At 37.9% G+C, this 72,089-nt stretch overlaps 1 protein-coding gene across 1 annotated transcript; it reads right to left on the bottom strand.

Annotated features, from left to right (window-relative positions):
* Window positions 1–13,228: 13,228 nt before the first annotated feature.
* LOC104237139 (uncharacterized) lies at window positions 13,229–70,946 on the bottom strand. The gene is made up of 36 exons (XM_009791226.2): window positions 70,408–70,946; window positions 70,109–70,202; window positions 67,410–69,610; window positions 66,735–66,849; window positions 64,286–65,095; window positions 63,872–64,130; window positions 62,508–63,019; window positions 56,713–56,839; window positions 56,510–56,634; window positions 49,633–50,300; window positions 49,391–49,508; window positions 49,178–49,294; window positions 40,334–40,428; window positions 39,284–39,432; window positions 39,011–39,066; window positions 38,721–38,934; window positions 37,493–37,909; window positions 37,145–37,422; window positions 36,992–37,077; window positions 36,824–36,910; window positions 36,424–36,682; window positions 35,906–36,346; window positions 35,701–35,797; window positions 31,753–32,075; window positions 20,237–20,362; window positions 19,954–20,121; window positions 17,922–18,050; window positions 17,711–17,800; window positions 17,251–17,357; window positions 17,021–17,169; window positions 16,097–16,179; window positions 15,923–16,018; window positions 15,643–15,765; window positions 14,631–14,714; window positions 14,157–14,300; window positions 13,229–13,749 (listed from the first exon to the last, which is right to left on the bottom strand). The coding sequence occupies exons 1-36, from the start codon at window positions 70,686–70,688 to the stop codon at window positions 13,417–13,419; spliced, it is 9,561 nt and encodes a 3,186-aa protein (XP_009789528.1). The 5' UTR covers window positions 70,689–70,946; the 3' UTR covers window positions 13,229–13,416.
* Window positions 70,947–72,089: the final 1,143 nt, after the last annotated feature.

The following is a 72,089-nucleotide window of genomic DNA, read 5'->3' as shown; positions in this document are numbered from 1 at the left end:
ACTTCTCTTCTATTGTTGCTCCCATGACAAAATTGACACACAAAGCCGTTAAGTTCCAATAGTCTGATGCCTATGAAAGGAGCTTTCATGAGTTGAAGAAACACTTAACATTAGCACCTGTTCTAGCAATCCTGAGGGATCTGAAGGTTATGTGGCATATTATGATGTATCTAGGGTTGGATTGGGATGTGTTCTAATGCAGCATGGCAAAGTTATTGCATATGCTTCGAGGCAGTTGTGGAAGCACGAACACAATTATCCGACTCATGATATTGAGTTAGCAGCCGTTATATTTGCCTTGAAAATATGGCGTCATTATCTTTATGGTGTTCATGTGGATATCTATACAGATCACAAAAGTTTACAATATATATTTAAGCAGAAAGAGTTGAACTTGAGACAAAGGAGGTGGCTTGAATTGCTGAAGGACTATGATATAGATATTTTGTACCATCTAAGCAAAGCGAATGTGGTAGTTGATGCATTAATTTGCAATTTCATGGGCAGTTTGAAGCATGTAGAAGTTGGGAAATTAGAAATGACTAAGGAGATATATCGATTGGCTAACCTGAGTGTGCGACTACATGATACAAGTGACCAGGGTGTAGTAGTCCAAAATATTGCGGGGTCATCACTGGTAGCTGAGGTAGAAATGCATCAATTTGAGGATCCGGAGTTAGTCAAGATTAAAGAGAGCATCCCTTTTCAGAAGAAGCAGTTGTTCGAGCAATCTGATGATGGAATTCTAAAATATAAGGGTCGATGGTGTGTACCTAATATTGGGGAGCTTCGTAAGCAAATTATGACAGAGATGCACCAGTCTCGATACTCAGTTCATCCTGGTTCAAAAATGTATCATGATCTTCATCAGTTATACTGGTGGAACGGCATGAAGAAAGATATAGCCACATTTGTGGCTCAGTGTCCCAACTACCAGCAGGTTAAATCTGAACACCAGAAATCGGGAGGGTTGCTTCAAAATATTGGATTCCAGCTTGGAAATGGGAATCGATTAATATGGATTTCATTATAGGATTTCCCAATTCTCACCGGAAGTTCAATTCTATTTGGGTCATTGTGGATAGGCTAACGAAATCAGCTCACTTTCTCCTAGTTAGGACCACCTATTCAGCTGAAGACTATGTGAGACTGTATATCAAAGAAATAGTTCGGCTACATGGAGTTCCACTTTCTATTATATCTTATAGAGGTGCCCAATTTACAGCTAATTTCTGGAGGTCTTTTCAAGAAGGTTTGGGTACTCTTGTTAACCTTAGTATAGCATTTCATCCGCAGACCGACGGACAAGCTGAACGCATTATTCAGACGCTCGAAGATATATTGTGATCTTGTATCTTAGACTTCAAGGGAAGTTGGAAAGATCATTTACCGCTTATTGAGTTTGCCTACAACAACAGTTATCACGTCGGTATTCAGATGGCACCTTATGAGGCACTATATGGGAGGAAATGCAGATCTCCTATTGGTTGGTTTGATGTTGGCGAGACAAATATGCTAGGACCCGAATTGGTGCAGCAAGCCGTAGAAAAGGTAAAGTTGATCCAGGAAAGGTTGCATACAGCTCAAAGTCGACAGAAATCATATTTAGATAACTGACGTCGAGACTTGGAATTTGCTGTAGGAGACTGGGTATTCTTGAAAGTCTCGCCTATGAAGGGTGTAATGAGATTTGTCAAGAAGGGAAAACTCAGCCCTAGATATGTCGGGCCATATCAGATTGTTTAGAGAATTGTGCAGGTAGCCTACAAACTTTACTTGCCACCGGAATTAGACGCAATCCATCCAGTATTTCACGTTTCCATGCTTCGCAAATTCTTAGGTGATCCTTCTTGCACCAGCCCTATTGAGGATATTGAAGTTACCGAGGACTTGTCATATGAAGAAATACCTATTGCCATTCTTGACTGTCAAATCCGTAAGCTACAGACAAAAGAGGTAGCATTAGTAAAAGTACTTTGGAGGAACAATAATGTAGAGGAAATGACATAGGAGGCCGAGGAGGACATAAAGTCCAAATACCCTCATTTATTTGAGTCTTCAGGTTTATATCAAGACTTGTGTGATACAATCCTTTTAGTACTATTTTACCTTTCGGCCTTAATCTATACATACTTTGTAGGTGATATGCTTGAGACAAATATGGAAGGTGTTGCAAAGATATCAACCAGTGATAGCTGAGGTAATTAAGTTATGGCTAACCTTCTTATTATCATTATTGTATAAGTAAATGGTCGTGTGGGGCCAAGTTGATGTTATTATGATGATGTGTAGCCCTGTGTGGCCTTGGATATGTATGTTTGGGCTGATGGCAGGTTTTGGATAGTCCAGTTCAGAGGGGAAACTCTGGCAAAAATTTTAACTTTTTTTTTCAAAAGTTAGGTTAACCGCTAACCTTCAAGGACGAATGTTCTTAAGGAGGGGAGAATGTTACACCTTGTGTATTCGGCGTTATCATGCCGTAAAGGGGATAATTCGATAGGAAGATAATTTCTATGAGATAATTAAATGATGGAATAGTTATACGTTAAGATTGGAAATCATTCGAGTTGTGATTAAAAAGTAAACAAAGATCGCCGCAAGTTACGGGTTTTAAATTTCACTGAAATTTTGATAAAATGTTGATGAGCTTTCCTCTTAATATACAGATTTATAGTGTGTTCTACCCAACGAATCGAAGGTCTATAAGTCTAGTTTCCAATGCAACAATCTTTTTGTTAATACGACTTCGGAGTAGAGAGATATTAACATTTTCGTACATGGGTGCACACTGCTACGGGAGCATTGTGCTTAGTCGGTCTTAGTTAAAAGTTTTTTTTATTTAAGTCAATTTAAAACATAACCCCTGCGTTTTATCCTCTCAAAAACAGAACCTAAAACCTAGGAATTCCTCTCAAACTCCTCCCATCCATCTAGTCAATCATAACAGCAATTTAGTTATCCTCAAGATGGAGAACACCATGGTAACTTTGGAATCATGAATTCTTCGGTGTTTCACTTTTCGTAGGAAGACTTCGCCTTGAAGTAATCTCGAATTTAAAGTAATTTTTGTCACATAAGGTATGATTTAAATTCCTCTTTGATCTTTGTAAACTTCTACCATAAGAATTCCTAAGGAATAGTTGAAACCTCTATAGAAATGTTCTTGATTTTTTTAAGAAACCTCTCTTAATATGACTTGATTGTTGGGGCTGTTCTATATGGTTTTATTGTGTTGTTTGGATCTATGAATACATGGATGGAATCGTGTCGATGAGGATATGTAGTAAAGTAAAAATTTGGAGGTGTGTTGCGGGAAAATTAAACTACAAAAGAGTCTACAAATTCATGCCCGCATGTTGTTTGCTTAAATGTCTAAACGAAGAATTGTATAAGATATGAGCTTAAATTTGATATTGAATGGTTTGTATTATGTAGGATGTCACACCTCCTTTTTCCGCCCCCGCGAGGGGCGTAGGAGTTTTTTCCAATTAAAGGACAATCAAAACGGGATTTGTTTATTTATTTCAGAGTCGCCACTTGGGAGATTTAGGGTGTACCAAGTCACCAATTTTAATCCCGAATCGAGGAAAAGAATGACTCCATATTACAGTCTGCGTACCAGAAATCCGGATAAGGAATTCTGTTAACCCGGGAGAAGGTGTTAGGCATTCCCGAGTTCCGTGGTTCTAGCACGGTCGCTCAACTGTCATATTTGGCTTGATTATCTGATTTAATACAAATATGAACTTATGTGCAAATTTTAACTTTTTACCGCTTTCATAATTATTATTATTATTTTTTACAAGGAATTGCAACGTTGTGAAAATGTATCTCGAACCGCGTTACAATCAATGTACCCGTGGTCGTCGACACACTTTGACTCCGTTGAGATTTGGATTTGGGTCACATCAATGTGCACCCGAGTTTAAGGAAATTAAATTATTAAAGGCGCGCCTAAAGCGACTAGCGTATTTATTTTGGGTAGGACCGTGGAATTTTACTAAACGGTCCATCCCGAAGTCTAAACAATTTTTAAAGCAAATATTTACTGAGGGCCCCCTGCAAATTTTGTATTGTTTACATTTATTTATTTTTAGCGAAATCCTCCCTTATTTTATGAATATCTTTTAATGACTACATTTTATTATTACTAAGTTTGTCTATAAATATAAAATCAATCTCTACATACTTAAAAATAACATATTAAATACTAGTTTAAAACAAATATTAACGGAAAGTAATATTACTAAAATTATAATTATAAATACAACATGGAATTGTCAAATATTTTTTTTAAAAAAACTAATTATCCCATAGTCGGATTAAAAATCATATTGTTAGATGACTTGAGCTATTGAAATTAATTATTTACAAATACTGAAAATTAGAAATAATCTTGATTACTAAACCGTATTTCTAAAAAAAAAAAAAAATTTAACCTTAACTAACCTTGTTTTAATTCAAATCATGTCATAATACTTGATTCACAAAATTAATTCATGTTTTAACTGAATTTAGCTACATGATTCCGATTAACTTAACGTTGGTGATACTAAAACCCTTATGAATAAGGAACTTAATCAATTTTGCCAAACTGATTTAATAAAGCCATTTTTACGTTATTTTCTTCTATTTTAATTATTTGACAGTTTAATCAGTAATGAACATGCTTAAATATATACTACCTAATAATCAGGTTAAAGCAAAGCATTATTTAATACATCGCTACAATATGCCTAATTATGAAAAACGACGGCGATTTACAGAATAATAATACATGAAATAACCTAAGTGCAATTAATAAAAAAACTAAATTAAAAATTTAAAATTTCATTCTTCATTTCAGCTTACAAAAGGCCAAAATTACAGTTGTGTACCTGGTATTGTCAATATAAGAAGAAGAAAGTCAGCCACGTAGTACGTAACACAACAACAACAATACTAACCAGCAATCCAGTCAACAAAAATCCCAGTGACAGATTTGAAAATCAAAATAAAATCCAGAAACACCGACAACAAACAACGGACAGAAACCAAGGGAATTTTCAGATTTAATGTTTAACCCTTAATTTCTAAATCCGTATATCAAAATATTTATCAGGTGTGTACTGCTCTCTCTTCTAATTTCCAGCTCCTTTTTTATTTGTATTTTTTCTTTTCTTTTTTTTTCTTGAATGTTTTAATATTTTTCGTAATTTTTCTTTCTCTCTTAAATATTCAGCTCTTTTTTTTTCTCTCTCTCTATCTGTCCGTTTTTTTTCTTATTCTCCCCCTTAAAATCTGATTCAAGACCTCTTATTTATATCCCATCCCAGAATCCTTTAATCAATTAAAATCAACCACTTTCTCCTACCAAACCCATTATCTTCCCACTCATCCCCCACTACATTAAACAAATATATCAACCCCACCCCATTACATCTTGTCCTCTATGCCTAAAATAAACAATTACCATATTCCCCTCCACTACATTATGTCTTGTCCCCCATTATATTAAACAATTATATCACCCACACCCCATTACATTTTGTCCCACATGCTTAACATAAAGAATTACAAAATGTACAATTCCTAAACTACCCCTCCGACCTTATTGCAATTACCATTTTACCTCTGAACGTACTGCAATTTACCAAACTACCCCCATCAGCTATAACCAATCAATTAATCAAACTCAACCAAAATATAGCTAATATGACCAATTTCTACACAAATTCGAACAACAAATTCAAACTAAATGATGAACAACAAAGAACAACTAAAATTTTGATTAAACAATATTTTTAGCAACAAACAAACCTACTTTCAGATTCAACAACAAACAAGTATATTCAGATTTCTAAATTCAATAATCATTTGAACTTAAAATCAAATCTAACAACATTACAACCAACAATTCCTATATTAAACTTAAACAAGATTATGAGACAAACTCAAGAAATAATCATAAATGATAAACAATAAACAAGAAAAATCAAACTTATACTAATTTCGGATTCAAGAACAATCAAACAAAATATGGACATAAATGAAAAGATTCAACAACAATAACAAGCAAGTTTTATTCAAATTCGAATTAAACTTGAATTAAGCTTAAACAAAAACAAATAAACATATTCAAATCACTAAACTTCAAATAATCAATTGATTTTTTTTAAAAAAAAATCCAACAAAATACAACAAAGATACATGATTCAAACTAAAATTAAAAAAACAAAACATAACTTCACATTAAATCATTGGATTAAAAATGAACTTCAAACAAAGATGAACGACATCAAATTAATGTGAATGAATTAACCATATTGGGAACCAATCCTAGTTAATTTAGACAAAAAATGGATGAGCAAGGAAACAACAATATTAACAACACAATACATATTCATCAACGAATCAAAAACCAAAACATAAACTCACGTTAAATCAACTGGATTAAAATGAACTTCAAACCAAGATGAACATGAATTAAATCAACTTAAACAACAAAACATGACGGATTCAAATGATTAAACCAACATATTTCCCTATTACAAATACATTCTTTTAGACAAATAACAAAACAATGCCGAAGAAGAAACAATTATGAATTTAAACTTGAATCTAACAACATTAACAATTTCTGAAAAATACATAAAACACATGAAACATCTAAAAATAATTAATTAAACTTCAATTTGAATCTAACAAACATTAAACTAACAATTTCACATGAACAACTGAAAAAATTAACAAAACAATGAACATGAACAAAACAAAAATCAAACATTTACCGTTTTTAGATTCGAGAGTATCAAAACGAAATACGGACAAAAATAAAACTCAAAACCAACTAACCGAAAATGAAACGACGAACAATGACTGACCAACGATAAACTCGTATGGACTGTTTTTACGACCCCAACCAAAATTCGAACAAACGATGACGAAGACGATGAAGCAACAGCAGAAGCAGCGGGAAGCAGAAGCAGAAACGTGAGCAGCAGTGACGACTCAAAACAGCAGCAGCTCGACGAGGCAGCTGGAAGGAGGAAGAGAAGCAGCAGCGACGCAGTAAGAGGGTGTCGAGCTCAAGCTCGAAGAAGATGAAGCAGGCAGCGATGGGGTTTGTTTAGATGCAGCGAAGAAGAAAGCAAAAGCAGCTGAAGATGAAGCAGCAATGGCGATGAAGAAAGCATGAAGCAGCCAACGCAGCTGTGAAGCAGCTCGTCGAGGGTCGTTTGGTTTTTTTTTTTTGGTCGAGGGTTTTCCGGCGGAGAAGAAGACGAAGCAGCGGCGGAGGAGCTGGTCGTGAGGAGGTGGCTGGTGGACTGGAGGGTGGTCGACGTTGGGCAGCCATGGTTGGAAGGTTTGGATCTTTGGGGAAGATGAAGAGAAAGAAGGGGGGGATAGCTTAGCATTTTTAGGGTTTTCTTTTTGTTTGTTTTGTAAAAATGTAAGATAATAGGGGTGTTGGGTTTTTGGGTTATGGACCAGGTCGATCCGGTTTAAAATGGACCGGGTCATGGGGAAGGTTGGACAATTTTTGGGCATGTGGCTTGAATTTGAAGAAGAGGCTCAATTCCGATTTTTCTTTGTATTTTTGCTCTCTTTTCTTCTTTTATTTTTCTAAAACTAAATTATAAAAATACTTAAATTATTATTAAGAACTAAATTAAGTTATAAAAGTGCAAATTAACTCCCAATAACAATTAACGCACAATTAAGTAATAATTAAGCATAAAATTGTATATTTGGACATTAAATGTTAAAAATACAAAAGATGCCTATTTTTGTAATTTTTAATTTTTGTAAAACAAACTCAATTACTAACAATTGTAGAATTAAATCCTACATGAAAAATGCGACATATTTTTGTATTTTTTTTATTAATTTACAAATAAACATGCACAGATAAACACAAATAATTATCCAAAAATGTCACAAAAATTCTCAAAATTGCACACCAAGGAAAATCATTTTATTTTGAATTTTTGGGAGTAATTCTCATATAGGGAAAAAATCACGTGCTTACATAAGAAAGCATTCCTAAGGCTTTCGAGATCCCGTAAACCGTATATAACTCCATTGACAAGGTATGTAGGGCTTTCGTTATACTTTTCGGCATGACTAGAATTCGAATAAACGTTTATCGAATTGTTTCATCGGATTCGAGTTATTTCACCTTCAACTCATAAAGATGCTTAGACCTGATCCTTTCTCATAGATTACTTACTTAAGAGAATATCTATGAATTCTCGGTTTTCCTTGTTCCTTGCTTAAAAAGAACTAGAGCCTTTTTACTCGTTCTCTTTTCGACGTTCATATAAATCATGAATAATGTTCGCTGAAAAGTAACACTTACTTCAAAGGTACTCATAATACATAACTCTCACGTTCTTAGTACTTGTTGGCTCGTAGTTGAAAATTAAATACTTTAACGACAACCATGATAGTCGGGGAATAATGATGATAAGCCACTTCGACTCTTCTTAAAATACGTCTTTTAAGGTTAGTTTCGCATTGCACTTATATATGTATGTATTTACTTTCATTATCGAGCCGCACTATAGTTGGCCGGGTATGACACCTATTGTGTAACCACTGATATGTTGGGATTACCGAGCTTCACATGGCCGGGTACGATTCTACCGATCCTTTATTATGGCCGGGTATGTTATGGATATTATAGCCCCACAAAGGGATTTATTATTATATAATGTGATATATTATAAGTAGCGATAGTGAGCGACGATTCCACGAGCATACATTTATATTCATGTTGAATTTTAGTTTCCTATCGAGGATAGTTTCAGAATTCAGATTGTCTCTATATCTCTTCTCTTGTTAATTACATTTTTCATGTTACACTTGTCGCCCTACATATTTCGTGCTGACGCCTTTTTATGCGTTGTGTTCATGCCCACAAATTCAGATAGACAGAGCGGTGTGCCTCCTCTGTAGGACCCCCGAGATCGGCGTTGGGTGTCGCACTCCACTTCTTTGAAGTTGCTGATTTTGAGTCCATAGGTATTATTACAGGTGTACATGTATAGTTTTGGGCATGTCGGGGGCGTTGTCCTGGCCTGTTGAGATTGTATTACACTCTTAGAGGCTTGCAGACTATATATATATATACACACACACCCTAGGCCAACAAGGCTGCAACAACAGTATAACAGTTATCCAGAAGGTTGATAGGGCCATACAATATATATATATATATATATATATATATATATATATATATATCGTGTTGGGCTCTTCTGCCTGCAGGTTATTACCTTTCAGATAATATCTCACGGTTGGTTCGCTCAGGCCTTCGGGCATCGTGTGCCGGTCACACCTCCCAAGATTGGGTGTGACAAGTGCAAATTACCCAGAAATAGGAATTTGTTATGCGAATTTTAACAATCCAATTTATACGATTTAGTACCTAAATCTACTCCAAATGAGCTCAAATTTAAAACATAACCTCCAAATATCATCAAGAACAAACCCCCATCTTCACTTTGTCAAAACAATAATAAATTGAACGAACATATTCTGCAATTAAGAAAAAGAAAGAGAAGAAACCCTAAGCAATAGTAAAATTAAAGCGCCACAATAGCTCACCACTGTAAAACATCATAAACTACCTTAAAATATATTCACAAACACTATACAAAATCAATGTTACCCGAAGAAGAAAAAGAAGAAGAAAAGAAGAAAAAGAAAGGAGAAAAATGACTGAAATTGTTTAAACAATGGGTACAAGATAAAAAAAATTAAAAAACGAGTATAGGTTAAATGGGGCGACCAAATAGGATGCCCCATGCAATTTTTACCTTTCCATCTCAATTAATATGACAATCTTTTACAAAAGAAAACATTACTCTATATATATATACTAGTATCTATAAACGTGCGTTGCACGTTATTAATGTCACATGATGGTTTAAATATTTATTTATATAAAGTAACAAAAAAATTTAATTAATGAGTGAAATTTTATATGTAATAATACAACAATTATCTAAATGCCAGAAATATTATTACATTAGCATAATACATTAATTCGAAATGAATGGCCATCATTAGAATTTACACAAGTGATCAATTTTAGTCAGATAACTATGTATTGTAGTTTAAAGGTATCTAATATGATGGTATTTCATAGAACACTTCTTTATAGACGATATTGTTTTTTGTATATGTTCCCTTCTAGTGCTTTGGTTGCTCTGCCATAACCAGACCTCTTGTAGACGATATTGATATCTCTCTTGAAAGTGCCACATATAGTTATCCGTGCAAGAAAATATATCGTTGTAAATATAGTCCAATATTTATGATGTTTGTCCTTGTGCTTTATTTATTATAACTACAAAACATAAACATACTGAAGATGATTTTCACACAAATTTAAAAGGATATAATTTTATTTCGGAAGACGAAAATTGAATTTGGGGATAAACACATACTTAGAAGCACATTGACCAGTATCATAAGTTCTGCATGTATGACGTTATTGTCAAAACTTCTATATACCATATGTGTACTATTACATAAGCTATTCAACAAATCTAAATTTCCATGTGTATGTTTAATGACTAAATATTAGTTCATCTCTTGTTTTGAATATTTAATCTTAATTATAATTTTATTCACCATAATTTTATTTTCAAAGAGTAAAAGATTGATATGATCTTTCACTTTTGATCTTTATGTCTGTAGAATCATTAGTGGTATTGATTCTTACCAACCATTTTTTTCTCTTTCTCACACATGTATATTTTTAAATATTTTCTTAGTTGTTGTTTAATAATTGGGTATTTTTAAATATTGACAGACATATTTTTCTTCAAAATCAACCTATATGCAATGGAAAATCAATTTTAACTTAGTCTATTATATATATGGTGACACTAATATACGTAAGAAATAGTGAACTTGACAACAAGCACGTACGGTAGAAGACCATTTGGTGTTAAAGTATTTAAGTATTCTTCTTGATTGTAATTGTTGGTATCATCTTCTGCTAAGTCAAAACTGTAAAATATTTTTTTTGTTACCATAAAACTTAGTAATCAACCTTTTATTTAGTGACCAACATATTCATTTCTGCTAGCTAAGATAGCTCTTTAATTTCTATCATGTAATTTGCACAAATTGCGTTTTAATATAACGATGAAAATATTTTCCTTATTAAATGCACTACTATTTCCACTGGGATTGATAACCAAGTGTTATAGAAGAACCAAATCATCTTTTATTGGATGATCCTTTTCGTTTTCGACACGAAGCCAGAAGTCACTAAATGTTAGATCTGTTCTTACTTTTATATTTCTTGTCATTTGAATATTATTCAATTGATGCCATAAGTATAATTTTGGCAAGTTAGCTTTTACAGTTTCTGCTTTCGTCTATTTTGGAACTACTAATCGTACTTGACAAAAATCACCTCCCAAACTATTAATTTTTCACCAAATGGTTCATTGAATATCCAATATATCTCTAAAACTCTAGGCGATTGTTTCGATCGTTTGACGCTTAGCTAAAAGCGCTTCATCCCATATTATCACTTTTGCTTTCCTCATAAATTTAGTACTATTGCGCTGCTTTGATATCATTGTTATGGTTATTTCAATTATTTGAAGAGGTATGTCAAATTTAAAGTGAGTTGTACGACCTTATAATAAAATCGTTGTTGGTATACCACTTGTTCTTATTGCTGACAATAGCATGCCTCTTGATCTAATAATTTGCAAGTAATGCATGACATAGGAATATCATTTCGATTCCGCCGGAGGCATATACAAAGGATAATCTCGATATACTAGAGTCAAATTTTTATAATATAGTCTTGAAAACTTATTCTTGTTAAGAATTTAGCTTTGATTGTGCTTCCCCAAACACTTGTATAGCCTTCTTAATGTTATACTAATCTTTATTACTTAATGATCTAACGTTTTTAAACTATAACCCTGAATAAAGTTATGTACCGTAAGATTTTTTTAACTTAAAAAATAATATTACTCATATGATGTATTTAAAAAATAATTTAATTGGACTCTCTTGCTAAATAATTAAATGAAAGATTTGTTTATTTCGTTTTAACATAAAATATAATTTATTTTCTGTTGATTCAGATTCTTAATATTAGTTCATCTCATGTTTGAATATTTAAGAGTAATTATAGTTTTATCCATCATACATTTTATTTTCAAAGAGTAAAAATATCGATATGGCATTCCACTTTTAGATCTTTATGTTTGCAAAATTATTAGTGGTATTGACTCGTACCAACCTTTTTTCTTCTTTTTTTTCTCACACATTTATATTCTTAAAAATTTTCTTAGTTGTTCTTTAATAATTGGGTAGGAAAGCAGTTCAAATATATTATATTATATTATCCTAGGATTTTTTTTCTCAATTTCAATGCTTTATGCAATCCGTATAATATTAATTTTATTTTTTTCTTGATAGGCAATATTAGAGAGTGGTAATGTATTGAGTTATTTATTAACGTATGTCTTTTTTTCTAAAAATTGGTTTCCTAACTATCCATCAAATCATTAATACATATTCACTTCTTCTTTTTTTTTGCCTTTAATTAGACACATCATTTTTTGACATGTTTATAGTATCGACAGAAGTAATTTTGAGATAATGAGATTGAATTCTAACACTACCATGATTGCTAACTTGTAGTATTATGTCTATGCCCGAAAGTAAATATACTACTAGAATTTCTAAAGGTAATCATGAAGAATTCCTAACGTGTAGTATTATGTCCTAAACGTAATAGAATTACAAGGCTAATGTCTAGAATTCCGGTTTTATCCTTTTACTATAAGTTATTATGCTTAGTATTATAAGGTTATTTTTGTAAACTGATATTGTATTCATGCATTTATAATATATATATATATCACACACACATATGGTATGACCATTTACAACTTACAAGTTTTAAAAATGTTTAAGTTCAGTTAGATATTTAAAGCTTAAATATTGATGTAAAGTTTTATCTATCCCACTTTCAAATACTACTTCACTTTCTTCCACTCCGCAAATATAATAAACAAATCAAATTAACATCTTAAGCTTTTATCCAATCAAGTATCAGCATATATATATAAAACGAAGTAACACAATTCATTCATGATCTAAGGGCATTCCTCCTCCAATCATACCCTTCATGGTTAACTGTTACAACCTGTTCGCCTAAAGATGACATTACACATCGAAAACCAAACCATTAACCTCTAGATACTAGATATTTGGGATATTATAAATAATTAACTTTTGTATCGAAAATATTTCTTAAATTCCATAGCCAATCAAATATCATCATATGATTGAAAGGGGAGGGGGTGATCTTTATCCTTTGATAAGGAAACCTCTGAATAAAGTGCACTTGCCATTTATATTTAATGACAAAGCTTAAGAAAACGATAATTATTCGTCGTTTCTCTCCAGAAAACTTAACAAGAAGCCACTAACAATCCTTCTGGCTATAGGATTAGGAATATAGCGACATAATCGTCCATCCACATATGCTAGCATCCCTGACAAAACAAACTTTCCGATTCCCCATTTCCAGACAAAGCTCAGCTTTTGGTAACCACCCCCAGATGTGGGTACAATGGCTTTTTGATCATCAGCTTCAACTTTCTGCTTCCAATTTACTTTCCCAACTACTTTACTAGCTTGCTTCCGTAACACCCGAATTGCAAAACTCACAAAAAGGTGTTCAAACAAGGTCAGCACTGTTGGTACTAGTTTCCATTCCTAAAGCAATAAACATGAATAGAAGTGTCAAACGAACAGAATTAAAGAACAAATAAATACGTAAAAAGATACCTTCAAGATGAAAAAACATAGTGGAGAGGGCGAAATTCCTCAATTAACCAAATAGAAAGTGCTTTATGCAAAAGAGTGCCGGAAAATTGGAACAACTCAGTAATGAAGCATGGGATGACAATGTAAAGAAAAATATGTAGATGAAGCAGAATCTATCATATATGTCATAGATCCCCGTGAGATGTGCAGGTGATATTTTTGCATTTTGTTATCTGTAAGGATTCCAGCATTTCCTTTGTGCTGATGTTTTATAATACATACCCATTTAAAAAAAAATAAAAAGGGTCATATTACATAATAAACATTCAAGAAGCAACTAAGATAGTAGTACTCACACGTTCCCCTCTAATGTGACGCAAGGAACGAGAAGTTATTGAAGGATCTCCTTTCAACAATGCTTTGCTCATAAGAAATCCCTTCACGCGTTCCACAATCTCCTCTATAAGAGAACTGCTTGGTGGTAGGTTCTTGAGGATAACCTTCAGAATATAAAGAACATAAAAGTCGTTTGCGATTCATGTTACACTTTTGAGATTGGCATCACTACATGTGCACTTAATTTGCTATGAAAAAAAAAATAGAGCTACGCAAGCAGTCAAGGCCCTCATGTATTCCTAATTTTAAAATAGTTCTGACAGAAAAGTTTACAGTCACATGAAGAAGGTAACTACAGCGCTAGAACTTTCCAGCGGTGACATATTTATAAATAGTTAAGAAAAAAGAAGAAAGACAGCTACATTTTTTCAATTTTGACATATTTCAAGAAAAGGGCAAACCACATACACACACTGAGAACATAATTCAATTACCTGGTTGTCAATGACTCTGACTGTCAGGTATTCTTGCTTATACAATGTATCTAACATGGCCTGCAGATACCCTTCAATGTAAAGCTGCATCACAACCGAAAGAGTCACTTATATGATGATTTAATCTGCTAGAAAAACTAGAACCACACACACACACACTAGATATGAAATGACACTGACTGCAGTGCATTGAAATATTCAGCACTAGGAGTTTTTTACAACCCCCCAAAACAACAGGAAAGACAGCACCGTTTAAACTGTCGTACTGGAAACAAGAGCAATAACATTGGATAATGTATCAGAACTAGCAACAGATATTCATTCAGTTAGCTTGGCAACAGATTCTCAGTCAGAATTTAAATGTTTCCTCAACAGCTATTTTTAAAATTTCCAAGCTCTTCAGAGGCCATCTAGCCAGATTATTTCATCCAAAAAGAAGACTTAGGACTCCGGTAGGCCATACTACAATTTTTAGGCCCATAGAAATGACGAGTCCTATCCTCTGCATAATTTGATGAAATGACTAGAAATTCCATAATTTGCTAGGAAATTTAACTAAACAGTTTTACCAAAAAAAAAAAATTAACTAAACAGTTGCACCTGAAGTTAAAGTCATGGAGTAGTATATAGCTGATAATTTTTACTCCAACAACAGTTTGATTCACCAATATACATGTGTTATGCAGTTTAGAGTGTTGTTATTCAATGTCGTGCAGACTTTTTCCATAATAAAATTCATCCATTCCCCTTTTACGAGATAGATGAGTCATGAAGATCCAGGGGAAGTGGCCACCTAGACATGAGTGTCCAAAACCATGCAAGTTATGTCAATCAACACGACCACCTCCGCTGAGCCTTGACCAAACATACCTGAATGTTCCTCCGACGGCACATAAAATGGAGCATTGATTTATCCCACTCAAACAACATAAGTTTGCAACCATAAGCAGCTGTTATCTCAACAGATAAAAGTTGAGATGAATAAGAAATAATCACCACAAATGCATCATACCTCATCAACCCCAGGGCTTCGATCAAGCCTAATTTTTCGATCAGGGCCACCTTCCATGAAAGCACTCCCCAGTAACGTAGGTTCCATTGCCAATTTAAGTATTCCTTGATGAAAACCATACACCTGGAAAGCACGCATGTAATTAAGTTTGGATGACAGAGCCAAACTACAACCTAAGACAGTGCCAAACTCGTAACTAAATCAAGGTTTAATTGAAAGTTTCAAGTTTGGAACTTAGTAGTTGCAATATTTGGCATGCTATTAGATCAGATGTTCTTACCATTCCATTTAACCCGCTAGCTTCTGCTCCTTTCAGAACCGAGTCTGATATTTCAGTGACAGCAGCAAAAAGGATATTTGATCCTGCTGACTTTAACTGCATAGGAAATAGCTTATGCGGCACCATTGACAATTGCAAAGCAACCATGACAACAAAATTAACTATAGAACTTACAGTTTTCCCTAGATCACCGAAGTATCTTTTTGTTCCAGAAAACCCTTTACCATCAATACATTTACTAATGAGTTTGAAAGTACCTATCACCCAAAATGCAAGCAAAGATTTCAATAAGGCAACATACACAAATAAATGGGAACGTCCTACTTGCCAGTAAATTCTAAGAGAAGAGACCTGCAGCAAAGATTGTCAAGCTAATTCTTCATATAAAGCAAAAGTGGACCGGAAAAGCAGCCGATATCATCACTTTCATGAAAAATGGGTATAAAGTACTGTGTAAAAGTCCTGACATCCTATTTAATCTGTCCGCACTAAAAATTCAAATTTGCGAACAGTTTTATGGTTTGGAAACTCTCCTTGACTTATATTTGTTCTAGTAATCAGGTTGGATTAAGTTACAAATTATCTCATTAAGTATTTCAAATTGAAAGTACTTTTTCTGTCACAGGCGCTTAAGAAAATGGGGTTAGTAGTCCCTGACTTTGCCTTGATAGACAGGCTACTTTCATTTTCCTGCCTAATTTGCAACTTAGAAGATAATTTTGCTAAACAAATTTCAATTTCTGACAAGATCTATGTTGTACAGAAACCACACCCAACACGAGAAGATCATTTCTGCTAAGAAGTAAATCTTGCTAAGGCATGTTCCCCAAAATAAGAAGATTGTAATATTCAAAGGTCTCATTAAAGTGCAAAATATTCTTAATTTCCACATGAAGTATTTGCTTCCCGGTACTTCAATGCACGGCCAAATTCGAAAGATCTGCCACAAAAGACCCCATAAGAGCACCAATGCATCAAAAGAGATTAGCTACACAACATGCTTGTCCATGAAACCACAGGTTGTGTAACTCAGCAATACTCATCTAAAATAATGCACCAAGCAGTAAGCAACAGATTTGGGAGTTTCCAAGGGCATACCAATGGTGAGTCCAGGAAGATTAAGAAGCCCACTAGAAGGATCAAAGAAAACGTCGAGAGATGATGAAGCTAGGTCATCAAAAATAGAAGCAAAAGCTGGTGGCAGCAGGGGACTTCCCTTTGCAATGTAGATTGCTCTCATTGCGTACCTAGAGATAATGACAATTTTCAGCTGCTATTCAACAATAATTATTGAGAGCATAGCCATACTAGTAATAACACAGGCTTACCAGGAATAGTGTTGGGCACATTTAATTGACAACTCCCGGAAAGTGACCAATGCATGAGTTACAAGGATGCCATTGAGCTCTACTATCATATTTTTTATGGTAGGTATCTAAAATGCAGATATAGGAGAAAGAATGTTACACCACAGGTAAATCAAGAACAGACCTTTACTTAAATAGTAAGTGAACAACTGTACAGTATATGAATATTCCATCCACAATTTACAGTACACTCTTTCTATCCTGGCAGAATTTGACATCCTCCTAGTAGTAATATGATTGCAACTTTCAGAAGTTTCATGAATTCAACTTTATTTAACCAATCAAATTTTAAACTTTCACGCGATGTGTTCTGTCTGAAACTAACTAGTAATGCGATGTACAAGCCAAATGAACATATTAAACTCAATCCCGCCCGAATGGTGTCACGTAAATGAGACAGAGTTAGTACTATGTAACACACCTTTATAACACTGTGAAGTAAAGATCTTAGCGTCTCCTGCGTGGAGCTATAGCTGGCATAAGATTCCCCAGGAAGAAAGCTTGCCACAACCTTCAGCAACATTAATAGGAAAGAAAAAGTGAGTTAATTCTATGACTTACATTTCCTCCTCACTGTAAAAAGAACTTCCCTGGGGGAGGAGGGCATAGTGAAACCAAAGTGCTGTAGACACCTTAACAGGATGGATCTCAAAATGATCAATGTAATACTTTTGACTTGGAGTATTTGTATCGCTGAGGGACGTTCTCCAGAAAGGAACAATTCTCATTAATGTCTCTTCATCGAGGTTGAAATCAAGCGGCTGCAAAGAAAATTCAGTGGTATAAAGATGGAACAAACAGGATAAGTATAACAAAAATATGACAACGAGCGAGTCACACTTCAACTTCCTATTGATCTTGGAACGTGTCCCTGCCTAAACAAAAGCATAACTAAGTAACAAACCAGTTTCCTGACTAATAGTAGAAAAATTATGGGGAAGGCCTTTGAAGAATTGAACATCCTGCCAAAGTTTCTGTTAGCATGATAACTGATTTAACAGGTAATGTTAAAGAGGTAATACACATAAAAAATACTACAAACAACTTTACTTCAGATGTTTCCTAGTTTTGTTAAAGTTTTCTGACACACTCCTCATCTATTACAAAGGTAGTTTTGTTAAAGTTTTCTGACACACTCCTCATCTATTACAAAGGTAGTTTTGTTAAAGTTTTCTGACACACTCCTCATTTATTACAAAGGAGAATTCAGGGTTTGGCATCTTTACCTATATGCAGTTGATTAATCTGCCAAACGTATTGAAAAATTCATTAGCATGCACTATTATTCTTCGGTATGAGGAACTCAATACCCTTCCACCAAAATAACCCCATTGTAGCATTCACATGAGCATTTTAATATGAGATAATAGACTTGCTCTAATACCATATGTAAGAATATTAGCACCCAACTCAAAACTTTAAAGCAGTAAGTAGAGTATAAGACCTTTCTAAATCCTTTTGGGAACCCTCATACAACCCATCTGAGAACTATATAAATCAACAGAATTGTCCAATTGTCCCATTAGTTCTTGCCCTTTAAACCCACAAAAAAAAAAAAAAAAAAAGAGAAGATAAATTATGATCCTTCATAGAAAATGTGTTATTTTCACTCAACGGACATGGTGGAAAAAGGCCAATGGTCTAATGAAAGAAGCCATCTATTTACAACTGCCACTTGTGAATGATCCAACAGGAGACGGAGGGCAAATGAGCAGGACCAGCATGTCGGGGCTTACTATGCTTTTGGATTGATTTCGTCCTTCATTTAAAAAAATTCAGGAAAAAAATCAGGCATCTTTTGGCAGGTGTTTATCTGCAATGCATTTGCTATCTTTGGTCTCGCGGTACCTTTTCCTTTTAAGGCTCTTACAACCCAGCTTGTAATCCTTTTCTTTTTCTTTTTATTTTATAGCAATGGTTTCTGAGCCAGCTTGCTCGCACCTCAACTAATTTTATTGAGTACCTGCTACCTCTCACCAACACAAGTATCGGGTAGCTCTGTAATTCTCGAGTGCCATTTATAATAAAAATCTACATTTACATATGAAAACACAGTCAAACTAAATGGAGCGCCTCACTACAGTTTAATATTGGCATCATAGAGACCCATTTCATCTCAATGGGAACTCCCTCTACAACCTTCCTTCCTCCCCTACATTCCCCCCCCCCCCTCCCCAAAACCCATCTTATCTCATCTGCCTAAAAAAGGAAGAAGCTTGTCAAAAACTTGGAATAATTTGGAAAGCAAGACAAAGATGACATAAGAAAACAATCAAGCCCCAACCACCCCCACCCTGAAAAGGAAAATTGAAATCGAACTTCTTTCTTCATTTTTTAGTTCAATATTCAAGTTTAATGAAGGGCATTGGACCAATTGAATCAGAATTAGAACACCAAACTTGAAACTTCAGGAAAAGAGACCCTAGATATTTTTCAAACTAGATGAGACGTCTATTTAGTTCTGATAAACAAGAGGAGGTCTGAGTAACTAAATAACTCATTGATGGAAAGCTTATGGTGCAATACAGGCAAGAACGTAACTAACTCCTGTCCAAAATGCAATTTGCAGCTACACATAAAATAAATAACAGTTGGAACTTGTACAAGACTATGATAAAGTTACAAAGAAGAGTCATGCGATATTTATGTACCGTACAGAATTACCTGAAGAACAATTGATAAGTGTTTGACTTGTTTGACACTAGAACTTGATGAAGCTAGAACAAGTCCAACACGAAGGACTCGTTCATTTGAATCACAATTTTCTATTTGGTGCCTCCGAAGCATTGATGCAAAAGGAGCTCCTACCCACTTAGGTTCCACACTCAGTGACTGCATCATGATTACATAGACATTACCATCTTGAGGTTAAGAATACCATCAACCATGTCATTAGGAACGAGATCCACCACAGAAACGAATACAAAGCACCAGAAAAGAAGATTACCTGTACCCTGAGATGGTTGAACTTGTGCCTTTCAGCAAACATGGCGTCAAAGTCTATCCTATTTAGTCTTGCTGTAATGATTGGATTGTAGATCAATGCATTGCCCTTATCCTTGTCAACTAAATCCTTCAGTAGGTTGAAAGACGTATATGAACATAAGGTAAATGAGCTATCTTTTTAAGCAATTGAGCACAATTAATGAGACCACAAGTAAAATGCCACATGGAAGCCAAGCTGAGTTTGTTACCGGAGCTCAAATTATACACAAGTTATATGGTGAATTCTGATGCCAAATTCCTCTCTTTATTCCTACTTACTCGATCTTAAAACTGGAATCATAGTCCACATTCTTATGTGTGAGAAGGCACGGGAGAAAATATGATATATTGATATTGTGTGTGCTGCAATACAAGAGGTGCTATTTATAGCTACTCTATACAAAGGGGATACTACTCCTATTCCAATGTGGGACAATTACATAGCTATCTCTAACATTTACATAGCTATCTCTAACACTCTCCCTCAAGCCGGAGCATATAAATCATATGTACCGAGCTTGTTACATATATAATCAATGCGAGGACTAGTGAGGGACTTGGTGAAAATATCTGCAAGTTGATCATTCGATCTCACAAACTTCGTAGTAATATCTCCTGAGAGTATCTTTTCTCTGACGAAGTGACAATCAATCTCAATGTGTTTAGTTCTCTCATGAAACACCGGATTTGATGCAATATGAAGTGCAGCTTGATTATCGCACACAAGTTCCATCCGACTGATTTCACCAAATTTCAACTCCTTGAGCAATTGTTTGGTCCAGACTAGTTCACATGTTGCCATAGCCATTGCTCGGTATTCTGCTTCTGCACTAGACCGAGCAACTACATTCTGTTTCTTACTTTTCCAGGACACCAAATTTCCTCCTACTAAAACACAATATCCAGACGTAGAACGTCTATCAGAAGGTGATCCTGCCCAATCAGCATCCGAGTACCCAACGATCTGCTCATGACCTCGATCCTCAAACAGTAATCCTTTACCTGGAGCCGATTTTATATACCGGATAATGCGGACAACTGCATCCCAATGACTATCACAGGGAGAATTCATAAACTGACTTACAACACTCACAGGATAAGAAATGTCGGGCCTAGTCACTGTGAGATAATTTAATTTACCAACCAGCCGCCTATAGCTTGCAGGATCGCTAAGCGGCTCCCCTTGTCCAGGCAGAAGTTTAGAATTCGGATCCATCGGCGTGTCAACAGGTCTGCAACCTGTCATCCCTGTTTCCTCAAGAATGTCTAACACATATTTCCTTTGAGAAATAACAATACCTGAGCTAGATTGAGCAACCTCAATACCTAGAAAGTACTTCAATCTGCCTAGATCCTTAGTTTGAAAGTGCTGGAAGAGATGTTGCTTCAGATTAGTAATACCATCCTGATCATTGCCCGTAATAACAATATCATCAACATAGACTACCAGATAAATACATAGACTTGAAGCAGAGTGGCAATAAAACACAGAGTGATCAGCTTCACTACGAGTCATGCCAAACTCCTGGATAACCGTGCTGAACTTACCAAACCAGGCTCGAGGAGACTGCTTTAGACCATAAAGTGACCGACGCAAGCGACATACAAGGCCACGAGACTCCCCCTGAGCAATAAAACCAGGTGGTTGCTCCATATAAACCTCATCCTCAAGATCACCATGAAGAAAGGCATTCTTAATGTCCAACTGATAGAGGGGCCAATGACGAACTGCAGCCATGGATAGAAAAAGGCGAACTGATGCCACTTTAGCCACTGGAGAGAAGGTATCACTGTAATCTAGCCCAAATATTTGAGTGTATCCTTTGGCAACAAGACGTGCCTTAAGTCGATCAATCTGGCCATCGGGACCAACTTTGACTGCATAAACCCAACGACAACCAACGGTAGATTTACCTGAAGGAAGAGGAACAAGCTCCCATGTACCACTTGTATGTAAAGCAGACATCTCGTCACTCATAGCTTGTCGCCATCCCGGATGAGACAATGCTTCACTTGTAGACTTAGGGATGGAAACCGAGGACAATGAAGATATAAAAGCATAATGGGGAGATGATAGACGATGATAACTCAAACCAACATAATGAGGATTAGGGTTTAGTGTGGTCCGTATACCTTTTCGAAGTGCAATCGGTGTACTACGAGCAGGATCCGCAGTAGGAGCCGTGTCAGGTGCAGGACGAGAACCAGATGGGCCTGATGTAGGGCGCGAACGACGATGATAAGTCAAGAGTGGTGTTCCTGTGGCTGGGGAACTAGGAGGGATAACACTGGACTCCTCAAAAGTTGGTATGGGTGAAACCTCTGTGGTTGAAGGTGGAGGAGGATTACTAAACTCCTCAAAAGTCGGTATAGGTAAGACCTCAGATATGTCATGGTGGTCAGCAGAAGTGACATCAGTTGTGAAGAAAGGTTTAGACTCGAAAAATGTGACGTCAGCTGACATAAGGTACCTATGAAGATCAGGTGAATAACAACGATATCCCTTCTGAACACGAGAATAACCAAGGAAGACACACTTGAGAGCACGAGGAGCTAACTTATCTTTCCCCGGGGCTAAGTTATGAACAAAACATGTGCTCCCAAAAACCCGAGGTGGAAGAGGGTATAAGGCTGACTGGGGAAACAATATTGAATGTGGAATCTGACCCTTGATGGGAGATGAAGGCATCCTATTAATCAAATAACAAGCTGTGAGAACTGCATCGCCCCAAAAACGCAGCGGAACACGAGACTCAATTAGAAGTGTGCGAGCAGTCTCAATAAGGTGCCTATTCTTTCTTTCTGCAACCCCATTTTGCTGAGGGGTATAAGGACAAGATGTCTGATGAATAATTCCATGAGAAGACATAAACTGCTGAAACTGAGAAGATACATATTCTAAGGCATTATCACTGCGAAAAATGCGGATAGAGACACCAAATTGGTTTTTGATTTCAGCACAAAAACTCTGGAATATAGAGAATAACTCAGAACGATCTTTCATTAAGAAAAGCCAAGTACATCTTGAGTAATCATCAATAAAGCTAACAAAATAACGAAATCCCAAGGTTGAACTGACTCTACTAGGACCCCATATATCAGAATGAACCAAGGAGAAAACAGACTCTGCATGACTCTCAACACTACGCGTAAAGGAAGCTCGGGTATGTTTCCCAAGCTGACACGACTCACAATCTAATCTAGACAAACTGGATAAACTAGGCACCATCTTTTGAAGTTTGGATAAACTCGGATGTCCTAAACGTCTGTGGATTAGATCTGGAGGATCTGTAACTAGACATGTTGTGGAAGGACTGAGCGAGTTAAGGTAGTAAAGACCTTCTGATTCACGACCTGTACCAATTGTCCGTCCCGTACTGCGGTCCTGCATAATAAAAGAATCATCAATAAAATATATACCACAATTGAGGGCACGAGTCAAACGACTAACAGATGCAAGACTAAAAGGACAACCAGGAACATAAAGAACGGAATCTAGGGTGATAGAAGACAATGGGTTGGCTTGTCCAACTCCTTGTGCCTTAGTTTGACATCCATTGGCTAAAGTAACAGTAGGAAGAGACTGTGAATATACAATATTCGACAAAAGTGATTTATTACCAGAGATATGATCAGAAGCGCCTGAGTCCATGACCCATGGTCCAAGAGTACTAGACTGGGAAACACAAGCAAAAGAATTACCAGCAATAGGAGTGTCAGTCTGGGCAACTGAGGCTACTTGTGGAGATGTTTGCTTACTTGCTCGATACTGAAGGAGCTCATTATATTCTTCTTTAGATACAGAAAAGCCCTGGTTACCTGTAGTCTCGCTCTGAGCAACGTAGGCATTTTTGGGTGGACGGCCATTTAAGGAATAACACATTTCGCGAGTGTGTCCAAGTTTGTGACAATAAGAACACTTGGGTCTAGATCTCCCAAAACGACCGCCTCCTCGTCTATTCTCCATAGCTTGAGATGCCCGAACATCCACTGTCTGGGATGCAAGAACAGAGGAATCAAGTATTTGTGATGAAATCACTAGGTGACTTGGTGCTGCAGCAAGGCGAAGTAATCGAGAGAATAATTCATCAACTGTAGGGACAGTCGGACTCGCCAAAATCTGGTCTCGTACTGAATCAAGATCATGAGGAAGTCCAGCGAGTGTAAGAACTAGAAACATTTTCTGTCGCTGCTCTTGTTGTTTTGACACACTAGCAGAAACTGGCATCAATGTCTCAAATTCCTCCATGACTGCCTGTACCTGACCCAAGTAAGTAGACATATCTAATTCTTGCTTCTTTAAGTTTGTCATCCGTGATATCACATCATAGAAGCGAGATATATCATTAGTGTATAACGTACGAGCCTTTGCCCAAACCAAATAACATGTCTGGAATGGCCGAAACAAAGGCATCAACTTAGAATCAATAGAACGCCACAAGATGCTACATAATTGAGCATCAATTTTTGCCCAAAGCGCTATCGCCTTTTCATCTCCTTCGCTAGACTGTTTAATCAGATGATCTTGCACACCTTGACCTTTACACCACAACTCGACAGATGAAGCCCAAGCTAAGTAGTTTGAACCTCCCATTAAAGGTTCCGAGGTAATCATAACATTAGAGTTTCCAGAACTCATGCTTTTAGACCCAAAAACATCAATTCCCAAAGACATCTTGTAAATTATTACCAAATAAGAGAAATAATCAACTGTAATCCACTGAAAATAGAGTAAGGAACACTGAACCAGAATAGTAAACTACTGTAGCAGTTGGAAAGTTACTGTTGCAGCCGAAAAATATTCAAAGTGGTCGGAATGAAATAAAAACAGTAGGGGTAGGATCGGAATTACCAGAAGACCCAACTGTTCTGAAGGAACTTTTTCAAAAAATGGCCGGAAGTCAACTTTTTGAAATCACTATTCACGCCGGAAAAATAAAAAAGTGGTCGGAATTTGGTGTAACCTGGATGGGTAGGCTCGGAATTGCAAGGGAAACAATCTGTCCTGAAGAGTCGTCGCCAAAAAATGGCCGGAAGGTGGCCCACGCAACGTTGGAACTTCGCCGGAAAATTTTCTTTGGACAGCTACAGTACCGCCGGAGATTTTCACTGGGATTTGGTCGCCGGACAGTGACTACTCTTGTGGTAGTGTTGGATTTTGTGCACAACACTGACCGAGACAAAGCAGACGCAAAACAACTTTGAAAGTCGCCGGAAAAAAAGGGTTCCGGTGACTGATTTTACTTCCCGGAATCGCTGGAATTTATGCACAGCGATAAATCTCTCACGATAGCTCTGATACCATGTGAGAAGGCACGGGAGAAAATATGATATATTGATATTGTGTGTGATGCAATACAAGAGGTGCTATTTATAGCTACTCTATACAAAGGGGATACTACTATTCCAATGTGGGACAATTACATAGCTATCTCTAGCATTTACATAGCTATCTCTAACATTATGCACAAAGAAACTGTTAGATAATGAATGTAGACATAATCTGAATGTAGACATAATCTTATGTAATATACATAGGTAGCATAATTATAGGGATTCACAGCAGATTTATAGGATTTCCTTTTTGATTCTTTCCATAGTTAAGGCTCTATGTACTTGTATATATACTTGTTACTCCTTGAATACAACATAAGAGAGATTTCTCTATTGTCTCTGTTACTTTACATGGTATCAGAGCAGGTCTACTGCTCGCCGGAGTTGAGTCGAATCCGCTGCTGGAAATTCCTTGGCCGGAAGCTAATCTTAGGTCTTTTTGACATTTCCAGTTGACTTGTGGTGGTTCTCTGATCATAGAACCACATTTTGGCAAAGAACAACCTCAGACCAGATCTTATTCTCACTTTGTTTGGTCATGTTTGAGTTTGGTTTATTGGTTATTCGATTTCTTTAATTCTATGGTATTTTTCTTGGAGGCTGCCTGTGTGAGAAGCTTGCATCTTTATTTTTGACTCACTGGTGATCGATTAGTGACTTGATATTGTCTGTTGGGTCTTTCCTTATCAGAAACTTTGTTGGTCTCTGATTTTGTTTGAGTTGGGGACAAATTCGTTTGGTTCTCTGATTTGGTTGAGTGGATTATTAAAGTTGAATCTTGTTCAATAGATTGTTGATTTCGTATCTACCAGGATCTGTTTGAGTATCTTTTAGCTTCGGGGACCTATGTAAGTTTAATCAGTTTGTTATTGAAAGGAAAAAATGATGGTAAAGAATAAGAATGCAACAACTCCTAGTCCAACAATCTTGGTTTCGGATGAGTTTCTAAAATTCCTTCAATATCATAAATCAGTTAAGGAATCTTCTTCAGTTACTGTCTTTGCTGGGTCAGATATCACCTCTTCCAATAAATGGGTGATCGATTCTGGTGCTACAAATCACATGATAGGTAATCCAAATATTTTTTCTAGCTTTCACTCACATAAAGCACCCTCTCCGGTTACTGTAGCTGATGGATCAACTTGTAGTAGTGTTGGATCTGGGACTGTTAAACCAACTTCCTCTATTACCCTGTCATCTGTATTAAGTCTACCAAACTTGGCCTTCAACTTGATTTCTGTTAGTAAAATTACCAAAGACCTTAATTGTTGTGTTGCATTCTTTCCCGATTATTGTTTGTTTTTAGATCTTAAGACGATGCAGGTTACTGGTAAAGGATATATATCTGGTGATCTCTACATTCTTGATGAATGGGAGCCACGGTCTGTTGCATGCTCTAGTATCGTGTCTCCTTTTGAAGCACATTGTCGACTTGGACATCCCTCTTTGCCTTTGTTAAAGAAGTTCTGTCCTCAGTTTCAGAATATTTCAACATTGGATTGTGAGTCATGTCGATTTGCAAAACACCATCGCATCTCGTTAAGTCCAAGGGCTAATAAGCGAGCTGAGTCAGCTTTTGAGTTAGTCCATTTTGATGTTTGGGGACCATGTTCGGTTGTTTCTAAAACTGGGCATAAGTATTTTGTCACTTTTATAGATGATTTTTCTCGAATGACTTGGATTTACTTTATGAAGAGCCGCTCTGAAGTGTTTACTCATTTTTCTGTCTTTTGTGCTGACATCAAAACTCAATTCAATGCTTCAGTACGTACTCTAAGGAGTGATAACGCTAAAGAATACGTCAGAGTTATTTCAGTCCTACATGAGACGACATGGTATATTACATCAGTCTTCATGTGTTGATACACCCTCTCAAAATGGAGTTGCTGAGAGGAAGAATAGGCATCTACTTGAGACAGCTCGAGCACTTTTGCTCCAAATGAAGGTTCCTAAACAGTTCTGGGCTGATGCAGTTTCTACGGCTTGTTTTTTGATTAATCGCATGCCATCTAGTGTACTTGATGGTAATGTGCCTTATAGTGTTCTTTTTCCGAACAAGTCATTATTTCCAGTGGAACCTAAGGTGTTTGGAAGCACATGTTATGTTCGAGATGTTCGACCATCTCTTACCAAGTTGGATCCCAAGGGTGTGAAGTGTGTTTTCCTAGGCTATTCTCGCCTTCAGAAGGGGTATCGATGTTATTCTACTAGGCTTGGCAAATATTTAGTGTCAACTGATGTGGTATTTTCAGAGACTACACCATTCTTCTATGCACCTCCCATTTCTACAAGCCAGGGGGAGGAAGATGAGTGGCTAGTATATAAGGTTACCCGTACTTTGACAGAACAATCAAATGATACTCTTCGAAGTCCTTGAAGTCCTTTGTCATTTAAAGAAGTCCTTGTATGGCTTGAAGCAGAGTTCACGAGCTTGGATTGGCAAGTTCAGTGAGGTAGTTCAGGAGTTTGGGTTGAAAATGAGTAAGTGTGATCACTCAGTCTTCTATTAGAAATCAGTAGCTGGCATTATTCTCCTTGTTGTATATGTTGATGATATTGTTATCACAGGAAGTGACTATGCTGGGATTTCTTCCCTCAAGTCTTTTTTGCATACTAGGTTTCATACAAAGAACTTGGGCCAGTTGAAATACTTTTTGGGAGTAGAAGTAAATAGAAGCAAGAAAGGAATTCTTTTGTCTCAGAGAAAGTACATTCTTGACTTGCTTGCAGAAACTGGAAAGTTGGCAGCTAAACCTTGCAGTACTCCAATGGTTCCTAATGTGCATCTTATGAAAGACGATGGTGATCCTTTTGACGATCCAGAGAAATACAGGAGGTTAGTTGGGAAATTAAACTACCTTACTGTGACTCGTCCAAATATTGCTTTTGCGGTAAATGTTGTTATCCAGTTTATGTCTGCACCAACGGTCAAACATTGGGCAGCTTTGGAACAGATTTTGTGTTACTTGAAAGGAGCTCCTGGACTTGGCATATTATATAGCAATCACAATCATACTCGTATTGAGTGTTTTGCAGATGTTGACTGGGCTGGATCGAAATTGATAGAAGATCTACTATAGGTTATTGTGTCTTTGTTGGAGGAAACTTGGTATCATGGAGGAGTAAGAAGCAAAGTGTTGTATCTCGATCTAGTGCAGAATCCGAGTATAGAGCTATGTCACAGTCTACATGTGAGATTATGTGGATACATCATCTGTTGACTGAAATTGGGTTAGAGCATCCAATACCAGCAAAACTTTGGTGTGACAATCAAGTTGCCCTCCATATTGCGTCAAATCCGTTGTATCATGAAAGAACTAAGCATATTGAGGTTGAGTGTCATTTTATTCGTGAGAAGATTTAGGAGAACTTGATCTCCACGGGCTACGTGAAGACAGGAGATCAACCGGTTGATTTGTTCACAAAGGCGTTGAATGGAATTCGAGTTGATTACCTTTGTAACAAGCTGGGCATGATCATTATCTATGCTCCAGCTTGAGAGGGAGTGTTATATAATGAACGTAGACATAATCTGAATGTAGACATAATCTTATGTAATATACATAGCTAGCATAATTATAGGGATTCACCGCAGATTTATAGGATTTCCTTTTTGATTCTTTCCATAGTTAAGGCTCTATGTACTTGTATATATACTTGTTACTCCTTGAATACAACATAAGAGAGATTTCTCTATTGTCTCTGTACTTTACAGGAACATCAGAGAATACCTATAATCAGCAGGACATAACCTACAGTTTGCACCATCAGAAGACTTACTGTTCCATAGAAAGGGGCAAGCACTATCCTCATGAGCCATTAAGACTCTTTTGCTTTACTTATTGAACAGAAGAAAATCTTCTTGCCTTAAAATGCAACTTTTAAATTTGCTGAGAGGTTCTGATTTTTTGACTTTGTAGACATTGGCACAGATTTTTATTTTTTGAGAAGGAACACATTTGTATATTAATAAATAAACTACACAAAAACTGTGCAGTCACCCATATTTACCGTGTGAAATACTGGAAGAAACTCCTAATCTTTTGTCTTCTCAGAAGGATTCTAAGACAACAACAATAGACTCATGGTCTTCTAAATACGTTCCTTTATACCAAAAATAGAAAAGGACTAGACACCTCATTTTCATCTTCTGGGTGTTATTGGATTGATCGTCAAAGATATTGTATCTAGATTTTAATACTGAATAATTAAGACTTTGTTTTCTCAACATCTAAATGTGTATAATTTATCTTTAATTAAAATTAATAAATATGGAATTCAAATAAATAAATAATAAATATTATATCCACAAAATATTAGAGATAATATTAATTTTACATGGTGTTGCATAAATTGCTTCTTTAATGAACCACATTCTAATAGCCAGCAGTTGGCGGAGGAAGCAGACGATGGTGGTTGAGCAATGGTGGTTGTGTGTTGATGGCGGGAGGTGATGGATGTGCGATGGTGACTGATGGTGATGGCTAGCGGTGGAATTGGTTGGATGGTGCTGGTCAACAATGATGGTTGTGTGGTGGAGGCTAGTGGTAGAGGTGGTTGGTAGTGATGACTAGTTGTGGAGGTGACTGACCGTGAGGGCGGTCTGAGATGGTGGTTGTGAGGTGGAGGCTGATGGTAGAGGTGATTTGTAGTGGTGGTAGGTTTTATAGGTGGTTGGCTGTGGTGGTTGCATGGTGGTAGAGGACGGTGATGGTAATAATAGAGTAATAGTAAAAGATTACATTCACAAAATCTTTAACTGAACATCTTAATGATTTTAAGACTCTGTACTAGATCTGAATAATTGAGACTTATCAAGAACTAATATAAAATGGTTGTGAAAGAAAAAAACAAACTAAATGCACTTAATAGAGAGATCTGAATGATCCAGATTCAAACCTCCATAAAGTGGAAACAAATGGCGCCTAGTTTCTCTAGCGTATAGCACTTAAGCGGTCATCTCCAGAAGTAACTTCTATCGTCCTAACTATAAAGGTTTGCTGCTAAAACTTCTCGGTCGTTCACTCTTGGATCTTAGGTCATTGACTCAAGAGCTTCTGGTTGTATATCTAATAAATATCTTTCCTCTACTATTAGGTACGTTCCAAAACCATGGCAACAATAGCAGGTCAAGCGACTTTCGTCTTTGACTTTAGTTTAGTGTTACATATTTTTTTGATCAAGTAAGGTAAGCTTTCATTAAATCAATCATCCAGAGGATGTAATTGACTACAAAAAAGTCAATTCTCCTGAAAAGCAAAAACCTCCTATCTGCTCAAGGAGCTTACAAAATCTAATAGATCTAATGAGCTATTTACATCAAAATGTAACTCCAAGCAAAGAGATTTACTAAACATCTAGCTTTTAGTGCAGTTTAGTGCTACATATTCTAGGTTGTTCCTTCAATCTATATCAATTAGCTGTTTATCCCAAACATTTAATTGGATGTACCATATATGAGCCACATGGAATTTACTACCTCGACCTTCCAAGATAACCCACAGCTTATCCTATTACTGACTCTCCTAGATTACTCCATAAATGGTTGAGACAGACCAATTTTCTATTTTTCACACCTTTGTACTGAAGATAAAATTAGTCTGTGATTCCAATTCATATTTCCCTAAACCCGTCAAAATACAAAACATGAATATTTCGCAGACATCATAGACTTCTTGCAAACTATAAGCTGAAGTCCATTCTCATTAGTCAAAGAAAATTTAAGATGACGACCCAAGTGCTCCAGTCATGATACACTATTACATTTCATCACAGAACAGAGTGAATAAGACTGATCTCTAGAAACAGAAGATGAATAACCACTAGACTGGTATTACTATATAAAATTCCATTTTCTCAAACTGCAAAACCCTTAACAAGAAAGCCAGGCTGGATGCCTATGCAGATGAATTATTCTCAAAGGGAAATTTCTAGTAGAAAGGAACATACTATTCCACTGTATAACTAATTACAGATTAGCTAACTAGGTAAGAGATACATTTAAAAAGGCTTGTTTATTTCCAAGGGAAAAACAATTCACTCAAGCACATTGAAACTGTTAATTTGAAAGAATCAACAGCAGCCAAATAAAAGATGGTTAAAGACACAATGATAGCAAAAACTGACATAGAAACACGAACTTACTTGCTTTGCACGTTCCAGTAATTGAATTGCAAAATAGGAAATTCTTAGCTGCATCTTTGTGCAGGAATGGAATGAAGTGTCCCCTCTGCGTCTATCAGAAAACTCACAAATTCTCAGAACCCTAGTCAAGCCCTCTGCATATACTTCATAACCCAACTTAATGATCTCCATGCCAGTTAACTGCCCATATCTATTTTTCTTTGAATCTTCTGTCTTCTTTTCCAGAGGTAAGTGAAACCCTAGACCTCTCTGTTGCTTAATCCTGTAAAATGGTTTCCATTCACGTACTTTATCCAAGTTTATTTCACGTAGTAGATGTACAGCTGCAAGATAAAAATTACCAAAAATGAGATAATAAAGTCATACTTTTTTTAATAAATAGATAATAAAGTCATACAACAACGACCCAGTAAAATCCCACAAGTGGGGTCTGGGGAGGGTAGTGTGTACACAGACCTTACCTCTACCCGAGGGGATAGAGAAGTTGTTTCCGGTAGACCCTCGACTCAAGAAGACGAAAAGAGACCATATATCAGTACCATCAACAAAAAAAAACATAGAAATAATAACAACATCACAAGAACCAGTGAATAGACGGAAAGCAGAAATAATAACCAGTAAATACGGCCCGACACTATGAAAACGGAAGAGTAGTGTAAACACAACATTGACCATTAGCAGTCTAAGACTAAATCCTATCATCCTAGCCTCACACTGGTAGACTAAATATGCTCAACTACCTCCTAACCTACAACCTTAATGCTCGACCTCCACAGTTTCCTATCGAGTGTCATGTCCTCGGAGATCTCAAGCCTCGACATATCCCGTCTGATCACCTTTCCCCAATACTTCTTAGGCTGCCCTCTACCTATCCCCGTACCCACCAACGCCAACCGCTCGCACCTCCTTACCGGCGTATCCAAGCTTCTCCTCTGTACGTGCCCGAACCATCTGAGCCTCGCTTCCCGCATCTTGTCATCAATGAGAGTCATGCCCACCTTCTCTCGAATATCTTCATTCCTAATCTTATCCATCCTTGTGCGCCCGCACATCCACCTCAACATCCTCATTTCTGCTACTTTCATCTTCTAGATATGTGAGTTCTTAACTGGCCAACACTCAGCCTCATACAACATGGCCGGTCTAACCACCGCTCTATAAAACTTACCTTTGAGTAGCGATGGCACTTTCTTGTCACACAGGACTCCAGATGTTAACCTCCATTTCATCTACCTCACCTTATATGGTGTGTGACATCCTCTTCGATCTCCCCATCCCCCTAGATAACCGACCCAAGGTACTTGAAACTGCCTCTCTTGGAAATGACCTGCGATCCAAGCCTTACGTCCATGCCCACTTCCCTCGGCTCAGCACTGAACTTGCACTCAAGAAATTCCGTCTTCGCCCTGCTCAACTGAAACCCTTAGACTCAAGGGCCTATCTCCAAACCTCCAAGTCTCTCGTTAACGTCACTCCGCATCTCGTCAATCAGAACAATGTCATCAACGAATAACATACACCATGGCACCTCTCCTTGAATACGGTGTGTCAGTGCGTCCATCACCATTCACCAGGGCAAATAAGAATGGGCTGAGCGCATATCCTTGGTGTAACCCCATAACAACCGGAAAATGCTCAAAGTCGCCTCCCACTGTCCTAAACCGAGTCTTAGCTCCATCATACATGTCCTTAATCGCCCTAATTTAAGCAACCGGCACACCTTTAGCCTCTAGGCATCTCCAAAGAACCTCTCCAGGAACCTTATCATACGCTTTCTCCAGATCAATAAACACGTGCAGATCCTTCTTCCTATCCCTGTACTGTTCCACCAACCTCCTAATAAGGTGGATAGCTTCCGTAGTAGAACAACTCGACATGAACCCGAACTGGTTGTCTGATACAAACACCGTCCTCCTCACCCTCGCTTCTACCACCCTCTCCCAAACTTTCATGGTATGACTCAATAATTTGATACCCCTATAGTTGTTGCAACTCTGGATGTCACCTTTGTTCATGCACAACGGAACCACCGTACTTCACCTCCACTCGTCCGGCATCCTCTTCGTCCTGAAAATAACATTAAACAACTCAGTCAGCCACTCCAAACCTGCTCTACCCACACACCTCTAAAATTCTACCGGAATCTCGTCAGGACTGGTAGCTCTGCCCCTGCTCATCTTACACATAGCCCTCACGACCTCCTCAACCTTGATGCGCCTACAGTACCCAAAATCGCGGTGACTCTCGGAATGCCCCAACTCGCCTAGCACAATATCATGATCCCCTTCTTTATTCAGAAGTTTATGAAAGTAAGTCTGTCATCTCCGCTTAATCTGGGCCTCTCCCATCAATACTCTACCGTCTTCGTCTTTGATGCACCTCATTTGGTCCAGATCCCGAGCCTTCTTCTCTCTCGCCTTGGCCAGCCGGAATAATTTCTTCTCCCTACCTTTGGCCCCTAGTTCCTCGTACAAACGACTAAAAGCCGCACTCTTAGCCTTTGGGACCGCCCGTTTCGTCTTCTTCCTAGCTACTTTATAGCTCTCCCTGTTCGCACTCCTCTCTACCTCGCATGTGTTCCCTACTAACTTCAGGTACGCCGCCTTCTTCGCTTCCACTTTACCTTGGACCACTTCATTCCACCACCAATCGCCTTTGTGCCCGCCAGCGTAACCCTTCGAGACTCCCAACACCTCTCTCGCCGCCTCCATATAATCCGCCGTCGTCGACCACATATCGCTCACATAAAGTCATACTAATTTGGAAAAAAAAATATATAGACAACTACTTCACATCGCAAAAGGTAGAAACAATACAATACCTCGAATAAAAAACAGAGAGCACAACTGATCCTTCATTTTCCTAGTCACAATTTTTAATGCAAGCATATAGTCCATATAAACGAATGAGAATTAAGGCTTGTTGTTGTTGCTACAGTTGCATCATGAGTCATTTTGATCTAGTTAGAGACTTGAACATCAGTGTAAGGTTAAGTGTGAGCACTAAAGAACCTCTATAGTTATAGAAAACCCTAATTTCTCTTAAAGACATTATTAAGCATAGCAATGAAATGAGCTTGAATTGAGTGGAATGAACATGGAGAATTTTGGACATAGGTGGCCCTAACTAATACTCCCTCCGCTCCAATTTATGTGAACTTGTTTGACTGGGTACGGAGTTTAAGTAAAAAATGAAGACTTTTGGAATTTGTGGTCCTAAACAAGTTCAAATGGGGCCCAGAGTATTTGTGTGGTTATAAAAGCTTCTCATTAAGGGTAAAGTTGTAACTTTAAGCTAAATTGTTACCAAATTTAGAAAGGGTTCATTCTTTTTGGAACGGACCAAAAAGGAAATAGGTTCACATAAACTGGAACAAAGGGAGTATACAACTGAGACGTACTCCCTCTGTCCCAATTTATGCGACTCTCTTTCCTTTTTAGCTTGCCCCAAAAGAATGACACTTTTTATATTTAGAAACAATTTAACTTTAAACTTCTCATTTTACCCTTAATGAGATGACTTAGAGCCACATACATGCCTGGCATGTTTTAGATCACAAGTTTCAAAAGTTTATCTTTCTTTCTCAAATTCTGTGCCCAATTAAACACCCTCACATAAACTGTGATGGAGGGAGTAGTTGATTGGTATTGATAAATCATCATACTTTTTCACAGAATTGTATATCTTTTAGTAATTCAATTTTTAACCTGTATTCTGTGAAGACACTGCTTTATAACTTAGACTAATCAAATAATTCAAAAGCAAATAAAAAGCATTTCCCATCCAACAGCTAAAACTTTTCGATGAGACGGTTCGTGCTATTCAACATCAACGTATAAAAATACAACAGGCTAATCCTAATAAAATAACAAGCGTGCATCATCAATCTATGCAGTTAAACTTCTATAGTATCTGTTCTAGTGAAGATTTTAAGAGGTTAACAGCTACCGTCAATCTGGACAACAAGCTTATGAGCATGTGTCAGGTCATCCCAGACATAGCCAACACTACTTCCAGATGCCAAAACCTCCGGCTCTGTTAAACCCTGAAGGTTCTCCACGATAAAGGTACACGATAAGAGTTAATTGCGTGATTACAATATGTTGAAACTTGCAAGTCAAACATCGAACAACGATGAAAAGAGATACAAAACCTCCTTCTGATAATATGTAATAGAAGTATTTTCCAAGCGATTTTCAATCCGGTAAGGCAGGTCCATATTTGCTGGCCAACAGAAGCGTAAAACAATTGTAGGACCATCTTCAACCACATGAACAGTGGCAAATTCACACATGGATGAGTTATGCTGAGTTGCAGGATCTGGTTGTTGAACAGAATACTCGGTCGACTTCTTGAATTTAAGAAAAAATCGTCCAAGTGAAGCAATACAAACTGGCCCAGACCAGGAGAAACTGGCCTTATTGGGTTGAAATTGGACAAAAAATGACGAATCATTTTGGGATTTTGAATGCTTTTTGAGAAAATTCTCAAAGAGGGTGCGTCTTTTAATTGTTGCCATCCCATTTCCACTCCTCAAAGTTAAAGCTGCTCTCTGCTTACTGTTGAGTGTAACAGTTGTGTCAGTCCCATCCTCCTAAGACAAAAAAGGATTTCGTCACCAGTTTAACAGCAAATGAAAGCTAACATCTGAAATCAAAAACAAAGACAGACCTCCAAAAAACATTGACGGACAGTGATGACTTCATCTGACTCATTTAGTATGACGTATCTGGGATACATTGATACAACCTGCAGTGGAACTACTTTGCTAACAGATGGTTTCAAAGAAACTCCTAACTTTGTAACAGTTTTGGAACCAGATTTTCCTTCCACTTCAAGGTTCACCTCCGTAAGGCCTGATAAAGCATCCAAGTCCAAGGGTGCTTTAGAGGCTCTCTCATCCAAGAGTGTAATGTGCACCTTGTGGCATCTAGCAAGTATAAACAAGAATTATGCAGGGTGAAAAGCATAATGCCTACAGTTTCATAACCGCTGATAGATGGAACAAGGAGAGACGACATAATGGATTCGACTAAACTAGAACTAGCGAATTAAAGTAGAAAAACTTTACTTGCTGAACCATGATTTTGTTGATCCGGGAGGAAGATAAGATCCTAATTCTGGAGGCACCGCAGAAGCAATATTTTCCACCTCGTGCCTGGATATAATAGTACCACTCAGCAAAGGACTAAACTGAGCCAAATGAAAAAATTACAACTCATCTTGGACGAGAGCTTACCTAGAAACAAGCTTGTGATTTGCAGGAAAATAGAATAAAGAAAATTCGGTATTATTCTCCAAGGTGTAAGAAGTAAAGACAGCAGCCTGCACCAAACACAGACAAATTTAACACCTTGCTGTAAGGTAATAAGCAGCTAAGCAGGATAATTACCTCCAATATCCCTCTCTGTCCACGAGATAATCTAAGCAATGCAAAATACTTGCCAGTGCCAAAATCTAATTCGATATCCAAAAACTGAACTTTAGTTTTGCGCTTCTGCAGCCGTTTCGCACTGTCGCTACTATTTATTGGTTTGCAGCTTGTACCAAATGAAGTTAAGGTAACAATAAAATAAATAGCAGCAGGATTTGTATATAAGTTTACAGACGACGCAGAGGGAATAGTTGCCTCATTGCATATGCAGTCAACACCATTAGTAGACGGCAGACCTGTACTAAAGCAAAAGTCAGTAATACAATACATCAACTAACACTTGAACCAGATTTAATTTGCTATTACCTGTATCACTGAGTCTCACATGAATCTCCATATCTAAGAAGTTGGAGAAGTGAACAGTAGGAAGCAGAAAGATTTCTTTCTGCTCTTGCAAGGCAACTGGCGAACTTTTATCTACACGCGCATACCCAAAGTTATCTGGATGTACGATAGGTACATCTTTCCCAGTGCTTTCAATCAGAAAATGAATCTTTGCTACACGTCCATCCTTTGACTTAATATCACAATGTGCTGTACTTAAAGAATATTTCATTGATTGAAAGGAAAATGCTTTCCGCACTTGGTAAGTAAGTTTATCAAATATCCCAGATAGTCGAACAGGCTTTCCACCTCTAAGATCATCCGACCAGCAAGCTGATGGATTCTCAAAATTTGTTAAGTCATCTGTAACTTCAGGTCTAAAAGAAAATAGGAAATTACCTGCAAATTAAGTTCCAATATCATGGATTTCCTTGTTTAGGAGCTTAATCAGAGATCAAGTGAAAGGTAAGTTCTACAGAACAATTATAAGACCGACAATTTTGTACGGTAGTGAATGTTGGGCCGCTAAAGTTCAACATATTCAAAAGATGAGTGTGGTAGCGATGCGGATGCAAAGATGGATGTGCGGTCATACAGGATTAGATAAGATCAGAAATGACCACACTCGCCAGAAGATGCAGTAAGAACGCATTATAGGATAAAATTCGCTTGAGATGGTTTTGCCGTGTCCAATGTTTATCTACAGATCGATTCATGGTATGAAAATATAGTGAGTGAACGTGTTAAAAGGGGATGAGGTAGACCTAAAATAGCATGGAAGGAAGTCATCTCGCAAGACCTCCAAATTGTTGGAATCAATACAAACTTAGCTAGCGATAGGGCACAATAGAAGAAAATTATTCATCCAAGTGCTATCTACTAATTGGGAATAGCTTTTAATCTTGTTAGAGAGCTTATAATTATATAATTATTATTATTATTACTATTATTTATATATATTTAACTTATTTCTCATTTTTATTTTATTTGGTATTGATGATGACATGAGTTGAGCTTAAATGGAGAAGTGAGGATTGATATAGCCGACCCCAACTTGTTTGACTGAGGCCTACTTGTTGTTGTAATAGTTCGACTTCGTCTAGACAGGTAACATGTATGACATCTAAATCAATTCCATAAAGTTCTTTTCCTCAGAAGCAGGCAATTTCAATATCAAAGCTTGAAAGGGGAAAACATGCTTGAAACATACCAACACTCAAAGAATTTAGTGTCTTCTTTCGTTCGCCAGAGAGATTTATGGCACCAAAGGCTGCCATAGAATCGTCAACTGTGTCCCCGGCCTTAAGCATCACAGAAGCATAATCAACTTCCTTATGCTGAGGGCGTTGAAAACGCAGCTCCATTGAGAAATCAGTATCATTGTGTATCTTTAGTAATGGAGAGACGACGATTGTCAAGCAATCCTACAAACATCAAGAAAGAGGATTGTAAACCATAAGAACATTAAGTTAGACATGCCTGGATAATCAGCTGCGGTACCTCAGTCCTGGGTGAAACTTCAGCCACAAGAAATGGACCAGGGAAAGTTTTTGACTCTGGTCAATAGCAAATAAGTTTAGTAAGCTCTAAGTTTGAATTCATTGAATATGCACAAAGAACTAGTAGTGGTTCCTATTATCAGCAAAGGCTATAGAAAAGTCGTTTATCTCAAGTTGGTGGTGTCAGCTACTCCAAAATCCAAGTCTTAACAAGTAGTGCGAAATTTATTTATATATTTAAAAAACAACTTGAGGGAAGAGCAGCCTGAAACACCTTGTAGAGATACTATACGTGGTCTCCACGCGAATGACTGGGTGTCCAAGAGTGAAAGATGAAGTGGAGAAGTAGAGAGAAATCCTCTCTCCGTAAGCTGGATAGAGAAGAATGACGCTTCCGGAGGCCGATTTGCCAAAGCCAAGTGCCTTACAGACAAAAAGTTAGGCTCCTCACATGATGAGCACACAAGTAAAAGTTCAAATAAAGCGAAGGCAAAAATACAAATGAAAACACCGTGATTAACCTCTCAAAACATAAGAATGAAAATCGTGGAAAGGAAATTAATTACGTGCAAGCCCAGGACACTGGAGCTTACTCAGTATAATTTTTTTTTAATAATTTATAAGGGATCTTACTAAGTATAAATGTGATACACAATTCAAAACATCAGCAGCAGGCAAAAAAAAAAATTAAAAAACATATTCCAGACACACACATACATCATACACTTCCTATTTCGAAATCTGTTAATCTGGTGTTATCTTGTACTGAGCAAGGATGAAATAGGGTTGCAAGTTGAGAAGGTAGGCTCTAGATTATGCCAGATGTATCATTCTCAAGGATGGCGGAAGCACAATGCCCACATACTACAAAACTGATTGTACGTCGTCTGTGGAAAGACGAGTAAAATAGAGAAAGTGCAACACGGTCAGGGTGCTTGAGTAGACGTATGTCTCCTTTATCGAGGGAAAAGAAAGAGAAGGAACTCTATTGAGAAACGACTTTTTTATCCCAAAATTGCACAAAGGGAAACTAGGACTTTATCAATCATTTGCACGGCATAAGACACATGAAAATTAAATTCCCATCTAACTTCTGCTGTTATAGTTTATAGTTTCCTTCTTTTTTCAATCAGTAGGTCGAGTTCTATCTTTGTGCTGTGTGGAATAAACTTTACAATATCAAAAGAAAAATATATCAGTAGGTCAAGTTCTGTAGTTTCTTTAAAGACTGTTGATTGGCTCTACAAGGATGGTTCTGCCACTGAATCATAGCAGCGGATGTTTCAAGTAAACAAGCAGAACAACTGTAAGCTGTGATAAGCACCTCAAGAAAATGGTAGTGGAGTGTCTTCCTGCAACTGATACATCTTGATTATCATAGAACTGACAAATAAGGGATAAGCCTGACTGGTTTTCAACCTGAAAATGTTAAAACCCATCAGTTCGCACATGAAACACCAGACGATTTATAGTCTCTGCATGACTTTTCTCATGAATGGACAAATACAAGCTTCACAAGGTTAGATGTCTAATATTCAGTCTCAAAGAGCATGAAGATGGACTCATGTCCAACTCTCTGTCTTTGATTTTCTCATCAAAAACTTACAGCATGATAGCAGGTAAAAAAAAAAAAAGCAATTGTTGCAAATCAAAATAAGGATGACAGATTACTGGTGGAAGAAGTTCCCGAGATGTTCCATTGCTGAAGACATCATCCATAACATGGGACCGAAAAGCAAAGCTTATCCTAATCAATGTAAAGATGCATAGATGAATCACTTATCTCCGGCTCACATATTTAGGTTAGTTGATAAGTTTTGAGTGAAATTAAGTCCCAAATTGTGGTCAACCTAACATTCAACGCCTAACTGCTTCAAGCACTTAAATTGAGATGCATCATACTGGGCATATATTTACAGCCCATAAGTCAAGCCAGAAGCAGCATTTTTCCTGCTAAATTGGGTCCACAAAGTAATGTGCATTGTTAATCCAACCACCAATTAAATGTGCCAAACATCTTACAAGGGCGGAAAGACAATGCTGCTACTCTCAGAACCCATCTGGAATCTTAGCAGAAAACTTTCACTCACTATTTCCATTGAGGAATCTGATTTCTCTTGCAGCAGAACTCCACATAAAAGTTGTGTAAGGACTACATAACCAATAAATGATGACAGAATCTTTAGACATGCAGCTGAAATAGCTATGCTAGCCTATGTTTTGGTTCTAACAAGAGGGGATTCTCTTATGGCAAGTGAATATTGTTAGAATAGTTATGTAAATAGTAGTAAATAACCCTAATCCCATATGTATTAGGAGTAGGACATGTTATGTATATATATAGGCTCATTGTATCATGTTTAACATATGAGAATAATATCAATAATATTTTCTCCCGTGCTTTCTCACATGGTATCAGAGCCGTAGTGGTGAGATACATCCGGGAACTAAAATACAGAGCAGAAGTCATCGTCCCTAAATTTTCCGGCGACTTTTTCAAAGTTGTTTACGTTATCTCTCTCCCCGTCAGTGTTGTGCAAAATCCAACACTACCACAAGATCCGTCATCGTCCGGCGACCAAACCCCAGTGAACATCTCCGGCAGAACCCTCCACACGCGCGCTCACGCACCGTCAGAAGCTAGGGTTCCGGCAAGCGCGTGAACCCACGCGCCTGCGAGTACGACCACTTCCGGCCATTTTTTGACGACGGCTCTTCAGAACAGTTGGGTCGGCTACTAATTCTGACCCTACCCATCCTGTTTTCGTTTGATTCCGACCACTTTGAGTTTTTCCAGCAACCACACCGATTTTTTTTCCGGCAAAAACAGTGTTTCCTTCATCTGTTTCAGCGAGTTTTCAGTTGATTCTTTCTATTATTTGGTGATAATTTCATAGGCCTCACTTCAATCCAACAATGTCTTTGGGAGTCGATGCCTTCGGATCTAAAAACCCGGATTCTGGCAGTTTCGGTGTTATGATTACCTCAGAACCTTTAATGGGAAGTTCAAACTACTTAGCTTGGGCTTCGTCTGTCGAGTTGTGGTGTAAAGGTCAAGGTGTTCAAGATCATCTAATCACGAAGTCTAGTGAAGGAGATGAAAAGGCAAAAGCACTTTGGGAGAAGATCGATGCTCAATTATGCAGTATTCTGCGGCGATCTATTGATTCTAAGTTGATGCCCTTGTTTCGTCCATTCTAGACATGTTATTTGGTTTGGGAAAAGGCTCGCACTTTATACACTAATGACATATCTCGTTTCTATGATGTAATATCGCGGATGACAAATTTAAAGAAACATGAATTAGATATATATACTTACTTGGGACAAGTACAGGCAGTCATGGAGGAATTTGAGAAGTTGATACCAGTTTCTGCGAGTGTTGCAAAGCAGCAAGAGCAGCGACAAAAGATATTTCTAGTTCTTACTCTTGCTGGGCTTCCTAATGATCTTGACTCAGTACACGATCAAATTTTGGCTAGTCCGACTGTCCCCACAGTTGATGAATTATTCTCTCGATTACTTCGCCTTGCTGCAGCACCAAGTCACCCAGTGATCTCATCACAGACACTTGACTCGTTTGTTCTCGCATCCCAGACAGTGGACAATTGGGCATCTCAAACTATGGAGAATAGACGAGGAGGAGGTCGTTTTGGAAGATCTAGACCCAAGTGCTCTTATTGTCATAAACTTGGACACACTCGTGACGTGTGCAATTCTTTACATGGTCGACCACCCAAAAATGCTTATATTGCTCAGACCGAGACTACAGGTAACCAGGGATTTTCTTTATCTAAAGGGGAGTATAATGAGTTCCTTCAATATCGGGCAAGTAAGCAGACATCTCCACAAGTAGTCTGTTGCTGGTAATTCTTTTGCTTGTGTTTCTCAGTCTAGTACTCTTGGACAATGGGTTGTGGACTCAGCCGCTTCTGATCATATCTCTGGTAATAAATCCCTTTTGTCAAATATTGCGTATTCACAGTCTCTTCCCACTGTTACTTTAGCCAATGGGTCTCAAACTAAAGCAAAAGGAGTTGGACAAGCGAATTCCCTACCCTCTGTCACTCTAGATTCCGTTCTTTATGTCCCTGGCTGTTCTTTTAATCTTGCATCTGTTAGTCGTTTGACTCGTGCCCTTCATTGTGGTATATATTATATTGATGATTCTTTTATTATGCAGGACCGCAGTACGGGACAAACGATTGGAACAGGACTTGAATCAGAAGGCCTTTACTACCTTAACTCACTCACTTCCTCCAAGGCATGTCTAGTTACAGATCCTCCGGACCTAATTCACAAACGTTTAGGACATCCAAGCTTATCCAAGCTTCAGAAGATGGTGTCTAGTTTGTCTAGTTTATCTACATTAGAGTGTGAATCATGTCAGCTCGGGAAACATACCTAAGCCTCCTTTCCTCGTAGTATTGAGAGTCATGCAGAGTCTATTTTTTCTTTAGTTCATTCTGATATATGGGGTCCTAGTAGAGTCAGTTCAACCTTGGGATTTCGTTATTTTGTTAGTTTCATTGATGATCATTCAAGATGTACTTGGATTTTCTTAATGAAAGATCGTTCTGAGTTGTTTTCTATATTCCAGAATTTTTGTGCTGAAATCAAAAGTCAATTTGGCGTTTCTATTCGCACTTTTCGCAGTGATAATGCCTTAGAATATTTATCCTCTCAATTTCAGTAGTTTATGACTTCTCAAGGAATTATTCATCAAACCTCTAGGCCTTATACCCCTCAGCAAAATGAGGTTGCAGAGAGAAAGAATAGGCACATTATTGAGACTGCTCGTAGACTTCTCATTGAATCTCATGTTCCGTTGCGTTTTTGGGGCGATGCAGTTCTCACAGCTTGTTATTTGGTTAATCGGATGCCTTCATCTCCCATCCAGAATCAGATTCCGTATGCAGTATTGTTTCTCCAGTCACCCTTATACTTTGTTCCCCCTCGTGTTTTTGGGAGCACTTGTTTCGTTCATAACTTAGCCCCTGGGAAAGATAAGTTAGCTCCTCGTGCTCTCAAGTGTGTCTTCTTTGGTTATTCTCGTGTTCAGAAGGATATCGTTGTTACTCACCTGATCTTCGTAGGTACTTTATGTCCTCTGACGTCACATTTTTTGAGCCTAAACCTTTCTTTACCTCTTCTGACCATTCTGACCACCTTGATATATTTGAGGTCTTACCTATACCGACCTTTAAGGAGTCTACTATAGCTCCTCCTTCACCTTCCACCACAGAAGTCTTACCCATTCCAACCGTTGGGGAATCTAGTATGGCTTCTCCTAGAATCCCCGCCACAGGAACACCACTCTTGACATATCATCGTCGTCCGCACCCAGCATCAGGCCCAGCTGATTCACGTCCTGCACATGACCCTGCTCCTATTGCGGACTTGTCTCTTCCTAGTACACCGATTGCACTTCGAAAAGGTATACGGACCATCCTTAATCCTAATCCCTATTATGTCGGTTTAAGTTATCATCGTTTGCCATCACCCTATTATGCTTGTCTATCTTCTTTGTCCTCTGTTTCCATCCCTAAGTCTATAGGTGAAGCATTGTCTCATCCAGGATGGCGACAGGCTATGATTGACGAGATGTCTGTTTTACATACGAGTGGTACTTGGGAGCTCGTCCCTCTTCCTTCAGGTAAATCTACTGTTGGTTGTCGTTGGGTGTATGCAGTCAAGGTTGGTCCGGATGGTAAGGTTGACCGTCTTAAGGCTTGTCTTGTTGCCAAGGGATATACTCAGATATTTGGGCTCGATTACAGTGATACCTTCTCTCCCGTGGCTAAGATAGCATCAGTCCGCCTTTTTCTATCCATGGTTGTTGTTCTCCATTGGCCCCTCTATCAGCTGGACATAAAGAATGTTTTTACACGGTGACCTTGAGGATGAAGTTTATATGGAGCAACCACCTGGGTTTGTTGCTCAGGGGGAGTCTCGTGGCCTTGTATGTCGCTTGCGCCAGTCACTTTATGGTCTAAAGTAGTCTCCTCGAGCCTGGTTTGGTAAGTTCAGCACAGTTATCCTGGAATTTGGCATGACTCGGAGTGAAGCTGATCACTCTGTATTCTATCGACATTCTGCTTCGAGTCTCTGTATATATCTGGTGGTCTATGTTGACGACATTGTTATTACCGGCAATGACCAGGATGGTATTACTAAATTGAAGCATCTCTTTCAACACTTTCAAACTAAGGATCTGGGCAAACTAAAGTATTTTCTGGGTATTGAGGTCGCTCAGTCTAGCTCAGTTATTGTGATCTCACAACGGAAGCATGCCTTAGATATTTTTGAGGAGACGTGAATGACAGGTTGTAGACCTGTTGACACTCCGATGGATCCGAATTGGAGAGGGGAGCCTCTTAGCGATCCTGCAAGATATAGGCAGTTGGTTGGTAAATTAAATTACTTTACAGTGACAAGACCTGACATTTCCTTTCCTATGAGTGTTGTGAGTCAGTTTATGGATTCTCCGCGTGATAGTCATTGGGATGCAGTTGTTCGCATTCTTTGGTATATAAAATCAGCTCCAAGCAAAGGTTTATTGTTTGAGGATCGAGGCCATGAGCAGATCGTTGGATACTCAGATGTTGATTGGGCAGGATCACCTTCTGATAGACGTTCTACGTCTGGATATTGTTGTAAAGCCCCGGGAAATTTTGCTAAGTAATCTAAGATTTTGTGGTGCCAAGATAGGCTAATTATTTTATCTTGTGTGCAAGTGAGGGTTCATGATATAATGGATATCAATTAGATAAGTTAATAAGTGTATAAGTCATATTATAAGTAATTTGGGGTCTAAGGAGAGACCTAAGTCTAAGCCAAGTTGGAAAATTTTCATAATAGGCTAAAGTTGTAAGTGAATGCGCACAAGACCTCACTTTGGACAAGCATATCTCTAGTTATATAAAGTGTTGAGTGATGCACAACCTATCAAATTAAAGCCCTTTGAGTCTAGTTCCCAACGCAACAAACCGTTCGTCATTTGGAGGTGTATACAGAAAGTTATGACCATTTTACCGGACATGCGTCACCAGCGCGCCCAGGAACGCGGCTGCGGCGAACCGCGGCAAACCAAGGTTTTTCTGCCGGTAAACCGTGGCAGAACGCGGTGGAACATGTAAAATGTCTAAAATACCCCTGGTCAGTGTAAAAACCGAAGGGGTATTATATTTCCTTCATTTTTTGATCATTCAAGCTCGAATTTTGGGGTTTTCTTCACCCTCTCAAGACCTCCAACCCCTCCCATCTTCAAGGTAAGCAATCTTCATTAACTTGGTGTAAAATTCCATTATTCCTACACTAGTATTGATGAAATCTACTCATAAAACACATAGATCTTCAAGAAATTCCTTCAAGAACTCAAAGGAGGGTTTTGCAAGATTTCTTCCAAAAGGTAATCCTACTCCCCTTAGACTTACATGTATGAATTTATTATGGGTATATGAGTGTGAATTAAGTATTGGGACTCTTGGTGTGGTGATTAGAAGCCATAAGTTCCTAATATAAATACATAGTCATTGTAGAGATTGGAAGGTGATTATTTGATGGAATTTTGTTGGTTGGGTGAAGATGGGTTGTCACACATATGTTGTTGGAAATTATAAATTGGTTAGGAATGATGGTGGAATGAATTGTTGGTTAATGGTGATAGTTGGGTGAACCAATACTATAGTTATGGGGTGTAAAGATCTATACCTACAAGGTGTTTGATGATATGCCTAAATGGCATAAGTTACGGAATTTATTACTAATATTGGCCATATTGAATGTTGTATTGTAGATTGAGGTTGCTTAAGTGTATTGGATCATTGTAGTATCACTAAGGGCGAATTTGAGGTATGGATGGCTAACTTTAACCTTTGTAAAGTCACCTTGTTTGGTGTACAAGTAATTGGTATGTGTCATTTATGTGGACCATTTGTGAATTCTTGTGATTAATATGCCTTGAACGTTGTTGGCTAAGTTTCCTGATATAATGGTGTAAGTAAATGGCAACAAGCCAAGCGTGTGTGTGAAGGTGCTTATGTGGTAAGAGCTGTGTAACAAATGATGGAAAGAAATCGTAATTGATGCAATTGAAACAACTGTGGTAATATCATACGTGACTTGTCGCGGCAATTATCGTTGTGACTTAAATTGTATACGGACTGTTGCATATAATGGAAATGGTATTGATGTCTATGAAAACTCTTTGTGAATTGTTGTGTTGTTGTGTGAAATATAACCGTCCGGTGGGATCGGGTTGCGCGCCGCAACACGCAGTTATAAGGTGTGGGTTGTGGTGATAAGGGTGGCCGAGGTAATAAGGGTGGCCGAGGTAATAAGGGTGGAAAAGTGATCGAAATCACTATTGAAATGAAAATATGTGAAAGTTGTGAAACCATTGATGTGATGAAATAATGTTGAAAGGGGAAAAGGAGAGATTGTGGAACTTGTTTGGCTTTGGTTGTTCCTTTCATGTGCATTGTGTTGTTGATTCTATTACTGTTTGTTACCTGTGTATTTCTTGATTTTACTTGGGGTAAAGTTTGTTCATACGTGCCAGTACAATTCAAATATACCAACGTCTCTTTTGTCGGGGCCGCTACATTCGTGTTATGATTGTAGGTGGTTCTATAGCAGGTACTCCAGTCTACCGACAGTAGCACTCCTTCACTTTCCGTCAGTTGTATTGGTGAGCCCGTTTTTCCTCTAGGGACCCTGCGTGGCTCATGCCGCTTTTCCTCCCGAAAATCTTATTTTGGTATTTGCGTAAGGTATAGCCGGAGCCTTGTTACCGGCAAGTATTGCAACACTCTTTTGTATCCTTAGAGGCTCCGTAGACGTTTGTGTGGGTTATGTATGGGTATTGGATAGGTCAATGGACCGTGTTGTAACTTTGTACTCTTGCTTTCTTCTACACTATAACTTGTATGGAACCTTGGAAGTTTAACCATGTTTTAAATGTTGCGATATAAAATGAACTAACATGTTGAATGTACTATCTTTCCTAGTTTAAATAAAGGTAAGCATGGCTTCATTATTCCTATCGAGTTAGGTAGATAGCGGTTGATAAGGCTTGCTCAGTTGGGTTCACTCGGTTGAGCGTTGGTCGCGCCTCCCGAAGTTGGGGCGTGACAATTGTGTCTTAGTAGGAGGAAATTTGGTATATTGGAAGAGCAAAAAACAGAATGTGGTTGCTCGATCTAGTGCAGAAGCAGAATATCGAGCAATGGCTATGGCGACATGTGAGCTAATTTGGATCAAACAGTTGCTCAAGGAGCCGTGTTATCAAAGGCGAAAAGCGCAACAAAGCTCTAAGGTCTATTAAGGCTTTAAGCGCAAAGCGCAAATAAAGCGTGGGCTTTAATGAAGAAAGGCGCAAATGGAAAAAAACTACAAATATGTATGTGTAGTCCAAACTAATATCAATAAGCATCAATACCAAATATAAGGACAAAGAAATCGAAGAAAATTTACAATAAAGTAAAATATCAATTGCTTAGTATCGCCTCTTCAGGATTACGCTCATTGGCAAGGAAAAGTATGCCTTAAAGCCTTGATGACAATATTGAAGTGCCCGCTAAGAGAGGCGAAGCGCTCAACGTGTTTTGAGCCTCGCTTTAGGGCTTAAGCGCGCCTTTGATAACACTGTCAAGGAGTTGAAATTTGGTGAGATTAGTCAGATGGGACTTGTGTGTGATAATCAAGTTGCTCTTCATATTGCGTCAAATCCAGTGTTCCATGAGAGAACTAAACACATTGAGATTGACTGTCACTTTGTCAGAGAAAAGATACTCTCGGGAGATATTGCTACAAAGTTTGTGAAGTCGAATGATCAGCTTGCAGATATTTTCACCAAGTCACTCACTGGTCCTCGTATTAACTACATATGTAACAAGCTCGGTACATATGATTTATATGCACCAGCTTGAGGGGGAGTGTTAGAATAGTTATGTAAATAGTAGTAAATAACCCTAATCTCATATGTATTAGGAGTAGGACATGTTATGTATATACATAGGGCTCATTGTATCATGTTTAACATATGAGAATAATATCAATAATATTTTCTCCCGTGCTTTCTCACTAATATAAAACATTTCAAGCAAGATAAAGTTTGCAAAGCCACAGAGTGTATGAAGCATGAGTAGCTATGTCAGAGAAGAACCTTGCAGCAATTGGCCAAAATTGTCGAGATCCTTACAGAGTAAGGACCGGCCAGATTCAACTCCCCAATGACAAAGAGAATAATGTCCAAAGAAAGCTCAGTCATTGTCATACTCAACTGCCAAGCCACAAATATCAACAAAGAAAAGAAAATCACATGATTATTCACAAAAAGAAAAGAAAATCACATGAAAAATAGAGATATTAATCTGACCTCTTTCAATCTAGCATAGAAATGGCCAGGCACCCAGTGGATAATATTTTCTGATCCCTGGGTCTGAAATCTATAGCGGTAGAAAACATCAATTTCTAATGGATGCATGAGTTCTCTCCTGGCATCACAAACAAGTGAGTAACACAAATTACAACATATTGGGACCATCGGTTCTAAAATATAAGATCAAAGAGAAGATGAAAGCTTGCATTAATTTACATTGTTTTACTAAAGAGACTCACCACATATTTTTCTGGGAGTCAAAGTAATACAGCAAAATCTCCAGCCTGCTCATAACCCGAACTTTAGCATTCGATATCTGTATAACAACTTCAGTAGTACTAATTGAACCCTGGAGGAGGGGATACTTTTCCTTGGAGTCCGAAAGTTCATGGACGATGGTCAAAGAAACCTTGTCCACCGACACAGTTACACCAAAAGAACTTCCTCGCTGACTAATATCTTTTCCCTCACTTATACATGAATCATGTAGCATGATTTTTCCAAATTCCTTCTCTAGAATGCCATCCAATAAAACATTGCCAACATATGGAGAAGGATCATGAAATACTTTAAACTTAAACGGGTGTCCAGGATTGCTGACAACTTCCAGGACCCCATTAACAAAAGCTAAAGCACAATCATTCTTCTTGTTCACAAGATAAAATATATTTTTAGTTTGTGGAAGATATGTCTCCAAGTCAACATCACCATCATAGATGTCATGTTTGTATGGAAGCGCCCTCCAAAATGCCCAGGCACTATCACTAGAACTGGAAATGTCAACAAAATCAGATTGTCGACAGCAATTCAACCGCAATGGTTCTCCCGATTCATCTTTGGCATATAACGAGATGAAGGATAAATACTGAACTTGTGACTTCCATCTTCTAATATAGTGATACTTCACCTGATGATAGAGAAAGAATAAAAGCACCCCGTCCATCAAGTAACAAATGTATTCCAAAAATGAGCTATGCACATATATGCGAAAGAGAGTTGTGGGAAAGCTGTCAAGGTAAAAATGATAAAGAAAAATAACAGAGGGAAAAGCTTCATAGCAAAAGATAACTGGATAAGGACCAAATTGTAAAAAGATTTTAAAATATATACAGACAACAAAAGCTTCATAGCAAAAGAATCAATGAACCACAAAAATATTTTGTCCCTTCACCACTATCTTCTTTGTAATACCAAGGACAGTTCGCTGTTCAAATTTTAGTTTGTCAATGAGTATCCCCCAATACAGGTGAAACAGAACTCTGTAATTACAGAAAAGGAGGGAGTAGAAACCTGATATTGCATAATAGTATCTTTAAGTGGTTAGGATGTCTAATCATGAAGCAAAGGCCCCACAGAGAAAGGGCATGATAGACTGGACTTCTTGATATTCATAGCTTTGCAGGGAACAAAAAAAGTCTTTCACCAGAATGTGTCTCTGAACCAGGATGAGAAGTGTCTTTCAGAAGACAATGCAGGGAAATGGCAAGGATGAACCAGTTCTTTCAAACTCTGGGAAGAACTCCTCTCTCATAATTCTTATGGAATTTGTTGGAAAGAAAGAAGGATGGTCTTTGCTCAGTAAAATCTGGCTACAAAGTTTTGTCTGGAGGATGCAATTCTCAAAGGAATTGGCATTGGAAACGGATTTGGAAGTGCAAGGCACCTTGTAAGATACGTAAGCTGCGTCAGCTGGTTGGTGACAAGAAAAACTTCTAGCACAACATAACGTGTTAAGAAGGGTCATGCACATGTGTGCCCTCTGTGAAAGGGAAAATGAGGATGCCAACCACTCATTTCTTCACTACAAAACTTCAAAACAGTGACACAGCTTTTCTTGAACTTATTTGAGGATGCCAACCACTTATCAGTACATGCGTGTATATCTATATATGGGTGTTAATCGGGCTGGGCTGACCCATTTTCAACCTGCTTCAACCCGGGTCAGCCCGGTACTGTTCCTTATTGTGCGGGCTGGGATGGGTTGGTTGGGGGGCGGGTTTTGGACGAACATGTTCTGGTTAACGGTGCACCGTACCCGCTAAGCCCGTGACCCGTTAACGGGCTGCAGCCCGTTAACAGCCCGGTTACCGTTGCTGAATTTTTATTTTTATTTTTAATTATTTGGACCGTTGCCAACGGTCAAATTGAGAAATGACCGTTGGGGAACGGCCAGATTTTGCAAAAATGGCCATTTCGGCCTCCCCCATTAAAAATATAGTCCTCCCACCCCTAATAATTGAAAATTTATATTTTTATCCTTTTAAAACCTATAAATAGTTCCTCTTCTTCATTTTTTCTCACAATTCACTCTCTTACTACATTAATTTTCTCTCAAGTCTCAATTCTCTCTTGATATTATTGTTCTTAAATTCTCAAATCTCAAATTCCCAATTATTTATTATTTCAAGTTTCATCAATTATTTAGTTTAGCCATTACAAAATTATTATTATCAAATATCAACTATCAAGTATTCAAGTGAAGTGTGGTATCAAGTACTATCAAGTATCAACTATCAAGTTTCAGGCTTTCGGTCTATCAATTGAAGTTTGAGTTTTGATATCAAAATTAGTGCGGCATCCGGAATCCCGGTACACTCGTTCCATCTCTCTCTTATTTGGTGTACACTTATTTTATTATTTAGAATTATTAATTTAATTTCTTAATTTAATTTACATAATGGATTTACTTAGAGCAGCCAAAAAAGCGTGCACTAGTAGAGGTGGTAGTAAGAAAACTTCCAAAAGATCAAGAGGTGGTGTTGGTTCTTCTAGTAGCTTTACACATATTTTTGAAAGTTCACCTGAAAATTTAAATTTAGATTATGCACACATATTTCTGAAAGTTCACCTGAAAATTTAAATGTAGATTATGAGGGAATGCAAGAAAACTTTGGTATAGATGATGATTTAGATGATATTTAATCACCCGATAATCTTGAAACACCACCAGCTACACCTGGTAATGCTAGTCAAACTCAAAATGTTAGGGGTGGAACAAGTAGGCCTCCTCTCCCTATTAAAAAGAATCGACGATTAAGAAGTAAGTGTTGGATGTTTTTTGAAAGACTAGAAGATCAAAAAAAGTATTTAAAATGTAAAATTTGTAGTTAAGTTTATAAACATGAGCCCGGTAAGGGAGGGGGAACGGGTCAACTTCGTAGGCATATGGAAGAGAAACCCTCTCTTGATTGGGGAGTAGATGAGGAATCTGGGCAACAAAAACTTAACCCGAGTACGGGGGGTTATTTGGTAAATACGATATTAAGAAGGATCGGGAAGAATTAGCTAAAATGATTGTTTTAGGTTGTTTACCTTTTAGTTTTGCTTCTTCACCGTATTTTGTTACTTATATTCAAAGAATTTATAACCCTATGTTTAAAGGTATTCCTAAAGTACTTGTAGAGCTGATATCTTTAGGCTTTTTGGACAATATCAGACATATATACGTTATTTGTTCGTAAATCTTCCTTGTAAAGTTTCTCTTACTTCTGATATTGGTCGTGCTGTAAATGGAAATGATTATTTGACTGTTACATGTCATTGGATAGATGATAATTTTTGTATGCAAAAACGTATTATTGTTTTTAAATATGATGAAGATCAAAGTCATACTGGTGCATTTATAAGTAATACTATCCATGAAGTTGTTATATTTTATAATCTTGCAGAAAAAGTTTTGTGTATGTCATTTGATAATGCTTCTAACAACAATGCTGTTATTACAATATTAAAATTGCATCTACACCCATTATTTCATGTTAGATGTGCATGTTATATTTATAACTTGATTGTGAAGAGTGGCCTTGAATTATTTAGAGATGAAATTACTTTAGTTAGGAGAGCTGTTGGTGTAATTCAAGGAAATAATAGAAGTGCTAGATTAAATGCATCTAAGGAAAAATGTGTACACTATGGACTCAAACCAAGACTCATGCCTGAAGAAATAATTACTAGGTGGAATTATACTTATTTATTCTTAAGATGTTGTTATAAATATAGAATGCCTATAACTGAAGTTGCTAATTCTCATTGTACCGATCCTAGCCGTTTGTTAACATCTAGAACTTGGGATGTCATTCATGATGTTGTACAATTTTTACAAAAATTGTATGTGGCTACACTTGAGTTTTCTGGAGCTTATTATCCTACTATTGCAAATGGTTTAGTTCATATTGCTGAAATTTTTCTTTTACAACATAATTTGAAGAAGAAAGAAGGATATGCTTCTGCAGTTGAATCTATGCTAGATAAGTTTAAAAAATATTTCCACCCAATTCCCCATATTTACCTAATTGGTGCTATTTTAAACCCTACTGTCAAAATGATAAAGTGTCGCCAATTAATTAGAGCTTTATATACTAATATGGATATTGGACCAACTGAAACTCCTGATATTGACACTTGTATTTCTGAGCTACACACACATTTACAAACTTTATATAATTATTACGCTAACATTGTTGATGCTTCTTCGGTTGTAGATGCAAATATTCCTTCAACTAATTCAGGGATAGACCTGATTTGAAAACTTACTCAAGGAAAAATAGAGTAGAAGAAGCCATCATGCAATCTACCGAAGCTGAAACTTCTTCTACTGGTGAGTTATCAACATTTTCTAATGAGGTAGATGAACCTATTGCTCACAAAAAAGGAGTCAGATCTTGCACCACCAAACACCCTTTATTTAATTTTGTCTTCTACAATTCTTTGTCTTCGATAGAGCCTTTGCCTTGTCTATTTCTTCTGTGTCCATTCCCTAAAATTGGAGGGAAGCTTTTACAGATCCTAAATGGAAGCAAGCTATGATTGAAGAAATGAAGGCCTTGTCAAAAAATGAGACTTGGGAACTTGTCACTTCACCACCAGACAAGAAGTTGGTTGGCTGCAAATGGGTCTTCACTGTAAAGCACAAAGCTGATGGCTCAATTGAAAGATTCAAAACAAGATTGGTGGCTAAGGGATTCACTCAGACTTATGGAGTGGAATATCAAGAGACATTTGCCCATGTTGCTAAGATGAACACTGTTAGAATTCTTTTATCTTGTGCAGCTAATCTTGATTGGAACTTGCAACAGTTTGATGTGAAGAATGCATTTTTTTATGGAGACTTACAAGAAGAGGTGTATATGGAGATTCCTCCTAGATTTGATACTGCACAGAGTCAAGGAAAGGTATGGATTTGATATTGCACAGAGTCAAGGAAAGGTATGCAGATTGAAGAAAGCCTTATACGGACTGAAGCAATCCCCCAGAGCTTGGTTTGATAGATTCAGCAAAGCAATGATCTCCTTCGGTTACCAACAAAGCAGTACTGATCACACCCTCTTCATAAGACATCAAACAGGTAAACTCACTCTTCTCATAGTTTATGTTGATAACATAGTATGATAATATAGTAATGATAGGAGATGACAAAGAAGAGATCTCGATTGAAGAAGTTGTTGGCACATGAATTTGAGATCAAAAATCCAGGAAAATTGCAGTACTTCTTAGGGAATTGAGATTGCTAGATCCAAAGGAGGAATCTTTATTTCTCAAAGAAGGTATATTCTGGATTTCTTGAAAGAAACCGGTATGACAGGTTGCAGACCCGCAGAATCGCCCATTGAAAGCAATCACAAGTTACAAAGCGGAGTTGGAGAATCAATTAATAAGGAGAGATATCAGAGGCTGGTTGGAAGACTCATTTATCTCTCCCACACTAGACCAAACATAGCCTATTCAGTTAGCCTGGTGAGTCAGTTCATGCACGATCCCCAAGATCCTCATATGCAAGCCGTCTTTCACATTTTGCGGTATCTGAAGTCTACTCCAGGGAAAGGTCTACTTTTCTCCAAAACATGATCACCTCCAAATAGAAGCCTTTACAGACGCGGATTGGGCTGGATCTCTAGATGAGAGAAGATCAACATCTGTTATTGTACACTCGTAGGAGGAAACTTGGTCACTTGGAGAAGCAAGAAGCAAAGTGTAGTTGCTAGATCAAGTGCGGAAGCAGATTATAGAGCTATGGCACAGGGTGTTTGCGAACTGCTTTGGCTACAAAAGCTACTACAGGAATTGAGACTGTATGGAAAAGGAAAACTTTCCTTATACTGTGACAATAAGGCTGCCATCGGTATAGCTCATAATCCAGTTCAGCATGACCGAACAAAGCATGTGGAAATTGGTCGATACTCCATCAAAGAAAAAGTTACAACTGGTGTCTTGAGTTTGTTTCATATGCCATCGGAAAAACAACTAGCTGATGTATTTACCAAAGGTCTCAACAAGCGAACTTTCCATACTTTGAGTTGCAAGTTGGGCATGTGAGACATCTTTGGACCAACTTGAGAGGGAGTGTTGATTAGCATGATTCAAGGAGATATGATTTAGGAGTGTTGATTAGCATGATTTCAGGAGATTTGATTATATTTAGGAGATCTGATTTTATTCGGATTTGATTTGATTTGATTTGATAGCTGGATTGATTGTATATATTTCTTTTATTTCCTTAATTGGCATTAGGAGCTTTGTATAAATTCTCTTTCTCATGAGATGTAAACATACACAGAAAATATACAAGAAACCTTTTCTTCTTCTCAAAATCTACAAGAGTACTACAGTCTTTTTTATCGGTAAAACTGTAAAGATTTAGGTATCAAATGTGTGTACATGAACAGCCATAAGCAGATGATCTGCATTATTGAGATAAGAGAGAGTAACGGAGGAGACAGCTATAGAGAACTGAAGCTATAAAGGTGAAGCAATGGAAAAATATTAGAATGCAGGGTCGTCCAAGGCCATTATATGCTAAGTGGGTATCTACAAGGAAAAGAGATTAGAGATAGAGGCATAAGTGACTAAAACATCAGTGGAAGAATCCTTTGGACTGGATTAAGCAACAATAGCTTTATTGACATCTTCAAAGAAAAATAAATTTCTGTAAGATATAGAGAAATATATTATAGTGTAAGAAAAGCTTTTAGCTGCAGCAGAAAAAGATCCAGAAGGGATTAGTCTGGAAAAACTAACCCAAATACCATAAATGCTTTTGGAGATTCAACTAAACACCTCACAAAGCTCTAGTCCCTTCAATATGGCAAGGCACACATAATGAATCAAAGCTGAACATACCCTGAACAAAGCCCTCTCTCCCACAAGCGAATAGTGGATCGCACCAACTAAATTGTAGCCACTTTCTGCCCTATCAACTGCAACATACATATGTTGGTCGACATCTTTGATAGAAACAATTGTTCCTGCAAGCAAGACACTAATAATGTTAATATGTTCATAATAAAAGATGGTTTCTGCAGCCTGGGCTGAAAGAACGTTACCATCAGGAACCATTTCCTCCAGACATCCAGAAGATTCTCCGCTGTTCTTCTGATGTGTTTGCTCTATGCTTTTGGTTGCTTCTATGCTAAATATGGCTGATAAAGATTCCCCAGCAAAAATTATAATCTGATTTAACAAAAGAAAGTTAGAGCAAATGTTTGTATACAACTTGTATGTTGGGGTTTCCCCATTACATAAAAGAAATTATTACTTTTTTTGGTAATTAAGATATTTTACTACCAACTGAAAGTATTTACAGCTCAGAAATAATTACTTTATCATAACTGTGAGAAGGCACGGGAGAAAATATGATATATTGATATTGTGTGTCTAATGCAATACAAGATGTGCTAATTTATAGCTACTCTATACAAAGGGCATACTACACTTATTCCAATGTGGGACAAATCTAACACTCCCCCTCAAGCCGGAGCATACAAATCATATATACCGAGCTTGTTACATATATAACCAATGCAAGGACCGGTGAGGGACTTGGTGAAAATATCTGCAAGTTGATCATTCGACCTCACAAACTTCGTAGTAATATCTCCTGAAAATATCTTCTCTCTTACGAAGTGACAATCAATCTCAATGTGTTTAGTTCTCTCATGAAACACCGGATTTAATGCAATATGAAGGGCAGCTTGATTATCGCACATAAGTTCCATCTAACTGATTTCACCAAATTTCAACTCCTTGAGCAATTGTTTGGTCCAGACTAGTTCACATGTTGCCATAGCCATTGCTCGATATTCTGCTTCTGCACTAGACCGAGCAACTACATTTTGTTTCTTGCTTTTCCAGGACACCAAATTTCCTCCTACTAAAACACAATATCCAGATGTAGAACGTCTATCAGAAGGTGATCCTGCCCAATCAGCATCTGAATACCCAACGATCTGCTCATGACCTCGATCCTCAAATAGTAATCCTTTGCCTGGAGCCAATTTTATATACCGGATAATGCGGACGACTGCATCCCAATGACTATCACAGGGAGAATTCATAAACTGACTTACAACACTCACAGGATAAGAAATGTCGGGTCTAGTCACTGTGAGATAATTTAATTTACCAACCAGCCGCCTATAGCTTGCAGGATCGCTAAGCGGCTCCCCTGTCCTGGCAGAAGTTTAGAATTCGGATCCATCAGAGTATCAACAGGTCTGCAACCTATCATCCCTGTCTCCTCAAGAATGTCTAAAGCATATTTCCTTTGAGAAATAACAATACTTGAGCTAGATTGAGCAACCTCAATACCTAGAAAGTACTTCAATCTGCCTAGATCCTTAGTTTGAAAATGCTGGAAGAGATGCTTCTTCAGATTAGTAATACCATCCGGATCATTGCCAGTAATAACAATATCATCAACATAGACTACCAGATAAATACATAGACTCGAAGCAGAGTGTCGATAAAACACAGAGTGATCAGCTTCACTACGAGTCATGCCAAACTCCGGGATAACCGTGTTGAACTTACCAAACCAGGCTCGAGGAGACTGTTTAAGACCATAAAGTGACCGATGCAAGCGACATACAAGGCCACGAGACTCCCCCTCAGCAACAAAACCAGGTGGTTGCTCCATATAAACCTCATCCTCAAGATCACCGTGAAGAAAGGCATTCTTAATGTCCAGCTGATAGAGGGGCCAATGACGAACCGCAGCCATGGATAGAAAAAGGCGGACTGATGCCACTTTAGCCACAGGAGAGAATGTATCACTGTAATCGAGCCCAAATATCTGAGTATATCCTTTGGCAACAAGACGGGCCTTAAGTCGATCAATCTGGCCATCGGGACCAACTTTGACTGCATAAACCCAACGACAACCAACAGTAGATTTACCTGAAGGAAGAGGAACAAGCTCCCAAGTACCACTTGTATGTAAAGCAGACATCTCGTCACTCATAGTCTGTCGCCATCCTAAATGAGATAACGCTTCACCTGTAGACTTAGGGATGGAAACCGAGGACAAAGAAGATATAAAAGCATAATAGGGAGATGACAGACGATGATAACTCAAACCAACATAATGAGGATTAGGGTTAAGTGTGGTCCGTATAACTTTTCGAAGTGCAATCGGTGTACTAGGAGCAGGGTCCGCAGTAGGAGCAGGGTCAGGTGCAGGACGAGAACAAGTTGGGCCTAATGTAGGGCGCAGACGACGATGATAAGTCAAAAGTGGTGTTCCTGTGACTGGGGAACTAGGAGGAACAACACTAGACTCCTCAATGGTTAGTATGGGTGAAACCTCTGTGTTCGATGGTGGAGGAGGAGCTATAGGAAACTCCTCAAAGGTCGGTATAGGTAAAACCTCAGATATATCATGGTGGTCAGCAGAAGCAAAGAAAGGTTTAGACTCAAAAAATGTGACGCCAGCTAACATAAGGTACCTACGAAGATCAGGTGAATAACAATGATATCCTTTCTGAACACGAGAATAGCCAAGGAAGACACACTTGAGAGCACGAGGGGCTAAGTTATGAACAAAACATGTGCTCCCAAAAACACGAGGTGGAAGAGGGTATAAGGCTGACTGGGGAAACAATACTGAATGCGGAATCTGATCCTTGATGGGAGATGAAGGCATCCTATTAATCAAATAACAAGCTGTGAGAACTGCATCGCCCCAAAAACGCAACGGAACACGAGATTCAATTAGAAGTGTGCGAGCAGTCTCAATAAGGTGCATATTCTTTCTCTCTACAACCCTATTTTGCTGAGGGGTATAAGGACAAGATGTCTAATGAATAATTCCATGAGAAGTCATAAACTGCTAAAACTGAGAAGATACATATTCTAAGGCATTATCACTGCGAAAAATGCGAATAGAGACACCAAACTAATTTTTTATTTCAGCACAAAAACTCTGGAATATAGAGAATAACTTAGAACGATCTTTCATTAAGAAAAGCCAAGTACATCTTGAGTAATCATCAATGAAACTAACAAAATAACGAAATCCCAAGGTTGAACTAACTCTACTAGGACCCCATATATCACAATGAACCAACGAGAAAACAGACTCTGCATGACTCTCAACACTACGCGGAAAGGAAGCTCGGGTATGTTTCCCAAGTTGACACGACTCACAATCTAATCTAGACAAACTGGATAAACTACGCACCATCTTCTGAAGTTTGGATAAACTTAGATGTCCCAAACGACAGTGGATTAGGTCCCGTGGATCGGTAACTAGACATGTTGTGAAAGGACTTAGTGAATTAAGGTAGTAAAGGCCTTCTGATTCACGTCCTGTACCAATTGTCTGTCCCGTACTGCGGTCCTGCAAAGAATCATCAATAAAATATATACCACAATGGAGGGCACGAGTCAAACGACTAACATATGCAAGACTAAAAGGACAACCAGGGACATAAAGAACGGAATCTAGGGTGATAGAAGACAATGGATTAGCTTGTCCAACTCCTTGTGCCTTAGTTTGACATCCATTGGCTAAAGTAATAGTGGGAAGAGACTGTGAATATACAATATTCGACAAAAGTGAATTATTACCAAAGATGTGATCAGAAGCGACTGAGTCCATGACCCATGGTCCAAGAGTACTAGACTGGGAAACACAAGCAAAAGAATTACCAGCAACAGGAGTATCAGGCTGGGCAACTGAGGCTACTTGTGGAGATGTCTGCTTACTTGCTCGATACTGAAGGAGCTCATTATATTCTTCTTTAGATAGAGAAAAACCTTGGTTACTTGTAGTCTCGGTCTGAGCAACGTAAGCATTTTTGGATGGACGACCATGTAAGGAATAGCACATTTCACGAGTGTGTCCAAGTTTGTGACAATAAGAACACTTGGGTGTAGATCTCCCAAAACGACCTCGTCCTCCTCTGTTCTCCATGGTTTGAGAAGCCCGAACATCCACTGTCTGCGATGCGAGAACAGAGGAATCAAGTATTTGTGATGAGATCACTGGGTGACTTGGTGCTGCAGCAAGGCGGAGTAATTGAGAGAATAATTCATCAACTGTGGGAACAGTCGAACTAGCCAAAATCTGGTCTCGCACTGAATCAAGATCATTAGGAAGTCCAGCGAGTGTAAGAACTAGAAACATCTTTTGTCGCTGCTCTTGTTGTTTTGCCACACTAGCAGAAACTGGCATGAATGTCTCAAATTCCTCCATGACTGTTGTACTTGACCCAAGTAAGTAGACATATCTAATTCTTGCTTCTTTAAGTTTGTCATCCGTGATATCACATCATAGAAGCGAGATATGTCATTAGTGTATAAGGTACGAGCCTTTGCCCAAACCAAATAACATGTCTGGAATGGACGAAACAAAGGCATCAACTTGGAATCAATAGAACGCCACAAGATGCTACATAATTGAGCATCAATCTTTGCCCAAAATGTTATTGTCTTTTCATCTCCTTCGCTAGACTGTTTAATTAGATGATCTTGAACACCTTGACCTTTACACCACAACTCGACAGATAAAGCCCAAGCTAAGTAGTTTGAACCTCCCATTAAAGGTTCCGAAGTAATCATAACACTAGAGCTTCCAGAGCTCATGTTTTTAGACCTAAAAGCATCAATTCCCAAAGACATCGTTGCAAATTATTACCAAATTAGAGAAATAATCAAATGTAATCCACTGAAACAGAGTAAAAAATAGTGAAACAGAATAAGGAAATACTGTAGCTGTAGGAAAATTACTGTAGCAGTCGGAACAGTACTGTAGCTGCCGGAAAAATTCAAAGTGGTCGGAATGAAATAAAAACAGTAGGGGTAGGATCTGAATTACCAGACGACCCAACTGTTCTGAAGAAACGTTTTCAAAAAATGGCCGGAAGTCCACTTTTGAAATCACTATTCACGCAGAAAAAATATAAAAGTTGTCGGAATTTGGTGTAACCTGGATGGGTAGGCTCGGAATTGCAAGGGGAACAATTTATCCTGAAGAGTCGTCGCCAAAAAATGGCCGGAAGGTGGCCCACTCGACGTCGGACCTTCGCCGGAAAATTTTCTTCCGACGGCGCGTGGAGGGTATTCTGACGAAGATTTTTTTATGGGTTGGTCGCCAGAGCCCGATCTACTTCGTGGTGGTATTGGTTTTTGCACAACACTGACGAAAAGTGGCTTTTTTTTTACTTGCGGCAGACCTGCCGGAAAAAGGCTTCCGGTCAACTGATTTTCCTTCCCGGAGTCGCTGGAATTTATGCACAGCGATAAACCTCTCACGATTGCTCTGATACCATGTGAGAAGGCACGGGAGAAAATAAAATATATTGATATTGTGTGTCTAATGCAATACAAGATGTGCTAATTTATAGCTACTCTATACAAAGGGCATACTACACCTATTCCAATGTGGAACAACTACATATCTATATCTAACAATAACAAATGGAGCAAGACGAGCATTACAAGTGAAACCCCGGAGGGACAATGGTGCATTGTTCGAAACTCGGTGGATTATGGGCCCGCCCCTCTATCCATTATTAACAAAATTATTTAAATGATGATTCTGGGGTTTAAATGAATTTTGATTAGGAGTATGTATAGAGAGCGGCAGCGGCGCGCTTGCAACCACAAGGATAGCTCTGAAGTTTAAATCAAAAGAACCACCTTTTACACGTGTCTACAGAAGCTACACTACTCACAAGCTAATTATCCTTGCCGATATAATTATATTGCACCGTGCTAAGCTGAGACCTTATGCAATGCACAATGTTCATTATTGCTATATAATTTAGTCTGGGAAAATAACTACAGAACATATTATTCACAGAAAGTGGAAAAAGACAAATAAGGCATTTCTCCTCACCTGTATCTCACGTAGAGAGAGAGTCATGTCGAAACCAGATATAGAACCACTGCCAACCCAAAAGTCATTTGACTGCAAAGGAATACTCCCGCTGCTTTTGAGAGGCTGCTCAGCCACCAGAATAATATTTAAGTCTTTTAAAATATAATTCTGAGGAGTAGCAAGTGAAATTTGAGAATTTGAACCACCCCTGCAAGGTTTACTTGAACCATCTGCATGATATTGATTTCCTAGTTCTGGGGGGCTTGAGCTACTTGCTTCATTCATGATAGAATTAGCTTCACCCAAATGATTGGGAGCCATTAACGTGTCATCATGTACAATAATGGAAGATTGATCATCAGATATGGAAGAAGAAGGGAAAGGAGTTCTTGTGTCTAGGCTTTGTTGTTCAGTAGATATATGGAGTAACTGAGAAAGAATTGACAAGTTCGTTATGCCAAATGAGAATTTCCTTGGTAGTTCAAGCTTAAGGTTGCCGTTACCTTCAAGCCGAAGCTTCTGAAATTCACCTACAAGGCAGTAAATTCATTTTTGAAATTGTGCTTCTTTTTACATTGTTTAAAACAAACTGTTCATTTCAACATACCAAAATATTAGCCAGAATTAGCACTTAACCGCTGAAGCTAGATGCAAAAACATGCTAATCATTTTGCCTTGTGTAGGCAGCACTTCAAACAGGGCAGGAAGATGCTAAGGCATTTGTGTCGTCATTCATAGGCTCCATTTTGACGAGTACAGTGTTAAGCAATAATTATTTCACCTAATCATATATTTTTTCCAATTTCTTTGTCCATATAATTGTTTCTTGTATTTAAATTTATTATTCTTTAATTACATTTTTTTTAACTTTTGTGCCTTTTCTCTTGAACGTTGTCAGTTGCATTAAAAGGCCTTAAATGACCAGATCGAGCAAGCTCGATTGACCTAAGATGAAACCTATTATGCCAAAAGCTCCATGGATAGCAACAAAAGTCAAGAACACTAGCTAATCAGTGGGGGTAAGACCCGTGCGCACCAGCGTTAACATCCCAACAGGCCTCAGCATTTTTTTGCTCTCACCTTTTATAACACTGTATGTTATTCAAGATTTTGAAGAATTCCAAATATGGCAAATAAACTCAAATTGAAACCTGCTGCTCTTAGAGCAATATAATCTTATATAGCTTCTTAATACTCCTAATAACTTGATATGTATCAAAGCCTCCTCAACCTTGGGTGCACTAAAATGGCAAGGGGGCAGTAACTCTAAAAATAAGATGAGACCAAAAAATATATGTTTATACTTTATATCTGCATGAGAGAACTACTTCAGAGCCCTGCTGTTAATTGATAACAAGTGAAGCAAAAGAAAAAGATGATACCAGATTTATCTCCATCCACCAATGCCAGAGAAACCTGTGAAATATTCATGGCAAATGCTTCCACCTGGTTCCAATTAACTAGTTTATGTTGCTCCAACTGTTGGTTGGAAGAACTCCTCAGTAGACTAGTATCCTCATCATTCTGAATAACTAGATGTTCTGTCACAGCTTGCCAAAGGCCTTCCAACTGATTACAGTAGAATGCATAGCATTCAACCATTGTCACCAAAGAAGCTATCTCAACAATGATAGAACCCCCCTGTTGAATTGGTGTCCGTTTAAACCTTAGAAATCATAAGATTTTCCCAAACTATGAATAAACAACTTATATCCAAATTAGGATTTAGCAAAATGGATGCAGAAGTTAATGCATAGGCAGACATTAATCTGAAGCTGCAAGAACAGAATAGAAACCTGTGACTGACAGGAGATTGTCTGAAATTGTCCACCAACAGAAACAGATGCTTCAAGCGTCTTTAGTTCGTTGCCTCGAAGCAATAAGTTCTTTACTGCACATCTGGCTAGGTACACTTCACCTAAAGAAATTCTTATAGTTAACCAATCAAAAGAAGGATTGACATCATTTACCAATGAAGGTGAATGATTCAAGGACATTGAAGCAACATGTCTGGAGGAATCAGAACCATCCACTACATTTCTCTGACTGGCCTGCATAATATTGTCCCCTAAGGTTCTCAAACTTAAACTAATTTTACAATGAGACAATGAAGCTTGATATAAGGAATTGAGAGACCAAATCAACTGTGGTTTAACTTGATCAGAAGTATCTACAATCTCATTCGGATATCGGAATATATCAGATTCAAACTCAGAAAAACCAATGAGAACTTCGGCTTTTTCCTCTTCAAAAGAGAACCTGATATATGAATGTGCAAGAGATACATTAACTCCATAACCACGGACTGGTTGCACTGTCGACTTCCTGTCAGCTATAGTATTAGCATCTGCCACATTATCATGTGAAATATATCCTTTCCTGGAGTCGTAAAGGATCATATTCACTGATCTAAGTTCACATGTCGTACTGACATTGAATGTAGTATCAGTAAGAACTGAAGCTACTAGTGTGATTCTATTTTTGAGTGCTCTTTCACTTTCAGAGTCAGCAGACTCTCGCCTTAATAAGTCTTCATAACTTTGGCCACGACCTAAACTGGTCGTATTGAAAACCTGAACAACTGTACACAGCAAACTAGAAATTACCTGCCATAATAGAAATTCCAAAGTCAAAAACGTCTGTATAAACTCCATGTCCATGCACCTTTTTATTACAGAAGGATAGCTTATGCAATTCTAATGAGCACTGAAAGTCACTTGTTGCAGTGATCTGCACGATGGGTCAAGTCAACTTGTCAATGGAAGTATCATAAATTCTCATAGTAGAACTGTGAACAACGGTTGCGTTGTTACATAAACAGAGAATGAAAGACCTGTTTGAGGAATTTATGAGGCAATCCAGGTCAGCACACAAATGAGATAGCAGCTTAAAGAAGGAAATATCTCCCTTCATATTTGGAGTACTATGGTTGGAAAGAGCAAGGGAGTATTAAGGAGTAAAGAACACTTGGGTATCTTAGAATGTGAAAGTGTCCATTGTTTGAAATGAAACTGGAGTAACTATAGTAGTAAGATCACACGAGGTGTGGGTAAGGAGAATATACGGGCTACGGTTATCTGAATGCATGAGAAGCTACTCCGAGGAACAGGACATGATATGGATATATGCCCAAAAGGATTTGAAGCCATGATAAGACTGGCCTATGTTATAAATTGACAAAACAAGATAGCAGTTTAGGCAACACAAGGTCCTAAAACCGACCAACCACGGAACTACTAGCTCCAAATCTCCAAGTCACAAACAGATCAGGGAGGTTAGCGGTCCCAAAGACACACTCTCTAGATCCTACAGCAGTGGAGCTTTAAACAAGGTCTGAAGCACCAACATGGTTATGCTGGAGGCAAAACTGATTCTGGTTAAGGAGGCTGTTTGTCAAGCCTCTGTTGTTAGCACTTAGCAGGCCAAAGATGAGTCTTGAGTTCTCTTGTTCATAACTAGAAGAATGAACTTGTTATGGCAGCAGGAGTCGAGAAACAGGACAGCTAGAAGGACCTAAAGTGAACCTTGAGTTGTCACTTGTTCACAATTGGAAGAATGGGATTGCAATGACAGCAAAATTTTAGAAAAAAGACTAGCTCAGAGAGGCACCATTCTTTTAGGACGCATCCCTTGTCAATGTGTTGGTCTTTGCAACAACTAGCTAGACGTCAATCTCAGGCTGAAGTGCCAGTGTTTCTATGCTCTGGCTTCCTGTATTTCTTGATAAATGAACCACAAAATGACTCAGAAGGATGGAACAACATCTTCAGTGCCAGGGGGATAGTATCCAATACCATATTGGAGAAAACGGCGAAGGAACATAGTCTTTCCTATTTCAATTAATCTAACAGTTTGGATGACAAGGGAAGACTTGAATTTCAATTTGAGGAGGAGTTTATAACAAATTTATCACCAGGTTCAATGATTACTACGTAGAAGGTTGGTAACATAAAGACCACATGGCCACCCCTAGAAGCTACCTCACAAAAGTGGAGATGGCACAGAAGGACTACAATTCCAAGTTCGGATTGTATGTTGAAGGTCAGTTAAAAGATATAAGTACCACAAACACAATCTTAAAGACTGCCAGAGTAGCAAGAGAGCAAAAATAAGGATTAAAGAAGTACACAGTAGAATAAGGTGAACGTCTCAACTAACACAGAAGATTAAAAATGTTTCAGTCATATGATAAAAGAGAAAACCACCCAGCATAGCAACTACAAGGCACCAAGAGAAGAGCATCACCTTTAGCAGAACTGCACATTCATCCATAAATACCAGAGTCGTCAATCCAGTACTCATGCAATGTAATGCTACAGAGAAAGCAATATCTATTGAGCCCAAAGAATGCAGATCCTTCCTGCCAAAACATTGTTCAAGTACATTAACTTTAGCTTTAGTCCACATAATTTCAGACATATCCAGGAAATTCCTCTGACAAAAAAAAACTGAAGGAAATTTCTATTGTGACAGTCGTCAGTGTTGTAAAGAAGCAAACAAAGGTAAGACAAGTAACAGATTGGGACTTTAACATGAAAGTACAGTTTTTACGAGTTTGAAAACAAAAGTGGACTCCATGTAGTAAGAACACAACAGTATAGTAGACGACAAAAATAACAAAAACTTCCCTTGTTGCATGTTTTCTGATGGATGTTTTGCTGTTTACAGACTGATAGAGAACAACTGCAACAACCCCACTCATTTCTTCGGCACACATCTAAGGGTCATAGCTCAGAGTTTCTTAAGACAACGATGGATATCTCAATCAGAATGAGCAAAGGTGTTGAAAAATTATTCATGTACTAAATTACCATGTGATTTTTTGTTCTAACCGAGGATACTTAATTGCTTGCAGACTCAAGTATAACATGCACATGCTTGAAGACGGAGAAAAGAGAAGCACGAGATCGGAACAAATACCTCAAAGATAACAGTTGGATAGTTAAAGGATTTAACACGACAATTTGGCCACCCTGATTATCCCATAACTTGTCGAGGGAAACTTTCAGACCTTTAAGTTTCATGTAGGCACAAAGTGAAGTGCACCCTCGACTGCTATTAACTTCACCATTTGATTTAGCAATATCCATCTGCTGAAGGTCCTTCAACGGTTTTGCATCAAAAACTGCAGTATCTCCACTTGAGGAAGTCAAATCAGACTCCAAACTTGGTGAGACGCCCAGTTCAATGTCGTCAGCATCAAAAGAAAGGCGTACGTCATTCTCAAGCTTAAGATACAGATCCGCACCATGAAAATCCTCCTTTCTCAATGTCAGGTTGATTCGTGGACCAGCAATGTGTACCGCTATTTGCATATGTTTCTCAGGAAGAAGCCTAGGCACCATAACCTTAATTCCAGAAGAAAATGGTTTGTAATTGCTATTCCAATCTGCAACTGGCGGATCCTCAACTAATCCAGAAACTCCCTCTACGACAGTGCTGCCCATGTGGCTAGTAGTCCAAGGTATCGCACTTATCTGTCTGCAAATAACTGTAATTGACACTATTACTAAATAATCCAGAACCAAATTCAACGTCCCCATTACCATGCAACAAGTAGTGTATCCAGCAGTAAGGTTCTTGAGGCTTTGATCAGTCAAAAAGCTCTTAATCTCACAAAGAATAAAAGGATCCTCCATGTTCTGGATCTCATTTTCTCCAAACCTTGATGAATATTTTCTCCAATTCAGGCATGCTTGTTCTATAAGAGATTTCGGGCTATGTACAAAATCTCCATCAGTACCATGAGGAGGATTAGCCCCACCACTTTCAGTGGAGTGGAGAAGTTGGTTAGGCTCCCCCCATAAAGTAGGTTGCAGATTGTGAACATTTTTTCTCCGACGTCCTTTGAAGTTATTATTGAACTTATTGGTCTTATCTTCCGTAAGATAAGAAGAGACAACCTTCAACGATCCACATGCAAAGGAAAAATACTGTTCAGAGACATCTTCAGAGTGCCTTAAGCAGAAGAAATCAATGGAGAGACAGAATCTGACTAAACCAGGGTATGAAAGTCCAACATCTGATAGCAGCTTCCTACTAAAGGATGGATAAACTTCAATATCTGGTGAAATTAAAATGGAAAATTCCTTGACATATAAGCAAATGTGACTTCCTAGGATGGAATCTTCATTTATGGCGCCAAGTTTTTGACAGATATCTCGGTTCCTGACCAGCAGTTTCTTCAAGAGGAAAAAGCATTTAACAGAATGGAGTACACTGCTAATGACAATCCATATAAGGGAAAGTGACTGACAAATTTTCCAACAAATCCTGCTCATCCTAGATTCGTGACCACCATCCTTTGACTGTTGATCAGATGATGCTGCTCTACCACGGAGTATTCGTCGTGCCTGCACAATGGCCTCAACAGGTAGTCCTTTCTCAATTTGAGAAATAACCTCCCACTGTTGCTTAAAAGTTCTTGAATATGCTTTGCTCTGAACAATAGCAGTAGTGGATTTCCTTATCACACAATCAACCGGATATCCAACCAGTAAAAGCATTTTCTCATAAGCATGTATATAGCGCAACCATAAGCACACGGTACTAGCAATTTTATGGAATGCAAACTTTGGAGTTGAAGTCAAAGAACAAATTTTTGTTGCTGCTATTTCCCATAGTTGCTTACCAGTTCTGGCACGCTTGGATTCTTTCGACCACAATGAAAAAAGTACAAATAGGATGGTAATATCTTCCGGAGATAAAGAAAAATTTAATGAATCAGCATAAAAGTTCAATTCTCTGAACTGAAGATATTTCACTTTCGCAGAAGCTAGCAAATCAGTTGAAGGCAAAATGCAGCTAAAGTAACTTCTTCTCCTCAAATTGATCTCAACATGTTGAACATTGAGATCAAAGGAGTTCTCTCCAGAAGGTAGAAAAATTGAACTAACCAGTCCAGTTAGGAGACACCCCTTAATGAGTTTACATTGTACACCAAGTTCCTTCATCTCAAACGATAGTGACCATATATCATTTGATAAAGTTGACTGCACAATAACATGAGCATCATGCACTTGCAACCGACAATGTTGTAGTATCCAATCAAATAAATTAGTGGTCCAACTTCCTGGAGTAATTTCAGAAATAGTCTTCATGGCATTGTGCAAAGCACTACCCTGGAATATATCAACGTCAAAGAAACTAAATTCAGAGGTCAGAGATCAGACACATGAAAAAGAAATTGTACGGTACTTTTATCCACAAAACAACAGCACCAAGAAAGTAATGGGAGTATAAAAGTGGACTTATCTCCTCTATGTTTGTACATAAGGAGTCTGTGAAGTCCAGAAAAATTTAGATCTTTACAACAATCATCTTACTCTGAAATTTTAAATGTTGGAAACACTTATACTTAACAAAAGATATATGTTCTGTTTTCCCCTCAAAAAGTCTACGGTATATCTCTGAATACACTTTCCAGAATATACATGAAAATTACTTTTTTAGATCAAGACATGAAGGAATTGTCTTCCAAGTTTTTGTCTTCACTCCTACTTCAACCTATGTCCCTTCCACTGGTCATTCCTTGTTTCAAGTAGCCAGGAATTATCTACTGTTATCCCATAAAATCAGTTTTGCCAACCAGATAATCAAACAAGTAGCCAAGTAAGTACCTCAGAATCAAGCTCGGCTAGAATCTTTTTCCGCTCCTCAATGGACGAATCTCTGGGCTTCGGCTTCCACCTAACACCATCCTCCTCCTCTTCTCTTGAAGTAGGAAACAAAAAACTAAGTAACAAGTATACAAGTAGCATGAACCCATAAAAGGCAGTAAATGCTGAATTCCACTGCACTAACTAACTTCCATGAAAATGCGTGCAAACTTAGTATTACATGTACATTTAAAAAAGTTTAAACTATATATAACATGTGTGCGTGTGTGTTAGCTAAGAGGTGAGCGGAGTGAACTTACCCGACTGATAAGACGATGTTAAGGCCATGGATTTGGAAATCGAATGCAGGTGCTGACCAGTTGGATGCATGAAGGCTCAACTGTTGGACAGTGACTTCTTTGAAACACAAGCGAGTAGGATCATCCAGCAACTCGTTGAGTGCAGACGTGTTAAAGCTAAGGTTCTCTAACTTGGCGTGAGAATGAAGAAACCCTAGCTGAACATCCAATTCAACTTCGTCTCTTAACCATGGCTGTAACAGAGACACAAGTCTCCGTTGAATCAAATCGTTGAAAAACATTGTCCGTATCCTCTTTTTATCCGATTGATTTACACAAGTTAAGGCAGTTCACCATTGATAAACTGGAAATCGCGGTCCAATTTGATCTTCTTTGACTCTATAATGCAACAATGATATCAATAGCAATTAGGCATTGAGAATAACTAGAGGCTCTCTTGCTTGTTTTTTGGCGGTTGAGAACAGAAAAATACGAGGCGGAACTTTGGACCGTTTATGTAAGCCTGGACCTGGGCGACCCGATAATTACACTTGGAGTGAAGCTTAACTCAAGCGATACGGTGTCACTTTGTCTGTCTAGTGCCAGAGGAAACAACAGTGGAGTAGCCACATATTCCTCAAAAATTAGCTAGATAAAATTTTATTTATTTATGCCCTTGATTTTTTTTTTAAATTTACTTCTTTATATTTTAACTTCCTAATATAAATTTTAACTCCACTACTAGGAAACAATCAATCAAATGCAAATTATTAGCTCATTTTTTATATTCCTTAAGTGGGATGAGGAACAAAAGTACTACGTACATTTGATATTTGCTGCTATAGATTTATATTCTAGTGATAATTGAGAATCTCCCACACATGTGAATCACATTTTCATTACTCCCTTTCTTCTTTCCTTTTCTTGATCCTCATTATAATATAATGGAAATTATAGAAAAAAAGTGCTACGGGAAACAAATGCTTTTAACCTTATGTTTATATGCTTTTAACCTTTTTGTTTCAGGAGGAAACAAAGTACTACTATTCATCTTAGCTATTTTGTAAGGGTGTTTAATTAAGATAAACTAAAGATCAAGTTAAATCAAAGAAATTTATCTAAATTGCTTAAAAATACAGATGTACTGTTTGATTTGGTATAGTTCTCTATTGGGGTGTACAAAGGAAACCGAAAAACCGCATCAAACCGATAACCCGAGTCAAATCGAGAAAAAAAACCTGATTATGGTTTGATTTGATTTGGTTTGGTGTTAGAAAAAAAAATCCGACCATAATTAGTTTGGTTTGGTTTTAACTAAAAAAAAGTCAAACCGAAACTAAACCAACCCGACATTACATGTATACAAATTTTAAAATATTTTATACATAAAAATAATAATTGTAATGTAATTTATAAATATTTTTAACCTTTTTCATAGTTCTCTATTTTAATATATTATTTCAATGTATTATTTCAAGCTTTGACTTAGAACTTTTGAATGGTCAAATATGTTTTATAGCCCATAAAGGTTAGTGATTCAAATAAATTCCAAAGCAAAATCAAATCTATAAAAATGCTAACAAAAAAAATTTAATTCAATATTAGGAATGACAATAGTATTGAATATATATTTTCTTAGTTTTTCATTACTTTAGATAGTGAAAATACATAACTTACTTTTAATATTATTTAGTCATGTAATT

The sequence above is a fragment of the Nicotiana sylvestris genome, chromosome 2 (genome assembly GCF_000393655.2).
Source record: "Nicotiana sylvestris chromosome 2, ASM39365v2, whole genome shotgun sequence".
NCBI lineage: Eukaryota > Viridiplantae > Streptophyta > Magnoliopsida > Solanales > Solanaceae > Nicotiana > Nicotiana sylvestris.
The sequence above is the reverse complement of the archived record's forward strand: the minus strand, read 5'-3'. Positions and strand labels throughout refer to the sequence as shown.

Bases quoted from the DNA above. Each gene is read 5' to 3' on its own strand.
- LOC104237139 (XM_009791226.2), bottom strand. From the start codon at position 70,688: ATGTTTTTCAACGATTTGATTCAACGGAGACTTGTGTCTCTGTTACAG. The intron at 56,635-56,712 runs GTAACGTTCTTT...TCTTGCTTGCAG, and splicing joins GGAGGAAATGGTTCCTGATG to GAACAATTGTTTCTATCAAA. The intron at 20,363-31,752 runs GTAAGTTCGTGT...AACCTACTGAAG, and splicing joins TACTGGAACGTGCAAAGCAA to GATTTAGTTGACAAGGATAA.